The 72,089-nt window shown below is 47.1% G+C and overlaps 1 protein-coding gene across 1 annotated transcript; it reads right to left on the reverse strand.

Annotated features, from left to right (window-relative positions):
* Nucleotides 1-4,880: 4,880 nt before the first annotated feature.
* Nucleotides 4,881-45,755, reverse strand: LOC138472473 (testican-2-like). The gene is made up of 2 exons (XM_069610678.1): nt 45,217-45,755; nt 4,881-4,898 (listed from the first exon to the last, which is right to left on the reverse strand). Exons 1-2 carry the CDS (start codon nt 45,409-45,411, stop codon nt 4,881-4,883), a joined length of 213 nt encoding a protein of 70 aa, XP_069466779.1. The 5' UTR covers nt 45,412-45,755.
* Nucleotides 45,756-72,089: the final 26,334 nt, after the last annotated feature.

Here is a 72,089-nt window from a genome sequence, read left to right on the forward strand (position 1 = left end):
TGACATTTGGTCGACGCAATTTGGTCGAAAACCAAATGGTCGAATTTTTTTTTTTAATTATATATTTATTTTTCGGGTTTTCGTTTTTTACAAAAATGGGTTTTTAGAAAAAAAAGGGGGTTAGGTGGCCCCCCCCCCCAAAAAAAAAGGTGAAAATAAAAAAAATAAAAAATTCGACCATTTGGTTTTCGACCAAATTGGTTCGACCATTTGTCTGGTCGACCAATTTTTTTCGACCAAATGTCTGGTAACCGACCTAAAGGTATAAGTGGCGCATTTGACCGTGCAAGCAGAAGACACACATCTCAGTTGACCATCAGTGTCCTCTAAGCTTGTCAACGAATGCAGCTCACGAGCTCCTGTTGACCTTTTACAGACCGATTGTAGAATGATTGTTATGTCTATACAGAAAAGGAGCTTTGGCTGGCTAAAAAAGCTTTTTTATAAAGAAAAAGCCTCTACCCACAGCTTAATATGTTCCCCCGCAGTTTCCCCATTGGCCAAACCAATCTTTTCAAATAGGTGTCAGTCATGTAATCAGTAGGAACTGACCAGCATGACAGTTTACATTGAAATGAAGCCAAAGTTACGACATCGGCTGTGTACATATCACATAAACTGGCATGGTTTGAACAAGGAGAAACTTTGCGCAAGAGTTCAGGACAACAGTGTTATCCATATCTAAATTGTTTCTGCTGTCAGATTGTCTCGATCAAACGATCATGCTGGTTTGGTTTTTAGAAATATTAGCCCAGACATCTATCTTTTGTTTGCATAAGCATCTTAAGGTGCGTACATGCACATAACCCCTATCAGGATTTCAAACATCTTATGCATGTTTTTCAATTGTTGCGTTTCTTTTGCAGTGTGCAATTAAATCTTTTCAAAACACAATTAGTCATTATTATGTTTTGGTTTGCTGCAGACCCGTAACTCAATTTCTCTATTAATGCAAATGAATAACTGAAAAAAGGGTTACTCACTCATTGTGGCAGATCACGGAGAGCATTTGCTTCAAAAAAACATTCATAGAAAGGACAAGTTAGTGGTAAGGACTTTGCATTGTACTTATATTTTGCTTTTCACCTAGAAAAAATGCAGTTTTAACACACTTCTGTTTTTTGACTTACAGTTAACAGTTTTAATCCTACAATGCAATCTCAAAGGGTTCACTAGTGGTCTGTATATTATTGACTTGTGCTTGAAAAGGGAAATAAGTAAAACTAATAGTTTTAAATCCCCATATTTGAAATGCATAATCTGTCAATGCCACCATAATTGTTCTTTCATAACGCGCTTAACACCAGAGAGCAGTTTCTACACGCAAAACTGGGATTCAAACCTGTGTTGCTATGCATGGTCTTGCTTCCAAGACAAACGCGTTGCCCCTGAGCTATCGTCCCAGCCGCATAGGAATGTCCCAGACATATTGTGACTTCCTTGGATTTACAGCAGTTCCATTATATGCAAATATGCAGTTAATGACATCCTCATACAGGCAGGACCCACTTCACCTTCTCACTTTGCCACTGGTGAAACTTAACTCTCTCTCGCTCTCTTTCTCTCTCTCTCTCTCTCTCTCTCTCTCTTGCTCTCGCTCGCTCTCTCTCACTCTCTCGCTGTCTCTCTCTGTCTCTGTCACTCTCGTTCTCTGCCTCTCTTTCTCTCTCTCTCTCTCTCTCTCTCTCTCTCTCTATCTCTTTCTCTCTCTCAAATAGATACATTGTACCCCATATGCAACAAAATAAGGAATTGCAAATTGGGGCAGTCGTGATAGTCTGCTCATGGTTATAAGTTAAATGGTAAGAAATATGGAAGTCAAGAACATTCGGTTCACAGAAAGGGTTGTTTGAAATTTGAGGACCACAGGCACACATTTCACTTGCTTAGTATGTTGCTGGCAGGCTACGAGACACCTCAAACTTCACTCTAACATGCTCAGCTGCTTTACTTAGTGGCCTGCTGGGACTTCTTCCTGTGGAGGGCAGCGCCCGTCGGGGTCAGTATGTAGTGTTTGTCAGGTGTTTGTCTGGTAATTGGGTCAGAGGCCAAAATTCCTGCATGGAACATGGAGGTCAAACCTGCTGTCCGCCACAAGTCTCATATTTCTCTCACACCCATTTAGAAAATGAGAAAAGAAGATTAATTCAAAGAGATACCAGAGAGATCACAAACAAAAGGAGGAGGTGGACCTCATGACATTCAATAACCAAGATTCACTCGGCACAAAATGTCTGGACAGGTATTGAATGGCGCACGCTCAGCGACATTTCTCCATTACTGCTGATGATGTTCTCAATCCCAGATTTTAAGGTTCAGCACACTGCCGCTGATGCGCATTCGATGGTGGTAATCCCAGCCCTGTAGAATGGAGCATCGTCAGCGCAAAATAGAAGCCTGAGACTTGAGTGGTGCATATTGGAAAACATTTAGCAGCAGTCAAGAAGTTTGCTATAAGCATCAATGATTGCCCGCCAACAAAATATTATACCATGTCATGTCATGCTCCATGCCAGTCTGACATGTCACTGTGCAAAGTTAATGAGAAAAAGAGATGTGATGATCTCCCTTCCGCTCCACACAGTCCCCTGGATCCTCGCATTTCTTACTGCATTACTTTCTATAGAACAAAACATCAATGTTACTCAGCTTGTAGGTAAGGTGGACATGATAACTCTTCCCTGCTCTCCTCCTAACACATGCAATCTCTCAACCAATCACGTCAAGTCTTACTAGACACCCCTTCAGTCCCTGTGCTGGAGTTAGGTTCGTTGTTCAGGGGCCTTCAGATCGGACCGAGGTATTTGCATGTGTCTGTAGGGGGGTAATCTCAGGGACTTCCCACTGTATTTTCTGGAGTTGTGGAGGGCTCTTGTTGTGTCACCCCAATGCAAACAAGGCAGAAATTAGCTCAGGAGAAACAAGAGAAGGAAGTGGTGCTTACACTCAAGATGACCATCTTCTTCCAGGACCCCCAAACAAAATGGAACACTAGGATCCTGCTCCAAGGAGCAAGCAGTGCATTGATGCTGCAATCTCATAGCCTCTCCCCATCCCTTATAATGTCTCTTATACCACACTGCACTGCACCGCCAGGGACCCAGAAGCGAAGGCCGCGCAGTGCCTTTAGGACAGATGATAAATGGTGCTGGAAGACAATTTGCTTTGCATTTGACAGAGATTGATATTATTTTCAATTCTCCAGTTATAGATTCTTCGTCCTGATGTGAAACTGTGGTCGTTTCTGTTTGCGAAAGTGGCCTGAATCCATCACGGCACAGTCTTTCTGAACCACTTAGGCTGCATTGAATTGCACTTTCAAAGCTAAACCGCAGGCTGCCTGGAAGCCCTGGACATCCCTACAGCTGGTGTCTTTGCCCCTGTGCAATTGGTTACCACTCTGCAAAATCCTGACTTATGATAACTCTACTCTCCCCCTTATTTTTAGTTCTAGTCCTTAAAAGAAGTTGCACCCTTTCTCTTTCTCTCTCTCTCTCTCTCTCTCTCTCTCTCTCTCTCTCTCTCTCTTTATCTCGCTCTCTCTTTCCTTCTTGTTTTCTCTTTCTCCCAATCTCCTGCTTCCGCTGTCCTATTCTCAAACCACCCTCCTACCCACCCCATTTCTCACTCTCTTTCAGGCTCCAGTCTCTTCCTCTGTGTACAGTCTTGGTACCCCTTTCTCCTTCAGCCCTACTCTCTTTCACTATCAATCCATTGCCCTCTCTGTCAGACTCTGACTGCTTTTTCTTTTTGTGGGTTCCCTCACTGGGTTCCTCTCTCTTAAGTTATGGGTCCCCACCCACTGCTGTCTCTTTATTCCTCAATCGTTTCTTAACCAGGCTGTCAGGAGAAGATCCACAAGGTGTTAACTGTCATGTTTTGCCACAACCAACTCTGATAGTCAATGCCAGATCGATTCCAGCCCACCCCCTTGACATCATCGACCTAATTACTGCAAATAACCTAGATATACTAGCCATCTCCAAAACTTGACTACACGCTACCTCAGGCCCTTGCCTATATATTGCCATTCCCCCAATTTTCGCCATCTTTTGCTGTGATAGACCTAACACCAGAGAGGGGGATGGGGGGGTTATCGGCCTAATAGCAAGAGACATCCTCTCTATCAGACACAGACAAATCAGCTCTACACAGCTGGAAAATTGTAACCTACTCTCCATCAAAATACCAATTTCTCATACAGAGACTATCATTCTGGATGTTATGTATCGCCCTCCAGGACCCCTGAACATTCTTCACCTGCTGATCACGAATATTAATCCCTCATCTAAAACTATTCTCCTGTGTGATTTCAACCTAGGTATTAATGACGCCAATGACCCCAATGCTGCATCAGTAGCGATTGCCCTCAATGCCCTCAGCTTTAAACAGTGCATATCAGCACCTACCCACCAAAAAAGATGCATCCTGGATTGGCTCCCTGCCCTAAACTTCCAGACCTCTATTTTGTCCAACCTCCCTTACCCATGGACTGACCACCATATCATTTACTTCTTGCTTGCCCATTACAGCCCATCAGCCCCTTGCACCATCCAGATGGCACCTACCATCGCTCGCAGTTTGCAGAAATTCACCAAAGATCGCATCTTGCCCATGCTTGACAAGCTAAAGCCAGCACACCAAGCCAAACTTGACCCCGACATGCTCGCCAACTTATACTCCAACACGCTGTGTAAGCTATTGACTCTATTGCACACCTCGCACCTCCTAAATCTAAACCAACCAATCACCTTCACCCCCGACCTCCTGGAACTCTGTGCTAAGAAACGTGAGGCTGAGTCGAAATGGAGAAAGACCCCGCCTGACCTACTCAAATCCACATTTACATCTGCAGCCAAAAAATAAAAGACTGCCATCCTTCAAGCAAAGTCTGCCACCTATAACACAAGAATTGCAAATTCAAATACTCGAGAGATTTTCACCATGCTTAGAGGACTTGAATCGGCCCCTCCCCTGAACTTGAATTTTCCAGAAAGCTGGTGCTCTAAAGTCCAAAATGCCCTCTTGAACAAAATCGCCATTCTGCACCAAAACAACCTCCAGAAGCCAGAAACGATCCCTAACATTCCTCCTCTGCTGAGCTATCCCATACCTTCAGCCTGACAAGACCTCCCTTCTGCTTTAACACCATCTGTGAGGATGACGTCACTGCCCTACTTAAAGGTCTGAAGTCCTCCAGATGTTAAGGAGATGCTTGCCCTGCCACAATTATCAAGCATTGTGCAGATGCCCTAGTCTCCTTCATCACCACTTTTATCAGCTCCTCCTTTGCATCCGGCTTAGTCCCCACAAGCTTGAGAAAAGCATGCATACTCCCACTGCTAAATTCCTGAGGGCCTGAGCACACGGTAAGGGGCAGAGCGATCAGCTCGTTTTTGAAATAACTTTGGTGTCTTTCATCTACCGTCCTAATTTAGTTTCATTTGTTAAACTTCCATCTTGCCATCTCATGGCCTCACCAGTAGGTTTCCTTTCTCCGCCCCTTGCTCCTCCTCCTGCTTCCTTCCTCTGCCCGCCCTCGACCCTGATCGGGCACTGGTCCATTGTGTGTCTGCTAGTGTAACCCCAAAGTAGTGCTCAGCACAGCTTTGTTCATTTCTGCTGGCCTGAGCACACGGTAAGGGGCAAAGCGTTCAGCCAGATCTTGAAATCTTGAATTAACTTTGGTGTTTTCCCTCTGTCACCTTAATTTAGTTTAATTTGTTAAACTTACATCTTGCCGTCTCATGGCCTCACCAGTGGGTTTTCCTTTCTCCGCCCCTTGCTCCTCCTGCTTCCTTGCTCTGCCCGCCCTCAACCCTGATTGGGCACTGGTCCATTGTGTGTCTCTTAGTATAACCCCAAAGTAGTGCCGGCACAGCTTTGTTCATTTCTGCTGGCCTGAGCACACGGTAAGGACCAAAGCATTCAGCCAGATCTTGAAATCTTGAATGAACTTTGGTGTTTTCCCTCTGTCGCCTTAATTTAGTTTAATTTGTTAAACTTCCATCTTGCCACCTCACGGCCTCACTAGTGTGTTTCCTTTCCCCACCCTTTGCTCCTCCTCCTGCTTCCTGTACACAGCTGACCCTTGACCCTGATTGGGCACTGGCCGTTGTGTTTCTGCTGGTGTAATCCCCCCGTAGTGCTCGGCACAACTTTGTTAATTCCTGCTGGCTTGAGCACATGGTAAGGGGCAGAGCGTTCAGCTCATTTTTGAAATAACTTTGGTGTTTCCCATCTGCCGCCTTAATTTAGTTTAATTTGTTAAACTTCCATCTTGCCACCTCGCTGCCTCACCAGTGCGTTTTCCTTTCCCCACCCCTTGTTCCTCCTATTGCTTCCTCCCTCTGCCCTCCCCCAGCCTTGATTGGGCACTAGGCCCTACTTAACCATTGCAAGGGTAGCCTCACTGCCCATAGTAGCCCCCTGCGGCAAGGGCTCAGAGCCAAAGGGCAGCTCCTTCAGTAGCATCTCTGGAGGATGTTTTCCAGTGTTTGCCAGTGTTTGCCGTGGGAACATGCAACACAGCCGTCAACCAGCAGTGACTGACGAGGCAAGAAAGTTGCGGGCAGGGGGAACAGCCATTACTTCTCCCTATTTATCTGTCACTCTTCTCTTATTACTCTTATTAGCTAAGTTGTGCATTCTGCTGCACATCACAGCGTATGTTATCCATTTCTGGCACTATGTGAACTGTGTTAGTTTTCCATTTGGATTTACCCTCTTAAAGAAAAGTCAAATCTGTGTCTTTCTATTGGGCTGTTGTGTATGCAAATTAGGCTTTCTCCCCTCTTCTAGGAAATGTCCTTCTCTCTGCGCTCTCCCACAATGGTGCTCTATATCGCTCAAATATTCTGTAACTGCTATTCTATAACCTATCCAATCCTGCTCTCAAAGTCATGAAAGAAAACGTTCAAGAAGGATCTCCTGGTCTCCAATGCAGGCCTGTCCATCCCTGATACCTATGTCAATGCTGCTTCCAGGCAGGCTTTCACTGACATCCTCTTTATCGCCCCCACTGCGGACCTTATGATTCCCCATATGGTTGCAGTGCTCTCCCCTTTCTCTTCCTCTCCCACTATGGTGGCACCCATAGGGAAGTACTCTTGGCATCCTTCCTGTCCTCTAGGGCATCACTAATGTCTACCTAAATGGCACCGTCATGGTGCAGGCTCTCATCCCAACCTCCCCCTTCTTGAGAGGTGTCTTCTGTTTATCATCAACTTCCTCCCTTCTCCTGCCACTCCTCCTTCTGCCACCCCTCTTTTTTCTCGGCCACCTCCAACGGGTGTACCACACTCCTGTGCCCCTCATCGGAAGACTATCAAAAGTGGCAACCTGCTCCATGTAGCTATGCTCAACTGTTGCTCTGCCATTAAACACTCCCCTGACACCTGCCACCTCCTTCAAGCCTGCAATCTCGACATCCTCACTCTCAAAGAGACATGGTTCACTGCCAGGGCTGTCACATGTTGTGACTCCCTCTTCCCTGAGGGCTACAAGATCCTCTCTAAGACCAGGCCTAACCGGTCTTGGGGCAGAGTGGCCCTGATCTTCTCTGAGTGGGTCACTGCTACACTCCAGGCTCACTGGCAAGCTCTCCCTCTTCCTCTCAGAGTGGGCTGACCTCACTTCTTCTCTCCTGACACCTATCTGCAAGCTTCTCCTCCTCAGACTTCATTATTCACCTTGACTCCCCTGTTGCAGCCTCTGGACTTTTCTGCAACCTCTGTGACTCTCTTTTCTCTCCATTCTTCCCTCCAGCCTGCCCCACTCAGCCAGACACACCTTGGATGCTCTAATTTCTGCAGACATCCCCATCTCCAACCCTCTCCTTACTCCTCTCTCCTGGTCTGATCATTCTCTCCTGTCTGCTCACCTGGACCTTCTGGGTCCCCCGGCTAAGCCCCCACCCGCACTGCCCATTTCCTTCTGCGTCATGCAACCCATGAAGTGTGTGTCAGTTGCTGCTTTTGCTACCACCTTCATTCCCCCTTCTACTGCTGCCATTGACTCTCACTCTGAAATAGCCCTTACTAACCTTTAACTCTCCATCTCCAACACTCTGGACATCCTTGCTCCTGTCACGAGGATCCGCATGAAACCCGCCTCTATGTGCGACTCTTGGTATGACTTCGATCTGGCCTCTCTGAAACGCAGAGCAGCTGAGCGGAAGTGGCAGGCTTCAACCACGTCCTCTGACAAACTGCCTTGCCCCCTTCTCCAAAGGCAATACAGACTCTCCATCTGCTCGAAGAAGAGTGCCTATATTGAAGCCCGCATCTCTGGGGCCACTAACAACACGGCTTAACTTTTCAAAATCTGCAAGGAACTCACCAATCCTACTGCAGTCTCCATTTCTCCTCTGCCTTCCCTGGCCCTCTGCACTTCTTTACCCTCTCACTTCATTACTAAAACTCAGGACATCCTGTCCTCTCTCTCCTCTACACCTCACCCTTCTCCCGCACCCACTCTCATGCCTCCCTTGGGCCTGCTCCCCCCTTTCCACACACTCTCCTCTTTCTTTCCCTATATCACCTGATAAGGTTTCTAGACATGGCCACTCTATGAATGTCTCATCCAAACAGGTCCTCCCCTGCTTCTCCATAACTATCAAGGACAACATTGTCTCCCTTGCAACAGCCTTGTCTGATTTCTGCAATCACTCCTTTGCCCCTGGATATCTACTGTCACTCCTCAAGCCCTCCCTGATGCACAATTTCCTCAAAAAGCCTTCTGCCGACCGTTATTGTGTGACTAAATACTGTCCTATCTCCATCACCCCTTTCCTGGGCAAAGTCTTGGAGAAACTGGCCATCTCCCAGCTTATCTACCACACTGAATCTGTTGGTTGTCTCCACGACCACAAGTCTGGCATCAGAGCTGCCAGAGGCACAGAAATTGCACCCTGAACACCTGTGAAGACTTGCTCTCTAATCTCGATTCCAACTCTCCTTCCGTTCTCATCCTTCTTGATCTCTTCCCTGCCTTTGATATGGTCAATCATGCCACCCTTAGAAATCGGCTCTGTGATACCCTTGGCATCACAGTACTAGCCCTGGACTGGCTGAATACCTCCCTCTCTGAACAACTTTCCCAGGTTCAACTGTGCCCTTTTCTCTCTTCCATTTCACTCTCCACCTGTGATGTTCTTCAGGGCTCTATTATCTCACCTTAGCCTTTCAATATCTACCTTGCCCCCCAGCCCATTTGATCTCTTGCTTCTCCCCTAACTTCCAGTGTTATGCGGATGACACGCAACTCTCCTTCAAGCATCCTTCCTCTGCCTCCTCCTCTTCCACTCTCCGACCTGACTGTCTGTCTGCTATTCAGGCATGGTGCACTGTTAACGATCTCTGCCTTAATGCCAGTAAGACTGAGATCCATCTCATTTGGACTCAAGCTCCCTCCTTTCCCCCTACACGCTGGACGCCCTCCATGGGCCCCCTCCCGGAACCCTCCTCTGAGGCAAAAAACCTTTGTGTCATCGACTCCTCTCTCTCCTTCTCTCCTCATATCACTTTCAGCGTCACCTCCTCTGAGGCATTCTTCCTTTCCTCACCTCCCCCAAGAAACCCAATGCCTCCAGAGCTCTGGTCCTCTCCACACTGGACTACTGTAACAGCCTCTCCTCAACCAACCTAACTCCTCCCTTTGCTCCCTTCAACAAATCCAGAATGGGACTGCATGACTTATCCTTGGCCTCAAGCCCAGGGACCGCATCTTTCTAGCCCTAAAATCTCTCCACTGGCACCCGGTTGCTGCAAGGATCGAGTTCAAAACCCTCTGAATCATCCACAAGGCTTTCTGGGGTCTGGGACTCCACTACATCCAACTCTCACTCCATAAATACCTCCCTGCTAGAGCCCTTCAGTCTTCTAGCTCCAACTCTCTGCAGATCAGACGCTTCTCCAAGCACCGAGTGGAGGGTAGATCTCTCTCCTGCGCATCTGCCTCCCTCTGGAATGGCCTCCCTGCTCCTCTCAGACTTGAGAGTCAGATCAGTTCTGGAAGCTTCTCAAGACCCTCCTTTTCTCTTCCTCCTTCCCTCTCCCCCTCCCCTGCTAATTTCCCCCCATCTGCCTCTGTACTGTCTGCCTGGATACCTCAGATTCTTACAGGGCACCAGACCCTCCCCTACCAGTCTTCCCCTGCATTTGGTCTCTCCTGAACCACCCCTTACCTGCACTTGCCCTTCCGGTCTCCCTCACCCTTCACTAGCCTGGCTGGGCCTTAACCCCCCTTATCCCTTCCAGCCAGTTCCTCGCACTTAGCATGTGAACCTTCTGCCACTGCACTCTCGTCCCCCTGGGCTCTGTCCACCTGGCCTCCCCCGGCACTTGTGCAACCCTCCGGCTCTTCCCCCACATACCCTCTCCCCTGCACTTCTATTACTGCACTTGCACAATCTGAATGTCACAAGAACTAGTAGGACTTTTTCTGTTATGTCATCCCTGACCCACCCCCCCGGCCCGACTCCCCATTTCCTGTTGCGCCTTGAACCACATGTTGTGTATAGGCACATTATAAAACCCAATACATTAAAAAATAATAATAATAAATAAACCATCATTGGACCCCCTCGGCCGGCACAAACTACTGACCTATCACAGTAGTCCCCTTTCTCCTAAAGATTCTGGATAGAGCAGCTTATACCCAAATTCAGTATTACCTGGAGTCAAATCACATACTAGGGATCAGACAATCAGAGTTCCATCCACAAAACCACAGTTTGATCTACTAGAGTCAATGGGCATCTCCTAGACCAACTACACCGACGTTATCCAGATTCTCACCCCCCTCTCCAGCAGCTAACTCCAAGACTCATAGAAGTTCAACTCTATCTATCAAACTATTCAAACGTGGATGGCTACTAAACTCCTTTGTCTAAACAATGAGAAAATAGAGCTACTCATCGTCGGACTACCCACTGTGATTACCAACCTTGGTCAGCAATACACCTCCTTTACCAACGAAGGTATCAATATCCCTGTCTCCCCGTTAGTAAATATCTTGGGATCTACCTAGATGCCTCTCTTTCACATGCCATATCAAGGCGATGGCCTCTCGTGCAGCCTACACCATCAAACGTATTAACGCCTGTAGGCCCTTCCTTTCGACAGACAGCTGCCTCACTATCGCCCATGCCTCATAGGCGCAAGACTGGACTTCTGCAACGCATTGTTTGTTGGCACCACTAAGCAGAATATTCACAAGTTGCAAGTGATCAAAAATAACACTCTCCACTCAGCACTAAACATTCCTAAACAAGACCATATTACCACTGTGAGATGAAAAGCCCAGTGGCCACTGATACAAGAAATAATAATTTTCAAAACTTTGTCAATCACCCATAGATGCCTCTCTAAGACAGCCCCCTCCTATGTTGTTCAGAAATTCACAAGAGCCTTGTCTGCAAGACCGCCCAGAACTGCCTTTGCACACAGACTCATCCTCCCCAAATTCAGGCAATCAAGAACGGCGGATTGAGCTTCCCAGTCATTGCAGCAGAACTGTGGAACGCTCTCCCCCAACACTGAGAGCTGAACAATCATAATCGGTTTACCGTAAAACACTTGAAAACTTGGCTTTTCAATCAGGGCACTGTGGGGCTCATTACGAGTCTGGCGGTAGCCGTGCCGGTAAAACCAGCAGTCTGTCCCGGACCCGTAGTGAATTGCCAGCGCCGGACTTGCCAGAATTACCGGGGCATTACAGCCCCGGTGGTCCGGTAAATCTGGCGCCAGCAATTCTGTAAATCCACATTCCTGTGTAGTCCCATAGGACTCCACGGGAATGGGGACCGCGGAAACACCGCCACCATGTCGTAATGATGCCGGTGTATCCGTGCATCTATACGGGCGGGGCCGTTCCACCCGCCAGGCACCCGCCCGCAGAACTCGTAGTTTGCCGGTCTGGAAAACAGTGCCGGGACAGTTCTACCAGCACCGTTAATTCCGGACCGGCAAACTTGTAATTAGGACCCATGTCTTTTCCTCCTCATAGCGAACCAACCTGTCCATTGACTTTTTCGCAATGTCTGCTATTTTGCTCTGCAAGCTGGGCCTTGGTGGCTACAGGTTTAGTGCGCAATACAAATGTAAAAATAAAGAAAGAAATAGATAAACGATATACGTAGCTGCCACAGTCACACTTTCATGATTGTTCACATGCACAGTAGGCATTATAAGCGATGCTTCTGTATATTGCTGTAGTGTAGGATGATGTAGGTTTAGCGTGATTTGTATTTTAACGTGTGCATTATATTTAAGGCGGTCATTTTTATTTGTTTTTTCTTTTCTCGATTGTTATTGTCCAAATTCTATTGTTGCTATTATAATGATGTATGGAATTGTTATGAAAAGCCAAATGTGGCTGATATAATAATTTTAAAAAACGATGCTATTGAACAGCTTTAGATATTACCAAATCAGAAGTGGGTGAGGCAGTCGACGATCGGGCCAGCGTGGGCCACCAGTTTGCAAGCCACTAGCCGCGAAAGATGGGCGAGGACCCGGCTATCTGTTCTGCCTGCCCTGCCCGCCAACACAGAGACTTGCAGTCCTTCCAGCCCTCGGGGCGAGAAGCACATCAGACCGTGACATTGGGGCAGCAAATCCGCCTTGAACTCATTCAAATGTCAGCCGCGCATCTGAATGGCATGCCCTCTCTGTGCCTGGCAAGCAGATGGCAAGCAGAGACTGGGCCCCTAGCCCACCGCTCCCATTAACAGCCAAATATGAGCGTGCTTCCAAGATAATTAGACTGAGTTACAAAATAAAGCCCCCTTTTTGATCTTGTTTATTTCCATGACATCCATTGGGCACAAAAAAGAACTGCACAATTTGTTTGAATCATGCATAATTGCAAGTAGCATGCCCGTGCCAAGCAATGGCTGCAAGGTGACCTTGTCACACCGTTCTGTTTGTTTGGTGCCTTTCATTTTTGAAAGTGCAGTTACAAAACCAGAAGGAGATTGTTCACCCTGAAATTATTGTGCATTGTGTTGCTTGTAGAATTGCATTTAAGGTGGGGAAAACAAAGCTACAATTCTATTCGTGTTCCTTAGTATAAAGATTTCGATATTTGACAAGTTGGTTTTATAATGTGATTTGTGTACTTTTCAAGCCATGTCTACTTCAGATGTTTAAAGCCGTAAACTAACATTCGTATCAGCTGAGAAAATATGTCACATGTCTTAGCTGCAGGCTGGGTATCACTGCTTCAGCTCTTACCTAAATTGTGTGATCCTGGGCTTATCTCAGTATGTAGAACCTGCAAAACCTAGGATGCCATGGAATTTGTGTTGTGGAGGATGGTTTGGAAGGATCCGAGATAAAGTATTTCTGTTCTTGGTGCAGGCCAGGCAAAACACAAGGTATGGGTCTTTTGCCAGCTAGGCCCATGTTTGGCTATTGGAGCGAAGCAACACCAGCTTCCTTGTCTCTGGCTGAGCTCTACCCATGAAGTCGCTAGCTTTCCTACTTCTAAATCAAATTATTTATTTATTTGTATACAGTACTTAAACTTTTACAAATACATGCATCACAGTGAAAGATAGCAAAATAAAACACACTAAGTACCTACTTTCAACATACCTTTACACAGTCTACTGTATCAATTGCACATTTAAAATCAAAAGATGTTTTAAAATGTAACCACAATACAATTCAAATAGTATCACCTTTCTGGATTGCCTAATAAACATTAACCTCAAACTCAAAAATTCCCTAAATCCTTAAAATATGGTTCCAATTGCGACAATAATCAAACCAACTGAATATCAAATCCTATCCCATCAAATAAATCTGTGATGTGCTTTTGGCTTCAGTTCGGATACACCGTTCATTGAGCGTAGGTGTGATTTTCAGTTGGTGGCCGTCATGTGGTGTTTGGCGAGATTATGTGTGGTTTGTTTCGTTGTTGTGGGTGCTGGGAAGCACGTGAGGTTTCTGGTGCTGTAGAGGTATGTTTGTGTTAAGTTACAGTTTGAGAGGTGTATGCAGAAGGGTGAGTTTTTAGTATGGTTTCTTAGTGGCAGTACACTTCCTACCCCCGCTGTTCTGACTAAATGCAATCCATATCCCGTCCCCTGTCGATCATTCTAGAGTGTAGCAATTACCGCCCCCACAAATTCCTCCGGGGGTAGTGTGCTCCCTGTGCCCTGTGGACAGCACATGGGTGGCCCGGTTTCTGCGTCTAGCCCTATTCCTTTATTTGTGACGCGTTTCACACCCTCGTTGGTCCGATTAAGTGAGACATATCTCCCTCCCCTCTTTCCACCTTTGGCCCTCTATCAGCATGGGTACAATTCAGGTCTCAGAACTACCCTTCCCCAGTGAGCCGCCTCTCTTCTCCCCTGCCCTCCACTCCTGTCCGGCTGACTCCCCGCTCCTTTTCTGTTTTGTGTTCGTTTCATGGTGCGTGGATGTTGTTCAGTCATTTTTATCCCGTTTAGAGTTGAAGAGCCAGGTTTTCAGAAGATACGTAATGCTTAACTGCCTCAACATGTGTAAAATATGAAGTAAGTTGCTCGTGTGCTCTCTTCTCCCACTACACGCTGTCACCCTGTGCCCTCAAGTGATATGCAAGCGTGTGTGCGTGTGTGTGTATTCATTGTGGAAAGACTTTAGTGTAAGACAGAGTGAAGATAAACCATATCCCCCTGCTTGGTAAATAACAGATCCTACCGGCCATCGCTAGTGGCCAGTGTGCAATGACTTTAGCCGTGCCACTGTCCCCATTGCACCAAATTGTCTAAAAGACTGTGGCCATGGCCAATGGGGAGGCCCAAAAGCAGTGGCCAATAGCCTGCCTCACAAATACATTACCAGATCCCACCGTCATGGGCATTGTGTCCCTGTTGCAGTCTGGTCAACTGCCACCCTAGAAATATTGCAATATGACGCACTTGGTGTTTTAGCATACATTTCGAAAAGAGTTTTTGGGATGCTTCCCGTTGTTTGCGTGCACATTTATTGCGGGATTGCAGCTAAATTATTGCAATTTTACTGCAAAAACAGCTGCCACTGATGAAAACCAAGATGGCTGTTTTCATTTACAGCAAAACGCTGAAAAATGGAAATCTCGTCAACACGTGAAATGTTCATGCAGGTGTTAAGCCAATGGATTCCAATGGAAACTACTTGCTTTTATCACCTCATAAAAGTTTGCTCCATAATAAAGGCAGTTTAAATGCTGCCTGGAAAGCATAATATCCAAGCAAACAATGCGAGCAGAAGTTACATTATTTAAAAAAACAAGAGTAAAAATGAAGAGTACAGCAATTTCTCCTGGTTTTACTATTCGCTTGTTTACGATTACAAGGAGGGGACACAACAGCACATAAGTACTAATGCTGGCGGTCACCTGCATACAATTACATTTTTCTTTTTTAAATGACCCACTTGGTGTTTTAGCATACATTATGAAATTGTTTATTGGCGCCCTCGCACTGTTCAAATACGAATTTACCACGAAATGACTGATTTTACTGTGAAAACATCTCACATCAATGATAAAAAAAAAGGTGGCTGTTTTTAAAGCCTGAAAAACCTTAGTTTGTGAAATGCACAATAGGAGGTATTTAATGTTTTTTGGGGCGGGGTGCACCCCCTTCTCATTATTCAAATTGCTTAAAAACTACTGGATGAATTTATACTAAACCCAAAAAAGCCAGATCTGCAGCGCTTTGTGCACAACTTATTAGTTGGTGCCAATTTATTCAGCAGGTTTCATGCTATGGATGTCCAATGGAAGCATCTTTTTCTCTATGGGAAAATGAATGGGCGGAGACCAAAACCAGCTTTTTTTTCCTTTTCTTAAAAATCTTTGAACCGTTTAACAAATATCCCTCAAAATATGCAGTTTGGAGAGGCCAGACAATGTATTTTGAAAATGTAATGCAAATCTAGTCAGCGAGTCCACGGTTATTTTAGAATTTGGGGAAAAGTCCATGCAAAGAGATGTTGTCTTAACTATCGGGTGGCGGCCCTACAGCTATATATGTGCATATACCGTTTTTTCAGTGAGTAAAAGATACGGCTTTATATAACATAATCAATCCCTCATTTTCCAGTTTAGTTTTTCACGTTCATTGTAATATCATCATCAACATTTGTTGTTCACTGGAGATACTGCTGTTTTGGGAAAGACCAGTGGCAAAATGTGTTTGAGGGGGGAAAAAACGGAAATTGAAAAGGATGATGGATATATAAGCAACACGTGCAACCCATAGGGGGCGCAAGGGAAGGGGCAGGGCTGTCTGGTGGCGCTGTTGGGCAAGAGGATGTGAAATGCATGAATGCCACAACTTTTCACTAGTTCCCTTCTCGCTCTGCTCACTAAATAAGTCAGAACTCACAGTCAGACCCTGTTTCTTTTCACTGTCACCCATCCTTACCCAATCTCTCGTCTTCCCCCTCCCCTATCTGCCCCCCTCCTGTTCGATTCTAGCATCATAGTGGTCTGAAGCAGCCTGGAGGTGGGGCTAAGGGCTATAAAGGAAAGGTACCCACGTGTGATACAATGGCACCTCTGTGCCCCATTTCCCCCTCACTATTGCCCCCTGTCTCGCTTCTCTCTCCTTCTCTTGCAGTGCTGTGAAGCTGACCTGCAGAGGCCCAAGCACTGCATTACTTTTCCACATATCTGCAGTTTACATGAAACACCCGCGAGTAGCTTCAAAATGTGGCAAGAGCAACCAATGACAGACAGGGGACACTGTTCAGATTATGGCAGTGAACAGGGCATGGCCCTGAGAAAAACTAGGGCCCACTGTCATTCCATCACCAGGGGGGGTTTTTTCGATGAGTTTTTTGCCGCTGATTTCCGGCCGAAAAAAACTCATCAAAACGTTTTTTTTTTAAATTCTATTCAGGCGGATCCTCCAAAACCCTTTTCCCAGTTTTTTACTACCTATTCCCCACACCCTCCTACCCCTTATATCCCTTTACCCACCCCTACGCCCATATTCTCCAATGAGAATTTTCAGCCAAAAATCAGCGGCAAACAACTCGGCGAAAAAAAAACCTGGCGATGAAAGAACGTCGTGCCAGAAATAAGCCTGCCCTGGAGATACTGCGATCTTGGTCCTGTTACCAAGTCTACGGCTGCATCACATGCATTCAAATAGCCATGTTAACTTTGCAGCACACACATAGTTAATTCACAGAGGACAACAGAGTTATTTTGGAGATTCATTTGAAGAATCAGTCCAGTTAGTTGTACAACAGAAAACAGCACATGTTTTGCACAACCTGTGCTTCCTCGGGGCTAATTAACGCCTTGATAATACATGTAGGCTTTGAGTCGTGGGTTTTAAGCTACGGCGTTCCCCTGCTAGTATGAATATAAAGTCTATATCACATATGTCACTGTTACAAGTGTTGCTTTAATGGCTATGAGTTTCTATGTCTGTTACAGTCAGGGACCACCTCCTCCCCCATCGCATACCATGTCATCCGGAACCGTATTTCCATGTGCCCCACTCAGTACCCCGAGCTCTTAACAGCACTCCCTCACACAGCCAGTGCTTAATCCTGGAGCTCCATTGCCTGAGTCCTGCACCCAGTGCCCTTCCCAGTTCTCAAACACTCACAGACGCACCCGCAGACTCTGCCCAAAGGAGCCTAGTCTGCAGCCCTGGTATCTGGAGCATAGGCCTGGCCACCCTGGCTTTGGGAATGTCACAGCCTGTCCCCCAGCACTCCAGGCTGGAGTCCCTCCCCGAATCCTGAGGTGCCTGAACTGTACGTTGTGTCTGCCTAGGGACCAACGGGATGTGAACCTGGCGATGCCATCAGCTCTCCCAACCATGTACTCTGGTCGCCCTGGTAAGTGACCACAGGAAGAGGGAGGGGTTCTCTGTGGATACTGCTATGGGAAGATGGAGTGCTGTACTCCCGGGACCTCTCTGCTCTAGTCCCGCTCTCACTGTGCAAAGACAATTTTCTGGAGCAAAAAAGGGCATGCTTTGGAGTTAGTTTGCATACCCAGAATGCATTGCTCGGTGGCTCTGAAATAGCGGTGAACCATAGAATGAATCTTTCTTTTTTGGAGTGGTCGCCCTCGTGAATAGGACTCCATCCTACGATATTTTGCCTTGCCTCCCACAGGCACACATTTGCACACAGTCAGACGAGAGCAGCACACACAGTTATAAGCATTCACACACACACAGAAACACACAGTCAAACCGATACAGACAGGCACGCGCGCACACACGCGCACACACACACGCAAAGAGATAAACACACATAACAAGGACTGAGAGATAAACACATGTCAGGTAACTACATGTACACCCAAACATATATAAACAGCCGTAAATAGACGCATGCACACAATTAGAGGCACAAATCGAGACATATGAATAGTCAATGTCACACATTCATAGAGATGCACACACACATACACACACATAGACAAACAGATACATACAGATAGGCGCATACACAAACACACAGAGTCAAAGAGATACACCCACAACATGCACAACGAGATACACACTTTTCATGCAGATAACCTAGACACAGACGCACATAAACAGCCATGTGCAGGTAGACACGTGCAGTCACAGACACACACTGAAACACGTGCATAGAGACAAACACACACACACACTCTCTCTTTTATTTTTTAAAAGCTTCGCCAATAATCAATAACCAGTATTACTTTGAATGAGGCCCTCTCAAAACAATGTACCTACCAAACCAACATACTCTTCTTTGGCTAGGCCAAACTGACCAACCCACACTCTTCATGTGAGGCGCAGCTGCACCGCAACTGACAAATGATGACTACATGAATCTCTGCCGTCTATGAAACACTCTCGTGGAAAAACAAGCTGTTGACTGCCCCAGAGCCTACACTGGTTCGATCTTCCGGAAGGCGCCAATGACCTTGCAACATCTACAGGAACCTACGGGTAGAATGACTGTGCATCAAATATCCACTCGGCTGTGGTTGCTCCACTGCCGCCTTCTGGCCCATGGATGTTGATTCCTTTGCCCCTTGGCCTGTGATCATCCTGGGAAGGCGATTTGCGTGTTAGATTAGAGGTGAAGCAGCAGTCCAGGGGGCTCGCTATGAGCGGCTAGAGTTGCTATGAAGGTTCGCTTCACCCTATAATAGAGCTCACCAGCACCCTCCTCCAGTGCATTCAGTAATGCAAAAAGGTCATGTCGCCCCCAGGCAGCGCTCATGCTCCAATAAGGCAATTAAAATGGTCTGGCTAGTGCGTCACCAACAGAGATTCACAAAGGGGCGTCATGTGTCCCCAAAGAGACCTGATATTCCCATTATAATTAGATGGAGTGTGAACATTGGAATGGCACCTGAAGCGGCCTGAATCATTGCACTGACCTGGCACACCTCGTCAACCTTAGAAGGGGAATACTTGGCAGAAAGTGAATCACTCTTCTTCCTAGACATCACTCAAATCAAATTAATTTGTGTGCATTCCGAGGCAGACGGCACTGTGGACACGATCAATAACTATCGATCTGAAAAGACTGGGGCCAGCTAACCTTTCCATGCAGACCATGCCTACTCATTTCTAAAGATGCATCCATAGAAGGTCACGCCGAGGTTGGCGCAATGAGAGATCGCGCGCATGCTGTACTAAAGGGAGGGGATCCATGTTAGAAGAATTACTCCTCACAGGCACCAACCCGTGTATGGCTGACACCCCTGGATGCAACCATATGCCCCTCCAGTGGCCTTGACCTCCAGATACCAACATCCTGTAGGATTTCTCTACTTAACCTGACCATATCAACCAACCACCCGCGGGTTCACCCATCTTCACTCTTTGCGTACCATCAAATTGGGCAATCGTAACAGATATTACTACAGTCCTCAGAAGCGCAGAGAATCTAGCGTGACGCGCTACATAAAACATGGTATTATTATTATGATGCATATTTTTACCTCCTCTGTCTGCTTCCTTCCCGGCCCACACCTTAGCTGTCAACGTGTGTCCTTCTCTTTACCCCCTCGCTTCCTTTGGGATTGCCTTGCAAAAGCGCTCCCTCCCCTTCCGTCTTGGAGAAGCAGGGAAAGAATGCTTCATCTCCATGCCTGCATTACCGGATCCTTACACGATCGCAACTTGATAAATTTGTGCCAATCCGTGATGCTATATCTGTGACATCAGTTATAGGTCTAATAATGGAAGCTGTCCTCCATTTCTATATCAACAGTATAGACCTATCTGTCTAGCCACTCATCTATCGATCTATCTGCATAGCTATACACAGATACACTCAAAGGCATGTGCAGAAATAGATAAAGATATCCTATCAGGCTTCACTGTGCAATGCGGCATATGGCACCAGGCTGCTGCCTGGCTTCAATCTGTCTTTTCCTAAATTATTTGTGGGATGTCTGATTAATTCAAAAACTATCAAGGGTGTGTTATTCCAAGGTGGACACTTCATGCAGGCCTTGTCTCCTCACCGGGGTGGAAACACAAGCAAGCTGTTAATGCTCTGGGTAGTATTCTGTAGATTTCAGGGATCGCCTGGCATGCTAGCGGTCTAAGGTGCACCCTTATACCTGACCTATAAGGACGATGTATGTTATTCCAAGGTGGACACTGCGTGCAGGCCTTATCTCCTCACCGGGGTGGAAATACAAGCAAGCTGTTAATGCACTGGGGGAATACTCCGTGGATTTCTGGGATTGCCTGGCATGCTAGCGGTCCTCGATGCACCCTTATATCAGACCTATACGGACGATGTGTGTTATTCCAAGGTGGACACTTCATGCAGGCCTTGTCTCCTCACCGGGGTGGAAACACAAGCAAGCTGTTAATGCTCTGGGTAGCATTCTGTAGATTTCAGGGATCGCCTGGCATGCTAGCGGTCTACGGTGCACCCTTATACCTGACCTATAAGGACGATGTATGTTATTCCAAAGTGGACACTGCGTGCAGGCCTTATCTCCTCACCGGGGTGGAAATACAAGCAAGCTGTTAATGCACTGGGGGAATACTCCGTGGATTTCTGGGATTGCCTGGCATGCTAGCGGTCCTCGATGCACCCTTATATCAGACCTATACGGACGATGTGTGTTATTCCAAGGAGGACACTTCATGCAGGCCTTGTCTCCTCACCGGGGTGGAAACACAAGCAAGCTGTTAATGCTCTGGGTAGTATTCTGTAGATTTCAGGGATCGCCTGGCATGCTAGCGGTCTACGGTGCACCCTTATACCTGACCTACAAGGACGATGTATGTTATTCCAAGGTGGACACTGCGTGCAGGCCTTATCTCCTCACCGGGGTGGAAATACAAGCAAGCTGTTAATGCACTGGGGGAATACTCCGTGGATTTCTGGGATTGCCTGGCATGCTAGCGGTCCTCGATGCACCCTTATATCAGACCTATACGGACGATGTGTGTTATTCCAAGGAGGACACTTCATGCAGGCCTTGTCTCCTCACCGGGGTGGAAACACAAGCAAGCTGTTAATGCTCTGGGTAGTATTCTGTAGATTTCAGGGATCGCCTGGCATGCTAGCGGTCTACGGTGCACCCTTATACCTGACCTATAAGGACGATGAATGTTATTCCAAGGTGGACACTGCATGCAGGCCTTATCTCCTCACTGGGGTGGAAACACAAGCAAGCTGTTCATGCCCTGGGGGGGAGTACTCTGTGGATTTCATGGATTGCTTGGCATGCTAGCGGTCTCCGGTGCACGCGACCAATCTGACCTATAAGGACGATTATTCCAAGGTGGACCCTTCATACAGACCGATTCTCCTCACTGGGGTGGAAACACAAGCAAGCTGTTTGTGAGCTGGGGGAATACTCTGTTTTTTTCTGCTATCACCTGGCATGCTATCGGCCTCCTGTGCACTCTCATATCTGACCTATAAGGACGATGTATGTTATTCCAAGTTGGACAGGGCATCAGCAACCATACGACAAACTGAAAAATCCTGCTTCCTTGTCTAAACTCTCCCTTCTTTGACTGTCTGAATACCACCCGGCAAACTAAGAAACCCTGTAATGCAATAATGACATGTAATGATACAGCTTTGCAAACTGTGGGAAGACCTGTCACCCTTGCAATTATGCACAGGCATTCAGAAGGCAACGCGCCGTCAATACAATCCCCACATTTGTCTGCAGTGTTTCCAAACTCAGGGCAGCGGTGCATAGATTCACACATTCTGCGGTTCCAGTGCGTTGGCAGCTCAGAGAATGCATTTAGAAAAACATTGGAGACGTGGTAATCACTGCAAACAAGCAAGCAAAGCTGCTCGGGCGAGACACCTAACAACCCACAATACTTGCTTCAGATAAGCCCCTCTCAAATGCTGAGCCAGGGATTCAGACTTCCATGGACTGCACAGTGTTTAAAATATGACTTCCGGTTGTGGATCCTAAGAAGTATTCCCAAATGTACAGATGCTTTTTCTATTCTTGTTCAGCCGCTTCCAGATTCCCTCCATCCACTACTGGCGGCCGGTTTTACAAATTCAATGCGTAGTCTCTCTTCTATTTTGTTCTCATATTTGAAAAGTGGAAGGCAGGAAAATGCCACCTGTCTTCTTCACCTAAAAGTCAACTTCCATTTTTGTGTTCTTCAAGTCCATTGCTCCAGGGGTTCAAAGCAGGAGGTACCAAAACACGGAATGACTCCCACATTTTTAAGCATAGAATTGTATGGCTTCCTCTCCCAGAAATGTGACCGAATTTCTGATCACACAGTACCAACCCACATCCAACTGTCCTCTTACCTCCTGCAGCTTGTCAAGGGACTGACGATGCTTCGCTCCAAGGAGCACCCCACAAGCCAATGATTGATGACTCTAACCAACCCCCAATGTTGATTGTAAACTCCTAACCTCCCCCCATCTTGCACAGCGGTCCTCTGTTCTCCTGCTAGATTCACTCACAAAATGGCTGCACCATTCATGCATACTGAGACTCCTCTCTATGTTATGTTATGTTATGTTATTTTGCATTTATATAGCGCCTTATATACCATTGGTATGGTCTGAAGGCACTAGTAGGTTGAACGCCCTTGGGAACCGAAGTTCAGATCAGTAGAGAGAGTAGAGGGAGTCAAAAGGTGCGTGTGAGCACCGGGTATGTCTGCAGCTCGTGCAGTATTCGTGTAATAGCTGCTTCTTAGCGCTAGGTGTGGTGGCTGAGAGATCAGGAGTATGTGTTCCTTCTGGCAGGAATTATCCAGATCGGATGTGGCTGCGTTAGGCCTGAGGAGAACGCCTGGCTGGGGGGTGTGTAACCGGCAGTGTTTACTTAGAATGATGTGGAGAGAGCGGCGGATGTTGGTATGAGAACAGTTATACCGAATGGTGTCATAGTATCCCTGTGTTCTAGTTGAGTGGTGATGTAAAGGAGAGAGTAAGCATGGTGGTGTGATATGATGGGTTATATGCTCAAACGTTCTCTGTATTCCAAACCATACTATATGCGTCACGCAATTCTATGCTCTCCAGTCCGTTCCATGCACTCCTATCCACTCCATGCACCCCAGTCTGCTCCACACACTCCGGTTCGCTCCACGCACTCCTGCATTTCAGCCTGCCCCACGCGCTCCAGTCCGCCCCGTATGCTCCAATCTGCCCTGGGTACTCCAGTCTGCCCCACGCATGCATTCTTGTCTGCTCCACGCATGTACGCATGCACTCTTGTCTGCCCCACGCATGGACTCCCGTAGGCCCCATACTCTAGGTACTCATCTAGTCTTCGCACTCATCAGTACTGGATGCAATCTGTGCTCGTTCGTTCTACGTACTCGTCCGCTTTACGCAACGCATCCGTTCACTCTGGGCACTCGTTCGCTCGAGGCACTCATTCGTTTTATGCCCTCACACATACTATGCATTCACCCCCTCCACGCACTCATCCCCTCCACACACTCATCCGCTCTGTACACTCATCCGCACTGTACACTCATCCGCTCTGTACACTCATCTACTCCAGCGATCTACACACTCTCCGCACTTCCGTATTCATCCGCTATCCACACTCATGCACTCTACTTGCTTCTCCTGCGGATACCTGCAGATACGACCTGGAGCTGTCACATGCTCTACATACTCATCCGTTCCACGTTCTCATCTGTTCTACATACTCCTGCGTTCTACTCGCTTCTCTGTATTTACGCGCTCCTCCACTCTACACACCCAGCCACTCTAGACACTCATCCGCTCAACATGTTCATCCATTCTATACACTCATCCGATCTACTTATTCATTCGATTTCCACACTCATTTGAACTATATAGTTATCTGTTCTTCCACTCATGCATTCTTCCACTCAGCGCATTCATCTGTTCCATCTGCTCCATCCATTCTAACTATTTCATCCACGCCATTCACTTTGTTCACTCCTCATGCATTTTGTCCATTTCGGCAGTTCAACTCTTTTTACTGGTTCCATATGATTTACTCTTATTAACCATTTCACTGCTTTGATCTACTTTATTCGTTTAATTCTGTTTGTTCTTCTAGTTTATATTAGGGGGTATAATCTGTCAATTTCTCCCATCAGGTAGTTTGTTGGACTGGTGTCATTGAGTTGCTGTTAGTCTGTTTGGGTTAGTTTGGTACGGGTTGGTTTTAGGGGAAGAGCCAGGTTTTCAGCAGTTTGCGAAGAGACGTTAAATCCCCAGTTAGGCAGATGTGGGGTGGGAGTGAGTTCCATAGCGTGGGTGCCAAGGCTGAGAATGATGATCCGCCTAACCTGACTGAGTTTGTCTTCGGTATGACTAGGAGGCCGGCTGAGCTTGATTTTAGGGTGCGTGGGGGGTGATAGGGTTTTAGCTTGTCTTGAAGATATTGAGGTCCGGTTTTATGCAGTGCTCGATGGGAGATGCATAAGGTTTCGAAAGTCACCCTTCGGGCTACTGGAAGCCAGTGCAGCGTCTTAAGGGCTGGGGAGATGTGGTCTCTTGGGCCAAGCGCAAGTAGCAATTTGGCTGCCGTGTTATGTGCCCTTTGGAGTTTATTCAGTTGGTATGCGTGGACTCCGAGGTATAGGGGGTTTGCGTAGTCCAGTCTTGATATAACGATTGATTGGACCGCGGAGGGTCTGTTGGGAAAGGAGAGATATGGAAAGATGCGCCTAAGGGTTTTAAGGTGGTAGTGGCAGGACTTTGAGACGTTGTTGACTTGGCGCGAGAGTGTTAGGTCAGAGTCAAGGGTGCATCCAAGATTTTTCAGTGAATTGTAGGGGGTCGGTGAGTTGCCCATGGCGGATGGCCATGGTAGTGGGTGCGGAAGAAGTTGCCACATACCATAATTTCCGTTTTGGAGGGGTTTAGCAGGAGGTGGCTTTGGGTCATCCAGAGTTCTATGTCAAGGAGGCAGGAGGCCAGGTCAGGTCGGGAGTTGGGTTTTGAGTTCAGGAGTTTTAGAATTAGTTGAGTGTCATCGGCGTAGTTGTAGAACAGGATGTTGTGTGAACAAATTATTGGCGGGAGGGTGATCAAGTAGAGATTGAACAGGAGGGCAGATAGGCATGCTCCTAGTGGGACTCCCATGTCGACTGGTCGGGCTTGGGAGGTATAGGTGGAGAGTATCATTATTTGGTACCTGTCTTTGAGGAATGAAGCTATCCATTTAATTCCTAGGGAGTGGAGGCGGTCTAGGAGGTTTGAGTGATTGATCGTGTCAAAGGCGGCGGATAGGTCGAGAAGGATTAGTGCGGCGCATCCCGCGGAGTCTGCTGTCATTTTAAGGTCATCCCAGATTGACGTTAGGGTGGTTTCAGTACCGTGACGGGCTCTGAAACCTGATTGGGCGGGGACTAGGAGATTGTTGGCTTCGACAAAGGCATTTAGTTGGGAGTAGGTGGTTCGGTCAATGAGTTTGGCAAGGAACCTGGTGTTTGAGATGGGGCGGTAGTTTTTGGGCTCCAGAGGGTCAAGCGAAGGTTTTTTAATTAGAGATTTGACATGAACCGTCTTGAATGCTTCGGGAAAGATACCAGAGGAAAGGGAGGCATTTATGATGGATCTTGCGTATTCTCCTGCGCAGGTGGAGGCGAAAATTTCTTTGATGGTTATGGTTGGGCAATGGGCAAGGGTCCAGTGGCGAGCCAGATGGTTTGTGGGCAGATAGAAGTTTGAGAAATTGCTCTGGTGATATTGGACTAAAGGATTCAAACGTTGGTCGCGTAGTGGTCGCAGCTGGTGGGCTGGCCGGTACGGGCGGAGAATAGCCTGGTGGATATAAGAGAGCCAGTTTGGTGGTTAGAGTATTTGTTCTTTCGAGAGCCGTGGTGTAAGAGTGGAGGGAGAGTGAGTCGCACAGTGATTGTGAGGGGGTCGGGAATGTCGTGGTGCAGGCCGGATTGGTGAATTCGGAGATGATTTTGTGGAGTTCTTTGCTTGGATTTTTGCAGTTTAGGATTCGGGAATTGTAGTGGGCTTTTTTGCTTTCCGGATTTCGGCCTTGTACTGATAAAGGTGTCGGGCCAAGGTGGCCCTGCTCTCCTGGGTTTTGTCTTTATGCCATTTGCGTTCTAGGTATTTATATAGTTGTTTAGTGATCTTCAATTCAGGAGTGAACCATCTGGGGCTGAAGGTTTGCAGGGCGGTGTGAGCCGCATCAGAGATGCGCTGAGCCATGCGTCAAAGGCCTCAGGGGTTAGTTGTTTGTTGAGATGGCAGGTAGGTGTTGGAGACTGGAGGAGTGCGTCGGCTAGGTCCAGGGCGATCATTCGTTTTTTCCAGCATTTTGCGTAGATTCAGAGGTTCAGATTCGAGTACAGGAAGGGCTCGGGTGAGCGAATGGCGAACGACAGAATTAAGTGATCGGACCAGATAATAGGGGTGGGGGCTTTAAATGAATCAGGGTGTTGGAGCTAAAGATGGCATCAAGAGTGTTTCCTTTATAGTGAGTCGGGCCATTTATGTGGGGTTGGAGGTTAATTGCGTCTAAACCGTCAACCAGCGAGTGTGTCATAGGGTTGGTGGGGATGTCGAGCCATAAGTTGAAGTCTCCAAGAAGAGTGAGGTTGGGATGGTTTAGTTGAAGGGTGGCAATAGAGTCACAGAGGTTGTTTGCGAATTGTCTGTCCTAGCCAGGGGCCTGTAGATTATTAGGAAGCTGTTTGAGAGCGACAGGTAGAGGGATAGTTTAACAAGGAGAGATTTGCAGGAAGGAATGGAAGGTTGGTCGCCGATGATTGAGGCGTGGAACAGAGACTTGAAGACGAATGCTACTCCACCTCTGGAGAGACAGTCAGTGGGATGAGGGAGTAGTCAGGGGGGAAGGCTTCATTAGCGATTGGGGCGAAGTCGTCAGAGAACCAAGTTTCAGTGATGAAAACTAGGTCTGGTTTGTCAGAGGCGAGGAGGTCAAAGATGGAGTGTCTGTTTTTTGCTACGGATCGGCCATTGAATAGGATGCAGTTCACATCGGCAGGCGTGGTTGGTCTCGGAGCTGGAGCGGAAGGTGGTGGTGGCGGCAGGAGTGGAGGGAGAGGGGTAGGGTGGGTGATGCTCAATGGGAATAGTGGGCGAGCAGAAACATTTGCGGACTTCGGGCAGGATTGGGTGGCTGCGTGTGTTCGGATGATCCGGTTTGGTTCGGGCGATTTGAAGGTGGGGTGTGGGCGGTTAGGAGTTTCAGTTGCAGTTGATGAGAAATCGAGGGAGAGGGGTTTCAGGAAGGGTGAAGCCACGGGGGAAGGAGGTGATTGCGGGAATAAGGTGGTGGGTCGAGACAGGGGAGGCGAGGAGTGCTGAGAGATTGAGGGGGACCAGGTACATTTCCTCTTTAGTTTCTTTGTTGCGATTGGAGTGTGAGAGAGTGTAGGGGGGTCAGAGGGGAAGAGGGATGCAGCATTGGTTCTTGCTAGTGGAAGGCGTGCAGTTTTTAGGGAGGGGAAAGTGTGCGGTCGGGGGGATGGTGGCGGGGGTTTGTGGGCTAGGCGGGGGTGGATGGTTGCAGGGCGGGGGGTGTCTGTTATGATAGTGAGGGGAGCGGGCATGGTTAACATTGGCTGGTCGGTGGTGGGGTTTGGGGGAGGAGTGGTCTTAAGGTGGTTGGCTCGCCATCGTGCCCCTCTGGCTTGGTGTTTGGAAAGGGGAAGGGTAGGGGATGTGAAAGGGCGTGGGATGATTTGGGAAGGGGGTGCCGGGAGGCAAGGCGGGCCGGAGAGTGGAGGCGGTCCACGGTGGTCATTTCCAGTACCCCTGGAGGATTGGGTGCACTCATGGTTAGTGAAAGGCTATTGGGCACAGCTTTCACAGAGAGGCTATTGGGCACACTTCTAAAAACAACCTTCACACAGAGGCTATTGGGCACACTTCTAAATACAACTTTCACAGAGAGGCTATTGGGCACACTTCTAAATGCAGTTTAGCACAGATATCTTATTGGGTACACTACTAAAAACAACTTTCACAGAGAGACTATTGGGCACACTTCAAGAACAACTTTCAACAGCGGGGCTATTGGGCACACTTCTAAATGCTGTTTAGCACAGAACTGTTATTGGGCACACTACAAGAACAACTTTCACAGAGGGGCTATTGGGCGCACTTCTATATTCAAACTTTCACAAAGAGGCTATTGGGCACACGTCTAAATGCAGTTTAGCACAGAGAGGCTATTGGGAACACTTCTAAATTCAAACTTTCACAGAGGAGCTGTTGGGCACACTTCAAAATCCGGTTAGGCCCAGAGAGGGAATTGGGCACACTTCAAGAACAACTTTCAACAGCGGGGCTATTGGGCACACTTCTAAATGCTGTTTAGCACAGAACTGTTATTGGGCACACTTCAAGAACAACTTTCACAGAGGGGCTATTGGGCGCACTTCTATATTCAAACTTTCACAGAGGGGGCATTGGGCACACTTCTAGATTCAAACTTTCATAGAGAGGCTATTGGACACACTTCTAAAAACAACTTGCATAGAGAGGGTATTGTGCACACTTCTAAATGCAGTTTAGCACAGAGAGGCTTTTGGCCACACTTCTAATGGAGTGTAGCACAGAGAGGCTATTTGGCACACTTCAAAATTCAGCTTTCAAGGAGGGGCTATTGGGCACACTTCTAAAATCAAACTTTCACAGAGGGGCTATTGGGCACACTTCTAAATGCAGTCTAGCACAGAGAGGCTATTGGGAACACTTCTAATGCAGTTTAGCACAGAGAGGCTATTTGGCACACTTCTAAATGCCGTTTAGCACAGAGCTGTTATTGGGCACACTTCAAGAGCAACTTTCACAGAGGGGCTATTGGGCGCACTTCTAGATTCAAACTTTCATAGAGAGGCTATTGGGCATACTTCTAAATGCAGTTTAGCACAGAGAGGCTATTTGGCACACTTCAAAATGCCAATCAGGGCAGGGGCGGGTACCAGGGACCAGGAAGCGGAGAGCAGGCGAGGGATGCGGGGCTACGGAGGGCGAGATGGGCTGGATTAAAAATTTTAGGCAGCAGGAAAATACACAGGAGGGCCTGGGGGACTGGTTACTTACCGGGTGAAGCTGCAGTCAAGTGACAGTTGCAGTAGGGGAGCGGGATACTAGGTTTAAACACACGGGGCTGGGGAGCCAATCAGGGCAGGGGGCGGGTACCAGGGACCAGGAAGCTGAGAGCCGGTGAGGGATGTGGGCCTACGGAGGGTGAGATGGGCTGGATTTAAACTTTTAGGCGGCAGGAAAATACACAGGAGGGCCTGGGGGGCTGGTTACTCACCAGGTGAAGCTGCAGTCAAGTGACCGTTGCAGTAGGGGAGCGGGATACTAGGTTTAAACACGGGGGCTGGGGAGCCATTCAGGGCAGGGGCGGGTACCAGGGACCAGGAAGCGGAGAGCAGGTGAGGGATGTGGGGCTACGGAGGGCGAAATGGGCTGGATTTAAAGTTTTAGGCGGCAGGAAAATACACAGGAGGGCCTGGGGGACTGGTTACTCACCGGGTGAAGTTGCAGTCAATATCTACCCATACCTCTAGGCCAGGCTTTACAGTTTACACCCTCTAGGGTCACGTTTACACAGTCCCTATAACCAGTGTTATCTGGATAAGCATTTTTATTTAAGTGACAATGTGAGGAACTTTGCTTTTCCAACTGCTACATAAGACTTTGTTCCACTCTTAGACAAACTTTGGATAGTTAAGGATTGGACTTGCAAAGCATTAGAAGCCTTGAAGAGGGTTACTATAATTAACCCTCCTTTTCCTTCCCATAGACCGTGTGCTGTGACCATAATTTTCTTTTTTTAACTTCTGTTTATTAGGTTTACAATACAGCAGTTCTACATAGGATCAAACTAACATTGCAGTATTCATTTTAAAATGAAAGTCATGAGCAAACCATTTAAACCAAATCCAATAATAAAATCAACCATGCAAAACGTATCTAAATGAACCCCGCTAAATATTATAACTAATACACATAAAATACCACAAAGACAAAACCAAACATCACAAAGAGGAAAAAAAAAAAACACCCCCTTATCCTACCCTCTAATTATCCACAGAATATAAAGTCAATCATAGAGGGCATCAAACGATCCCCACAGCAACAAATATTCATCTTCCTTGCCTCTATTTTTCAACGAAACCTTATCATACCTAGATAGAACCCTCAAATCCATCAACCAATCCTCAACGCTGGGTTTCTTCCTAGTTTTCCAGATCCTGAGAATCAATCTAATCGCAATCATCAGTGCTCTATCAATCCAAAAGTTATGCTTTCTAACCTGAACACCCCTTTCAACATGTGAGAGCAAGATTATATTAGCTGCAGATCTGATTAAACTTATCCCAAAAATGAAATCAATTCTATCTATCACCTCACTCCAAAATGACAGTACCCTTGGGCATCCCCGCAGTAGATGTAAAAGAGTACCTCTATCCGCACTACAGCTCCAACACAAGTCATCTAAACTCAATTGTAACTTAAACATTTTCACAGGAGTCCAATACAATCTTCCAACAATCTTCTGCCGAATCAGACGCAAGTTCATATCTTTCCCTAAATTCACACCCACTTTTAAAATATCACTCAATCAGTATCAGAGATGACCCTACTGACATCATTCGACCAAGTAACTCTCAACCCATCCCATGCCAACAAATGTTTTGCATTCATGGGCATGAAATTCATGTAAGTTTGTGCACCATACTCTTGACCATCCATCTGAATGCCATTACCGTTAGTACTACTAGTAATACGGTAGAACTGTTATTGTCATGCCCATCTCATTGTAACCGCGAGCAACTACTATTTTCCTTTGAAAAGTATTGTAAATAATTCCTATGTGCATTGGTTAGTCTAGAAGAGTATTTTCTTGCCGGCCTTGTGGATATGAAATAAAACTTAGTGTGCAAGAGTTTCTTTGGACTATTGTATTGACTAGGCTCACTAGAGCAGCTGCCATCCTCCTCATAAGATATGCCCGGTTGCTCAGCCATTTCTACCAAATCCTTTGGTTAGTACAGACTTCTGCCAAGAGTTGGGAATCTTTATAACAAGGGACAGTTTTATAGTCTTACCGCAAGTGAACCTTACTCACCCAATAACCCCCCACCCAAGTAAACCAGTACGGACAAGGGAGCAGGTGGGCAATGCCAGGTTGCTCGCAGCCATTTCACTCATGACCAGATGACCCTGGGCAAGGATCAAGTCAAAGGATGACCATTAGCAACTTGCCTTAGTTTGCATGGTGGCCAAGTCCAAAACAATAGTAGCTGACCAGTTACTCTACACATGTTTTATCGTCTAATGTGGGATTTATACAGCACATGTACACCACAATAATTGTCTCTGTATCTAATGTATCTTAATACTTATTTTGTATTCTTCATTTTTTTACTTTGTGAAGTTTCAAGTTACATGTCAATAGTTATGAAAATGGTGCATAGTAAAACTTATTTGAAAATGATATTGTATTGTTGAAATGATTGTATTTGTATATGTGTATTTGAAAGGATGATTTTATTATCCAAACCAATTAAAAAAAAGAAAAAAAAAGCGTCTCTGGGGATTGTGGTCAGAAGCCATGTTCCTGATAGTAAGGATTGTTTGTGTGGGGGCGACATGTTAGTGTGCGTTGAAGAGAAAGAGGTCCCTGGTTGTGAAAATCTCTGTGGGTCAGACGCATTGCTTTAAACTCAACCCTGTGTTCTACCGTCAACCAGTAGAGTTGGGGTAATGTAGGTATAATGATATCCGACGGGTGCATCCTCTGCAGGAGGCGAACTTCTGTCTTTTGCACCCTCCCTAGGTGCTTGATGCAATATGTTGGTATCTCCAGGAAGATGCAATTGGCATAGTACAGGTGCGATATCACAAGAGCTAATTTAGCCCTGTCATTTCAACCAGCCAACCAATCTGCTCTTGCCACCAATTACTAGGATTTGCTGTGAAACAAAAAATGATTAAGCTGCTGATTTATAAACAAAATGTGATGAATTTTGGGAAGAGGGCCCTGATCTCTATAACACTGGCTCATCTCTCGCAGACGTCTAAACATGAGCCGCCAACTCATTGAATATCATAGTCATTCAAATTTATTGTTTCCATGCCACCAGCCTTGCAATTAACAGACTTTGCAAGGGAAAACTGTGAGGCTGTGCTGTACACACCACTCGATATTGTCGCGCCTAATTAACACGACCCACCATTTTAGGTCTGATTTGCAAAACACAAAAATGATAATACTGCGTTTGAACTGCTTGCGATACAACTCGCATAGCTTTCAGCATTATGTGTGAAATGGGAGGTGGGTCTCTGTTCAAATGATGGGCGTATTCCAACTCATTGTGAAGCACTGGGCACATACATCTGCTCCAATTCTTCCGTGTACTACATTGGACCTACAGATCTACTCCAACTATACATTATAAAGCACTGGGCACATACATCTGCTCCAATCCTTCCTTGTATTACATTGGACATACAGACCTACTCCAACTATACATTATAAAGCACTGGGCACACACATCTGCTACAATTCTTTCTAGTACTACATTGGACATACAGATCTACTCCAGCTATACATTATAACGCACTGGGCACACACACACTTGCTCCAATTCTTCCTGGTACTACATTGGACATACAGATCTACTCCAGCTATACATTATAACGCACTGGGCACACACACACTTGCTCCAATTCTTCCTGGTACTAAATTGGACATATAGATCTACTCAAGCTATGCATTATAACGCACTGGGCGCACACACACACCTGCTCCAATTCTTCCTGATACTACATTGGACATACAGATCTACTCCAGCTATACATTATAAAGCAATGGGCACATGCATCTGCTCCAATTGTTCCTTATACTTCATTGGACATACAGATCTACTCCAGCTATACATTATAAAGCAATGGGCACATGCATCTGCTCCAATTGTTCCTTATACTTCATTGGACATACAGATTTACTCCAGCTATACATTATAAAGCATTGGGCACACACATCTGCTCCAATTCCCTTGTCTATTGCATTGGACAAACAGACGTGTTCCCACTCCACCTTGTAATGCATCGAGCATGCACACCTGCTCCAACATCTCCCTGTAATGCACAAGGTGCATAGACCTGCTTCGACTTCCTGTTATAATACATGGGGTGCAAAGAAATGCTCCAAATCTCCATTGCAATGTATTGGGGGCACACCTGATTCAACTCGCCACTTTAGCACATTGGGCGCACAGGCTGGTGATGCAGTGGGTACACACACTGGTTCCCGCTCGACACGATAATGGACGAAGCACGTGAGCCTGCCCAAATCTCCATTGTATTACATGGGGTGCACTCCAGTTCCCCAGTTTAATGCATTGGGCCACAGACTGCTCGACCTCCTGAGTGAAATACACTGGGCACATAGCCCTGCCACAACTCCCTTTTGTAATGCCCAGAGGTTTCTAAGCGCGGATCCGGGGATCTGTGTTGCTCCATGTCGTCTTCCTTCCAAGGCGAGCACGTTGCCGCTGAGCTATCTACCCTCCCACATCGTTATGCATTGGCCAAGCAGGTGTGCTCCAAATCTCATTTTAATGAATGCCACGAGTGTGGCATCCATCTTTGATTCCCTATCACAATGGATTGGAGCACAAAGCCTGCTCTTTCTCATAAGTGTACTATGCGCATGGCATACAAATCTGCTCTTACTTCCAACTGCAATGCACTCAGCATGCAGGCAGGCTGTACCTCTCCAGGAAATTGCACTAAGCACACAGGTATTCTCTTTCTCCCCTCTGCAATGCACTGGACATGCAGAGGTTCTACAATTTCATAATGCAATGCAATGAGCGTGCGAATATGTTACACCGCTCCGCAAAGCGGAACAGCTATGCGGAGCAGCTCTTACTCCCCGATGCAATGGACACGCGGTCTGGCTGCAACCACTCATTATAATGCCCTGAGCATGCAAACCTGCTCCCGGTCCAGATTATAATGCTTTGTGCATACAGCCATGTCCCAACATCCTATTCTAATGCACTAATCATGTCAATTTGCTCTACCCACCAATTGGGGTGCAGTGTACTCTGCAACCTGCTCACCCCCTACCCTCACGTCATTGTTATGCTCTAGACAGGGACACCTGCTCCAACTAACCACTGCTTTTTAAATTTGTATTTATAATGAAAGGGAGTGCTGTTTCAATCAGACACACCTGACAACTGGGTGGCACACTCACATAGACGGGTGCATGACATCATGGCAGTGTTTTAGCTGAGTTATATGTGAACTGGGAAGGACATGGAACAGGTAGTGGGAACGAAACTGACATAATAGCAACAGAGCAGTGTTATGAATAGTCATGGAGGGCGAATATGAAGCAGATAATGGGCCTCATTCTGACACTGCCGGTATCCGGGCGGTATAGTCACTAGGATATCAGCAAATGTAGTTACCTTTTCTGGCACTTAGTCCGTGGGCTGTGCCACCGGATTACGGGTGCTGGAGTAACGGAGTAAACCCCCAATTAGGACTCCATGAGGGGATCTGCCGTGATTACGTCTTTTCATGCCGGTAGGGCGCCAGCCTTCCCTCCAGCTTTAAGCTGAAGGTAACCCAGGGGCCCCACGGTTTACCCGTAGTCGGTTGGTCCGGTAAAGTGCTGGTATCCATGAAAACCGGCACTTTTTTACCCGACCAGCCGACTTAGAATGAGGCCCAAAGGAGATTAATAATGGCCACCGTGCCCCAGGATTACTTGCAAGCATGTGAAGGCCCCATGCAGGATGACGGGGCGTGATGCAACGCTACAGGATGGCCCACGGAAGACCTCTAGGATTAGCGGGCAGCGCTGAGGATGATTTTCAATGAATCAGACTGGATACGTTTTTGGTGACAGTGGACCGTACCATTGCGGAAGGGCAATAAGGAGGGGTACAAATGGGAAAGCGGAGGCAGCGCAGGGCAGGTGAGGATAGCTTGTGAGCGGAGCAAACAAGATGGGAACTAGCAGAATAGGGAGGAAGTGAGGTGCGGGGGTCATGTCCACGGAATGTATCAAACATGTTTCCATGCCCCGAAACCCCATTGTAACGCACAGCAGAATGCAAAGATGCTCCTATGAGCATTCGGGCATGTTCCCGCTTGCATTACAGCACTGTGGGCGTCCAGACCAGCTCCAACTTCCCATTGGAATGAATGGACACATGCATCTGACGCTCTCCTGTTCTATGATGTATTGGCCATGCGGACCTGCACCCATCCTCATTGCAAATGTGACGAACATGCAGATTTGCTGGAACTCTGAAGTGAGCACTAATCTGCATGCGGCTCTTTACACATCACGAACAGATCAATTATAATAGAGTGTATTTTTACCGTCTCTACTTCTCACACTGGTCTCTACCGCATCAGGCAAGTGGACCGGCTTCAACTAACCGCTATAGGGCATTGCACAGCCAGCCCGCCTGTCGGTTCCTAGTCCAAGCCATTGTACCGCATCCATCCTAGCAGTTGCCACAGTGAACTGCCTGTAACTCCGTGCTGGTACGATGGTGCTGCTCCAATCTCTACTTGTGGTTGACTGGTCGCGATGGATGGAGCTGACCCTTCTCCTCAATGTAAAGACCTGGGTACAACAAAGCTGTTCCAGCTGCTCGCTGCAGTCAACTAGCGGCAGGGGAGTAACCCCAACTCTTCGTTGAAATAAACTTGCAACCTGAATGCTTCGTTGTGAAGAACTGAGCACGAGGGGACAGTCCCATCTCCTCACTGCAATGAACTGGCCGAAATGGGGCTAGCCCAACTCCTCATTGCAATGAGCTTGCAGCCAATGGGGTTCTCCAATTGCTGATTGTTAATGAACCGGGCATGAGGGGTCTGTCCAATCACCTCGCTGCAATCAAATGGGTGCTATGGGTCTACCCTAACTCCTCAATGCATAACTATGCTGGTCCATCTCCTTAGTGCAAGGAACTGGGCACAATTAAGTTGTCCCCATTTCTCAATGCAGTTATCTGGCCTCAGTGGAGATACTCCACCTATTTTTGCAATGTACTTGACAAAATGCAGCTGTACTGACACCCCGTTGACATGACTGTGAACAAAAGACCTGCTTCAACCCCTTCTTATAAAGAATATGTCACAATGACAGTGCCACAAATACACTTTGCGATCAATTGGCTAATTAGGCTTCGCTCCAAATTCCATGTTGCACATCGTTGGCCGTAAAATACCTGCTCCTGCTTTCTATCACAATTCCTAGTGCCCTATTGCAAAATTCATTTTAATGCACTATTCATGATAGCGTGGTCTAAAATCCAACATATAATGCATGTGACACTAGCTAGCCCAAATCTAGTCTGTAATGCCCCAGGCACGTCGGAGGTGTTCCAAATCCAGCTTGTAATGCACCGGACCTATAGAGCTGCCTCAAATCCAGATTGAAGTGCACGAGGCAAGAGAGTACGTTCACAAATGCATACTGTAACACTGGGCACAATAGAAATGTCCCAGATTCACTTCACTACACTGGCTCCCAGTAAAACATCGCATCACCTTCAAAACAATGTGCATAACGCACAGGGCAATCAGTGGACAAGGAGCAGAATTCCTACAAAAGAAAATAACAATCTACAAGCCAACAAGACTCCTCAGGTCAAGCAACGAAATACGCCTGACTCCAAAACCATACCTCAAGAAAACACTTGGAGGCACCTCCTTCTACCACTTAGCCGCAAAAACCTGGAACAACATCCCAAAAGAATTAAGAAACACCCAAAATCAGCTGAAATTTAGGAAATTACTAAAAACCTGGCTCTTCAATAGCACTGACTCAAACTGAAAACAGAAACAGAAAGGAAAGGGGATGACTAAGCGGGAGCAGACACGGACAACCCCCAGTACTGACTGTGGACAACTCCTTATGTGGAGAAGCTACCATGGCACCTGGACAAGGGATGCCGGGTAGAGTGGAACAGAGGCGACACACACACGGAGACAGTGTCAACAACCCACCCTACCCCAACACCCGCACTCGCCCCTTAGTTGCCACCAGGTACCACAGTGTTGTGGAAGTGTCAGGATATTGGCAATCACCACACTAGCTGAGTTGTGGACATTGTCAGGTGCACCAGCAGTATGAGCGTGAAGGGAAGTCAGGTAGGGCTGCGAGGGAGGCTGGGGGAGGAGGGGGCCAGACATGAAAGAGACCTTGAAGGCCGGACTGACCCAGATCAGGACAGAGGTGCAGGGGCGCTCCCGAACCCCACCTGGGAATTACAGAAGCCCAGCGCCTCAATTCAGGATAAAGATGCCAACTAACCAATTGCACTAACAATTTCCTCCTCTGCATACACCTCTCAAACTCCAAACCAAACACAACCACAAACCTACAGCACAACAAACTGCACCAACTTCACTACACTGCAACAACAAAACAAAAAATGCACATAGACTCGCACAACAGTACACGACAACTACTGCCCGCAAACACCCCAGGCCCAGCCAACAGACCCACCGGGCTGAGGCCGCCAACAGCACATCACTGCTCTCTTGCACTTTTCCAGCTTCCTCCCACTAACCCCCCCTCCCTCTTTCAGATCCGCCTGAGCGCCAGGGGACCACTCCAGTGGTGATAGTGTGCGGTACAAATGTCCTTTAACATTAACATTAACATAGGTACCTGCCCCAAATCCTATCCTGCATTTAATGCGCTGCACACAATAGAGCTGCCCCAAAACCAGACTAAAACAAACCTTAACACACTGGCACAATAGAAATGTCCCAAATTCTCTTCACCGCCCTGGATTCAAGAGCTGCTTGCCTATAATGCACTCGGCCCAGTAGAGCTGTACCAAAACCAGACTATTGGAACCTGGGCAAACGAATACTTCCACAAAGACAACCTTTAACACACTGGCACAATAGAAATGTCCCAAATTGTCTTCAACACCCTGGAAACAATACCGCATTGCCAAAAAGCTTGCCTATAATGCACTGGGCCCAATAGAGCTGTGCCAAATCCGAACAATATCAATCTGGGCAAATGAATACTTTCACAAAGACAAGCTTTAACACACTGGCACAAAAGAAATGTCCCAAATTCTCCTCGCCTCACTGGATACAATAGAGCTTCTGAAAATGTTGCCTCTAATCCCAGGGCCCAATAGAGCTGCCCCAAATCCAGACTAAAACAAACTGGACAAATGAATACTTTCACAAAGACAAGCTTTAACACACTGGCACAAAAGAAATGTCCCAAATTCTCTTCACCTCACTGGATACAATATAGCTGCTGGAAATGTTGCCTCTAATCCCAGGGCCCAATAGAGCTGCCCCAAATCCAGACTAAAACAAACTGGACAAATGAATACTTTCACAAAGACAACCTTTAACACACTGGCACAATAGAAATGTCCCAAATTCTCTTCACGACCCTGGATAAAATAGAGCTGTTGGAGATGTTGCCTATAATGCACTGGGCCCAGTACAACTGTGCCAAATCCAGACTATAGAAACCTGGGCAAATGACTATTTTCACAAAGACAAGCTTTAAAGCACTGGCACAAAAATGTCCCAAATTCACTTCACCACCATAGATACCTGCCCCAAATCTTATCCTGCATTTAATGCGCTGCGCACATTAGAGCTGCCCCAAATCCAGACTATAGCAACCTGGGCCAATCAATACTTTTACAAAGACAACCTTTAACACATTGGCACAATAGAAATGTACAAAATTCACTTCACCACCCTGGGAACAATTACAGCTGCCAAAAAGCTTGATTATAATGCACTGGGTGCAATAGAGCTGTGCCAAATCCGAACTATAGCAACCTGGGCAAATTAATACTTACACAAAGACAAGCTTTAACACACGGGCACAATAGAAATGTCCAACATTCACTTCACCACCCTGGATACAATATAGCTGTCGAAAAGCTTGCCTATAAAGTACTGGGCCCAATAGAGCTGTAACAAATTCAGACTATAGCAACCTGGGCAAATCAATACTTTTACAAAGACAACTTTTAACACATTGGCACAATAGAAATGTACAAAATTCACTTCACCACCCTGGGAACAATTACAGCTGCCAAAAAGCTTGATTATAATGCACTGGGCGCAATAGAGCTGTGCCAAATCCGAACTATAGCAACCTGGGCAAATGAATACTTACACAAAGACAAGCTTTAACACACTGGCACAATAGAAATGTCCAACATTCACTTCACCACCCTGGATACAATATAGCTGTCGAAAAGCTTGCCTATAAAGTGCTGGGCCTAATAGAGCTGTAACAAATTCAGACTATAAAAACCTGGGCAAATCAATACTTTCACAAAAACAAGCTTTAACACACTGGCACAATAGAAATGTCCCAGATTCAGCCTTTAACACATTGGATACAAAGGAGCCAGCTGTCCCAAATCCAGTATATAATGCATTGGACACAATACAGCTGTCCCAAATCCAGTATATAATGCATTGGACACAATACAGCTGTCCCAGATCCAGTGTATAATGCATTGGACACAATACAGCTGTCCCAGATCCAGTGTATAATGCATTGGACACAATACAGCTGTCCCAGATCCAGTATATAATGCATTGGACACAATACAGCTGTCCCAGATCCAGTATATAATGCATTGGACACAATACAGCTGTCCCAGATCCAGTATATAATGCATTGGACACAATACAGCTGTCCCAGATCCAGTGTATAATGCATTGGACACAATACAGCTGTCCCAGATCCAGTGTATAATGCATTGGACACAATACAGCTGTCCCAGATCCAGTGTGAAATGTATGTGGCACAATAGAACTCTCCCAAAGCAAGGCTGTAAAATGTTTGCCACATCAGAGCTGCCACAAATAAAACTTTAAAGATCTTGGCACACTAGAGATGTTGTGATCTTGTAATTGGGCACATTATAGCCATCCCAAATCTAGCATATTACACCACGGGCAAGATGTCGCAATGAAACCTACAATGCTCTACACAACAGAGGTGTCCCATATCCAGCTTGCAATCCACTGGGCACAACAGAGCTGCCCAAGGCCCAGCCAGTAATGCACCAATAGAGTTATCTTAAATCTGTCCCTACAATGCACAGAGAGCCCGCCGCTGGCACAGCTACCCATTGGAATGAGCTGTCTGTTGCAATCCTGAGGCCCCAGCTGATCTGCCACAGCTCGCCTTTGCACATCTCCGGGCACAAAGGACCTTTGCAATGCACGGCACTCAACGGGGCCCATTGCAAGGCAGTGCGCACAGTACATGGACTCTAACCGTAGCGTTCAGCGCAATGGGCGGGTCGCTTTCCTGACAGGTCCCCAGTGCAGTGGGCAGTATAGCGCTGGGCAGTACAGGGTTGTCTTTGGACGAGTGCTGAGGCACGTGCTCTGGCAAACGGGGGGACTGCGAGTGAGTGGAGCAGGTGCCCTGTCTGCCCTCTGCGGCAGAATGGAGGCGTTTATTACGGGGGCTGCCCTGCCTCGAATGCACAGACGCAGGCACACGCAGGGGTGACGCGGCAGTCAGAGCACGTGCCCCCCCCCTCCCGCCCACTCCCCGAAAAGAGGCTATGAGAGAGGGAGAGAGTAGGCTCCAAGCATGCATGAAATCACCCCCCCTCCGGACTGCAGCATCGACCTTTCTATAAATGCACAGAGAATTACACAAAAGCAGGAGTGGGGGGACCGTTCTCTCTCTAAAATGCACCCCGCCCCCCCACCGCTCACGGAGCAGTTCAGTGCATGCCCTGGCATTGCAGAAAGGCAGGAGTGAGGTGGCACCCCTCTCTCTCTCTATAATACAACCCCCCATGGTGCAGATATGTGCCTGTCCTGGCATTGCAAAAATGCAGGAGTGAGGTGGCGCCCCTCCCTCTCTCTATAATACAACCCCCCTCCACCCCCCATGGTGCAGTTCAGTGCCTGTCCTGGCATTGCAGAAATGCAGGAGTGGGGTGGCACCCTTCTCTCTCTCTATACTACAACCCCCCCATGGTGCAGTTCAGTGCATGTCCTGGCATTGCAGAAATGCAGGAGTGGGGTGGCACCCCTCTCTCTCTATAATACAACCCCCACCCCATGGTGCAGTTCAGTGCCTGTCTTGGCATTGCAGAAATGCAGGAGTGGGGTGGCACCCCTCTCTCTCTATAATACAACCCCCACCCCATGGTGCAGTTCAGTGCCTGTCCTGGCATTGCAGAAATGCAGGAGGGAGGTGGCACCCTTCTCTCGCTATAATAAACTCCCCCCACCCCCATGGTGCAGTTCAGTGCATGTCCTGGCATTGCAGAAATGCAGGATTGAGGTGGCACCCTTCTCTCTCTATAATACACTCCCCCACCCCCACGGTGCAGTTCAGTGCCTGTCTGGCATTGCAGAAATGCAGGAGTGAGTTGGCAACCTTCTCTCGCTATAATACACTCCCCCCACCCCCATGGTGCAGTTCAGTGCCTGCCCTGGCATTGCAGAAATGCAGGATTGAGGTGGCACCCTTCTCTCGCTATAATACAGTGCCCCCACCCCCATGGTGCAGTTCAGTGCCTGTCCTGGCATTGCAGAAATGCAGGAGGGAGGTGGCACCATTCTCTCTCTATATAATACACTCCCCCACCCCCATGGTGCAGTTCAGTGCCTGTCCTCGCATTGCAGAAATGCAGGAGTGAGGTGGCACCCCTCTCTCTCTCTATAATACAACCCCCGCCCCCCATGGTGCAGTTCAGTGACTTGTCTGGCATTGCAAAAATGCAGGAGGGAGGTGGCACCCTTCTCTCTCTCTGTAATACAACCCGCCTCCGCCCCCCATGGTGCAGTTCAGTGACTGGTCTGGCATTGCAGAAATGCAGGAGTGAGGTGGCACCCTTCTCTCGCTATAATACATTCCCCCCACCCCCATGGTGCAGTTCAGTGTCTGTCCTGGCATTGCAGAAATGCAGGAGTGAGGTGGCACCCTTCTCTCGCTATAATAAACTCCCCGCACCCCCATGGTGCGGTTCAGTGCCAGCCCTGGCATTGCAGAAATGCAGGATTGAGGTGGCACCCTTCTCTCTCTATATATTACACTCCCCCCACCCCATGGTGCAGTTTAGTGCCTGTCCTGTCATTGCAGAAATGCAGGAGTGAGGTGGCACCCCTCTCTCTCTCTATAATACAACCCCCGCCCCCATGGTGCAGTTCAGTGACTTGTCTGGCATTGCAGAAATGCAGGAGGGAGGTGGCACCCTTCTCTCTCTCTGTAATACATCCCGCCTCCACCCCCCATGGTGCAGTTCAGTGCCTGGCCTGGCATTGCAGAAATGCAGGATTGAGGTGGCACCCTTCTCTCGCTATAATAAACTCCCCCCACCCCCATGGTGCTGTCCAGTGCCTGCCCTGGCATTGCAGAAATGCAGGAGGGAGGTGGGACCCTTCTCTCTCTATATAATACAGCCCCCACCCCATGGTGCAGTTCAGTGCATGTCCTGGCATTGCAGAAATGCAGGAGTGAGGTGGCACCCCTCTCTCTCTCTCTATAATACAACCCCCGCCCCCATGGTGCAGTTCAGTGACTGGCCTGGCATTGCAGAAATGCAGGAGGGAGGTGGCACCCTTCTCTCTCTCTATAATACAACCCGCCTCCACCCCCCATGGTGCAGTTCAGTGCATGTCCTGGCATTGCAGAAATGCAGGAGTGAGGTGGCGCCCTTCTCTCGCTATAATACACTCCCCCCACCCCCATGGTGCTGTCCAGTGCCTGCCCTGGCATTGCAGAAATGCAGGAGTGAGGTGGCACCCTTCTCTCTCTATATAATACAGCCCCCACCCCATGGTGCAGTTCAGTGCATGCCGGGCATTGCAGAAATGCAGGAGTGAGGTGGCACCGCTCTCTCTCTCTGTAATACAACCCCCCCCCCCCCCATGGTGCAGTTCAGTGACTGGCCTGGCATTGCAGAAATGCAGGATTGAGGTGGCACCCTTCTCTCGCTATAATACACTCCCCCCATCCCCATGGTGCAGTTCAGTGTCTGTCCTGGCATTGCAGAAATGCAGGAGTGAGGTGGCACCCTTCTCTCGCTATAATACACTCCCCCACCCCCATGGTGCAGTTCAGTGCCTGGCCTGGCATTGCAGAAATGCAGGATTGAGGTGGCACCCTTCTCTCGCTATAATACACTGCCCCCACTCCCATGGTGCAGTTCAGTGCCTGTCCTGGCATTGCAGAAATGCAGGAGGGAGGTGGCACCCTTCTCTCTCTCTATAATACACTCCCCCCACCCCATGGTGTAGTTAGTGCCTGTCCTGTCATTGCAGAAATGCAGGAGTGAGGTGGCACCCCTCTCTCTCTCTATAATACAACCCCCGCCCCCCATGGTGCAGTTCAGTGACTTGTCTGGCATTGCAGAAATGCAGGAGGGGGGTGGCACCCTTCTCTCTCTCTGTAATACAACCCGCCTCCACCCCCCATGGTGCAGTTCAGTGACTGGCCTGGCATTGCAGAAATGCAGGAGTGAGGTGGCACCCTTCTCTCGCTATAATACACTCCCCCCACCCCCATGGTGCTGTCCAGTGCCTGCCCTGGCATTGCAGAAATGCAGGAGTGAGGTGGCACCCCTCTCTCTATAATACAACCCCTCCCCCCTGCGCACCCCTCATGCTGCAGTCCGGTGCATGTCCTGGCATTGCAGGAATGCAGGAGGGGTGAAAAGGAGTGCATCCGCCATGTGTGTGTTATTCAGCCCCCACTCCCGCCAACCCCTATATCCATGGCGCGGTATAGGGCCGGCCCTGCCCAAAGGTACGCAGGTAATTACCGCGAGGGCAACCTCCAGGTGTGCAGCGCGCCCCCACCTGCACACGGTGGTGAATACCGTCCACCCAGCCTGCTCACACGGAAGATAGACAGAACATTAAAAGCAAACGCAGAGGTGCGTGGGGACGCGCTCAATGCGCCCCCAGCCCAACTTTACTGGCTGCCGCCCCTATGCTTCCAAAACAGTGCAGTAGTGACGACCTGACCAGGCATCCTTCCCATGTACTTCCTCTACATATCGCTCCTACCGCCCCCCCCCACTCTCTCCCCCAACCCCGCTCGCTGGCCACCATGCTCATTACGGTATACAAGAATGGCATGCATTCTGTGTGATGCGCCGCCCACCACAGCCAACGTCCGCCTGTCCACAAGTCCACAGCACTGCAAATGCAGGTGTACGAGGGTAACCTTCCTGCAGGCCCCCCTCCCTCGTCCTTGCTGCCCGCTGACCGCATGCACACGGGGGGCAGAGAGTTGCAGATGGGCATGGGTCAGAGGGCGCCCCCCACACGTGCACCGCGCTCCTGGGGGCCAGGTACCGCCTGTATTCTGGACATGTATATGTAGAGGTGCGACTAGCGCTACCTATGCGCACGGAGGCGCCCCTTGTTTCCAGCAATACCCCCCCCCCCATTTCACTATTCCCCTACTCTCCCCCTCCCCCACCCCTGCCTTGCACATGGATGTATTCATTCACAGTTTTTTTCCCTCGTTGTGCGCTCTTTCTCAACTCTCATCTCCCTCGGGGTTCACTTACCGAACCCCAGTTTCGAGAACCCTTCAGAGGAGGTGTGCCAGGCTCCCCGTCGTACCCCGTGCGCACTCAGAATCAGATGCCATCCTCGCCACCTATGCCTTTCCAGCGCTGCCCTCTCTCCTCCCCCGCCCCGTGCCGCCGCCCCCCCCCCCTCGCCCCCCTTCCCCCGCGCCCAGAGCATCCCACCCCAGGACTCCCCGAGTCCCCTGCCCGCCAGCACTCACGTCTCTGAAGCGGTTCCAGTGCTTGATCTTCCCGCTGTACTGGGAGATGGACGACAGCCATTGCTCGTCCTCCATGAAATTGCCGGTGCTCTCGCCGGCTTCCCTGGCGGGGGCCTCGCCCTCTGTCCAGGCGACGGGCACCAGGAGGAGCAGGAGCGGCAGGAGGCAGCCGGGGGCCCGCATGGTGGGCGCCATGAAGGTGGCAGGGGGTGCGGGAGCTCCCGGGGAGGCAGGGGTTCCGGAAGCGATGGGGCTCGCTACGGCTGGTGCTGATGCTGACGCCTGGATCCCAGAGCTGCTGCTGCTGCACGGCAAAGGCTGAGACTGAGGGATGCAGGAGGCTGCAGAGAAGGAGGGGAATCCGGGGCGGGGAGGCGGGGGAGCAGCGCCCCAGCTGACATCACATACCTGCAAACAAATTATGGTGCGTGCTTTCCAAAGGGCTCCGCTCACCGAGGCCTTTTCGGGCCTTTAGTCTGCATATTTCTAACTACAACAAGCGGCAGAAGCGACTACGTTTCATTCCCCAGCTCTACGGCTGTTTTCCACTATCTCATCGGGATGTCGTGCTTCTAAATCTCCTCACGGCCACATCTCGCGTATCTTAACCACATGCCAATAGGCGATACGAAAGCATACATCGTTTTTGCCTAGTTTTCTCGTCATATTTTACGTTTTGTTTCTATTTCCACCTTGATAAAAAAAAAAATCCCCCCCCCCATGAAGATTAAAGCGAGGTTTAAAAGCCCCCCACGGCTATGGAGTCTGGCAATGGAGGGTTGAGAAGTCTCCTCCCCCTGTTGTGCCAGACTCGGCGACATCTAACAGTCCCCTTCTGCCACAGGGGCAGTAAACGGGGGGTTGCAATAACCCCCTCTCCTTTCGCGTCCGTTAATGAGGGAAGGGGTGATCAATAGTCCCCTTACCCTATAGCCAGACAATGGATAATTTAAAAGTCACTTTCTCCTATAGTGCCAGTTAATGGAGCATCAGGAGGTCTCCCCCTTTTGTAGGGTCTGTCAACTGGGGGGAGAGCGGGTGATGCAGATGCAGGTTGGGGCGTGGGGGGGGGGGGTTATGTGTCAAGAAGACTGCTTCCCATATAGTGCAAGGCAATGAGGAATCGCGACATCTCTGCCTCCCTAGTGCCAGTCAGTGTGGGGGTGGGGTCAATACATCTTCCTCTTCTATAGGGCCTGTCAATGGGGGGAATCAAGGGGTCCTCGTCTCCTATAGTCACAGACAATGGGGAGCCTAGACTTGTCTTTCTCCTGCAGAGCCAGTCCATGAGGGATCAAGATACCTCCCTCTGCTATAGCGCCTGTCATCGGCGAATCAGGAGGTCTTCTTCTCCTGTAGTTCCAGACGAATGGGGCTCTAGAACTCTCCCTCTCCTATAGCGCCTGTCACCGGCGAATCAGGAGGTCTTCTTCTCCTGTAGTTCCAGACGATTGGGGCTCTAGAACTCTCCCTCTCGTATGGCGCCTCTCGATGGGGAATCGTGAAGACTCCTTCTCCTGTAGTGCCTGTCAGTGGGGTACCTAGAAGTCTCCCTCTACAGTAGAATCTTTCAATGGAGGATCAAGGCGTCTCCCACTCAAAAAGTGCCCAACATCCAAGATTTTCAGTTCATTACAATGAGTTGTTGACACCCATCTGCTGCGTGATGAGGGTCAGGGGTGCAATGTTTGAGGTCTGTGGTGTAACGGGTTTATAACACAGAACACTCCAGCCAGGGACTCCTTCCCCTGACAATGAAAGTGGCGCACAACAAAAACGCTTTCTATCCTTAATCAATCACGAGTTCTTTTATTTGAGTAGGCCCCCAACCCGTCTCGCACCCACCTTCACAAACACACAGGGTCACAATGGACTAGGAACCAGGCCGGTGTCTATCAAGAAGATATTTATTAATTTTGTGGTTTAATGAAAATGAAAGCAAAATCAAACAATTTGACAGCAGCCACCACTGTTGTGGCATTATAAATGCAAAGATTCCCACCACACAGTTAGCTCAAAATCCCCATATTTCTCATGAATTTTTAATGGCAAACAGGAAAATGATTTTGGAGCAATTGATAGCATGAATCTTAAGCACTCCTCCTGCAACACTCACCACCAAACACCAGCTAACTAGTAGTAAAGATAAAGAGAGAAAAATCGAATTGAGAATACAGCCCACCACCCCAAGATGGGAAGTCAGAAAAAAAAATGAAAACCCGATTTAGGAGCAAAACACCAGAATCGGATTTGCTGATTTCTCACACAGCGCTCACAACCGCAGTGGGACAGCTAGAAAGGAAATTCAGGTTGCTACACTTCAGAAGATAAGGAAGCCTAAAGACTACTACTAAGCATACCAGGGCAACGTGAACACAGGGTAGGAAAATCGATTTTGGGACAGAAAACAATGCAAACAAAAATACATGCGCCAAAATGGAAATTCATTTTTGCACGGGATTTGTGATGACAGGCAGACACAGAAAGGGCTTGGCTGTCAAAATCAGAAATCGGTTTTAAGGATGAGGAACAGAGACACATAACAGAGAGGATTCTAACACAAAGGGGTTGCTCTCAATGGGACTACGGTTTGTTTTTCAATGGGACAGATGCAAATTTAGGAATTCGTAGCAATGCACAGTACACGGGCAAATTCAGTTTTTGTTACACAAAGACTCATTATGTTGAGGCTTTACTTTAATGGCTATAGTTATCAAAGAAAGGCACTTGGCACGAGGTGGTTAATTTTGAATTTCAACCAACTCACACCATGAATCTCTTTATTGCGGAATTAATTGATTTACTTGAAAATAATGCTAAGGATTTATACAGACTACTGAAAGATTTAACAATGGAATACGCTAACATACACAGGCTAATACAGATTCTTCTATGGAAAGGTGAATGACGTATACTGACAATTTGGGACTTTCAATGGGATGCAAGATTCAAAAGAGAGGGGTATGCAATTAAGGACTGGGGCTATTTGCTACTTATAATGTAAGCATGGGTTTGGGATTTTGGAAAGCCAGCGAGGTGTCTGGTCACTCTGGACAGCTCATACAATGGATCTGGTCACTGCGCTTTCCTGGATGGGATTCTGGACAGCTAGGCCAGGGTCTGGTCAATGCGCCCTTCTGGATGGGTTTCTGGACAGCTAGGCCCGGTTCTGGTCACTGTGCTCTCCTGGATGGGGTCAGCTAGGCAAGGATCTAGACACTGCACTCTCTTGGATGAGATCAGCTGCCTCCTCTCCTGTCTCCCCCGGATTCTTGTGTATGTCTGGATCTGGAATCTGTGTATCTTGCTGTGGATGGATGGATGGATGGATGGATCTCTTGTGTCTCTCTGTTTCCCCCTTATATAGCCCGAATTACATCATTCATTTTACAATCTGGGGAAGTACTCTGGAATTACTCACATCCTGGGATAGGACAGTCTTTCATTCCTCTCTCCGCCCCCTGGGCCTATTGGTTCAGGGGAGAGAGCATAATGTGTCTATTTGCATTTATGACACTTCTTTGTTTCTTATGTCCAATTTTCAGCAAAAATGTGTTATGGATCATAACTCCAAACTTATAAGAGCCACCTCCATAAGTAGTGTATGTGCGGTTTCAGTGTGTCACAGGGAATTAGACAAGCCGACCACCAGCTCCATGCAAGGTAGCATAGCCCTTTGGCACATTTTAGCCCTTTTCTTAAATACATAATAGCTTAAATTCTACCAATGATTACACATGTTCATAACATCACTTTCCATCTTTCCACCTAGTTTCATATTTGTCCCATTTATAAATCAGCCAGCAACGCATCTTTCCTGGCCTTTTAAAGTTCCCAAAGTGCTAAAAACATGCACATGGTCTCCTTACATCTGCCGAAAAATCACATGGACAACTAGCATAATACACAATTATTACTTATTCAGGGTGCTGGGAAACATTTCTTAAAATAAAGTTCTTTAATGTCAATGTAGAGGATTAGTCACATCTGGGGGCGATGCTGCAACCTATCCCCGGCCCCCAAGAAAACTGTCTCTGCCTGTCTCGGCTTGCAACAAAGGACTTTTATGATGCCCTTTGAAGTTTGACAGTTCATCTTTCAGAGTGGGTGCCGGAGGAAATCGTTCTTCTTGGTCATGCACTAGCCACAGTGCTTTCTTTGTTCCATCTTCCAGTACTGCCCGGTAGTCTGGCAGGGCAGAGAATCCCCACACTCTCAGCCACCTCACCTGTCTTTGCTAAATAGTTAACTTATAAGCGTGACTTCCAGAGGATGCAGGACTTCCAATTGAGTTTCTTTTTCTGTCTGAGCCAAACTGGTTTTACTGGTTCTCAAGGTAGTGGAAGTCCCGTGGGGAAGAACATAAAGTACATGTGTAGCCAAACCCCCACATATTAACTGGCATTTATGTGCAAGGAAAGCTGACATTTCACAATGACTTTCAAACAGCATTTGTCCTGATTTCCTTCACACGTGTGCAAACTGTATTTCATTTAAAGTTTCAAATGCGGTTCTGCGGTTTTTGAGTGGGTTTGCATGTATTGTTGGTTCTTGGACACACAAGGTTCCTGCACAGGGTTCTCTGGTTGGACACAGAATAAAGAGAGAAAACCATGCTGTTTCTTTCATATACAATGTTTTGAGCGCAGTGGTTCACATCAAAGAGAAACAAAAGCCGTTTCCTGTTGCAATGAAGAAATCTAAGCCCCTCATGTGATTTATCAATAAGGCAATGCTGTTTTTGGGATGTATTGCCTCACTTTTTGGCATTCAGATGGAATAAAGCATGCAGGGCTGTTTTTCAATGCAGCGCATAACTTTGTTGCATTCCAGATGAAAGAAAGAACAAATGCGGGGCCTTCTTGAGTGCTCTGCGCAACTTTGGTATTCAGATGATAGAACAGTAAATGTAGAGCCGTTCTGAATTTAGGTAATTTCCTTATAATTCAAATGAAAGGAAAGCAAATGCAGAACCATTCTTTGGGTGGCAGTGTTCAATGCTTGCCACACGTGCCACGAAGACAAAAGCACAACTGTTTTGTGGCACTGTTGAAATGAGGTTTTTAGGTGAAGTGGATTTCTGCTTAGGGCCTTATATGCACCCCACAGATTCCCCCCTTCTCTTCCGTGACTTTTTGTTGGGGAAGAGTAGGGCAGAGTGGGGTTTCCTCTGGCAGAATTCTCCTTCATCAGGGAGCAGTACTCTGGGATCCCCTTCCATCTTTTAGTTGGATGGTATGGTGCAGCACCTTCTTTCCTTCACTTCCTTCCAGGTCTCCGGGGAGATCCTCTCCAGGCAAGAATGGAAGGATGTTAATTATCTAATAGAAGATAGAAAAAAACAAGTTTTAGTGCTTTTTACTGACATTATTTCCGAAAGATTTACAACAACTTCTTTTTCATTTTTATAATAACACCAAATAAATGACTCCCTGTTATCTATATGAATATGTTTTTCTCCCATCTGGGTTCCAATTCTTTACCTGTATCCTTTGGAGGTTTCCTGTGCTCTACCCTCACATGGCTCTCCAATCAGCCATAAGACCTGCTCTTTTAATGTTTATGGGGATGGTGAATTGTCAGGCCAGGCCTGGGATGGTGACCTCTTCTCCAATTTTGAACTTCAACTGCCTACGGTAGCACTGGAGCTGACTGGAAGGTTTTTCAGGATTGTCAACACCCCTGGCGTTACCCTCCATTTGAAACCGGGCTTGGCAATTAATGAGATGCAAATTAATTGTGAATTGGTTGAGAATGTTACTGCCTAAGTAGAAGACAGAGGGGACATCACGCGCAACTCAACAAATATGCTATATGCTTTTCCCAGAAATAGAAATCTTTAGCATACAACTGCTATGCAGGAGATGTTTGCAATAGGGAATTTCCAGGCCCTATACCCACTGATAAACTGACTCAACAGTGGAAATGGTCTGATCTTTTGGGAGTTTCCTGAATAACACTTCGCTGATGAAGCTTTCCTCACTATTCAGGCCTACTCTGCCGAGAACAGGCTCCCTCCCTCCACTTAACTGAAAGAGGAGGAACAGCTGTTCACCCTTCTTCTGAATATCAGCCAAGCTTTGATCAGGTTTTTCATCACTTTTTATCATGGGGTTTTCAAATTGTGGATTGGTTTAAAATTTCAGGGTGTTTCCTTACAGTGTGGAATGCCTCTTGTAACTGGAAGGGAGGTTGATTTTCAGAAATGCAGAAGAGTTCCCATGACCAGTCTATTGTCCTACAGCAATTACAGTAATGTCAGGAACTTGATTGTTCTGAAAATAGATCTCAATTTTGTCAGATCACTGCTCAACCATGTGGCATGTGCCATTTAGACTGACTAAGTTGGTGCTGTGTTTTAATTTTATGGGCCGGTTAGCCTGTGTCCAGAGGACCTTGTTCACACAGACTATTAGTGGAGACAACCTCCAAAGAAGGTCATTCCCTAAGAGACAGGTGGTACCCTCTGGAGCTAAGACTATAACCGTGTGTTTCACCTTGTGTCACCCAATTTTAATCTCCAGATCCGCAGTCCCTTCGACCGGAATTTCATTCCCGTCGAAGTTCTGGAGTTGTCCAGGAAGAGGGGTGAGAGGAATTTGGTTGCTCTACCCCTTCCTGAATTAATTTGCTCAAAGGCTCTTTTGGACAGAAGAGTGGCTTGGGATCCAGTGTCCACCAGCGTCAAAATTGCATACTGCCATTGCACCCTGACAGGGCATACAACCTATCTTCTTTCTCCTCCAAGGGGCAAAGGAAATGGGCATTTTGGGCAGTTTTCTGTGTCGGAGTTCGGGAATCTGCAAATAAAATGTGCCATCCTGAGATTGTTGGGGTTTTGGAACCCCCTTTCTCCTTTGATTCTGTGCTGTCCCCATTTTCTCAGAGACAGTCACGTGAACCGGTTTGTGGGGAGGATCCCTCAGTTATTTCTAAGTTCTCAGGGTGACGTTTCTGGGGTTTAGGTTGGTTCTAGGTCAGTCCCCATACTACCCAGTTTAAGTTATGGTCTTTTGGGACCCATTTATCTTTGGGAGGAATTCCCCCATCCTTGAAAGAGAAGTCTTTCTTCCCAGAATCCTCCAAGGATTCTTCCTCTTTAAACTGGAGGACGCGGACCTCCTCCACAAAATGAGTCTTCTTTGTCTCTTTGTTTCTCCTACTTACCCTCTGTTCCCTAGGTTGCAGCTTTTCTGGGGTAGGCGATTTGAGCTCAGGTTCAAGGGTTTCTTCTAGGGGCTTTTCACAGGTGAGGGAGGAAGCTTCCTCTAGGGTTTTGCATCCCCCTTCCTCTCGGTCCTCCTCGTCTGGAACCCGTTGGTTGTCAGGGTGTTTCACCCCATCATTGTTGCGGGGTGCCAGAGCCTTCATTTGAGATGTTCTGAGCAGCCATGTTCACCTGAGTGTTCTGCTGAGCCCTCAACACGCGACTCAGTTCTTGAGTCAAGTTCTGGACCTGGCACTCCAGTTGGGACTCCTTCTCTGGCTGATACAGGGGTCTTGAGTCAAATCTGGGTTGCTCTCGGTAAGGGTAACTGTCCCTTCTCCCAGAGTAACTTGGGTATCAAGGGTTTCCCTGGTAGGCCTCCATCCTTGGCCTCCCTTCACCCTGATTTGGTGGTCTAGACTCCTGAAAGAGGGGAGAGTGAGGAGGGTTGTCCTGAATGTTTGGATTTTGAGGGTACCTGGGGAACAAACTTAAACCAGAGGCAGGAAGGTTATTGCCCTCCTGAGGGAAGTTTGGAGGGAAGTTTCCTGGGGCTCTACTCACCTGATTGGATTCCCCCCCCCCCCCAGCCAGGGGAGTCCACAGGTACGCCAACATGGGTCTGTTCCACTTGGACCTAGGGCTGATGTAATTGGCAGAGTCAGAGGGCACATTTGTGAGATACCCTGCCTGACTACCACCTGTTGGTGACTCGTCAGAGGGTCTTCTCAGCCTCTGGTTTGGTTGGTTAGGGGGAGGTGTATTTTTAGGCCCCCCATTTCTAGGTCCAAAATGGGGGTAACCTTCACCTCCGCCACCTTGGCAGCAGTGGGTTGTTGGTTTGTTTTGGGTTTTTGGGGGGATTCTTGTTTTGTACAGGCTTTTGGACTTCATTGATCCGGGTAGTTTGCTCTATTTCCCAGCACAGGGTCCTTTTATCATGGAAGTCCCTTACCAACTGCATCATAATGTACTTACGGAGTACATGAAAATAGGTATTTATGAATTCCCTTCTGTTCGTGCGCACCCACCTAGTGGTTTGTGCAAATGCCTGCTTCAATTCCTGAACAAATTCTCTCAGGGCCTGATCCTCTCCGCACTTCAGGCCATCTTGCGAGCCTCCTGGGGGTTCCTGTGCGTAGAGAAGTGCTTCAAGGTGGCCACCTTATAGTTAGACCACCTTCAATGGTTCTGATCCTCCAGCCTAGCAAAGAAGCTGGAGTATTTGGGGGAGAACGTCCATTTGGAAAACTCTATAGAATTCTGATCATTTTTAATGTCAAAAGATATCATCTGGTCATATAGCTCCAGATGTCCCAGACTAAATACTTGGCATTTCTATGGTACAGGTTCATGAAACATCTAATGGCTTTTATCTGTCTAATGGGGTCTTTCGCCAGAGTACTCTTTTGTTTGGCAACCTTCTTTTGCCGCTGCACCTGAGTCCATTCTCCCTCAGACTCAGAGCTGCTGCTATTTGAGGTCACATCCCTACCCTGTAGGCTCTCCCTGATTCATTGAGCATGGAAGTCTCTCCCAGAATGATGGGGCTTAGTCTCTTCTCCCCTGTCGTATTTTGGGTTCTCTGGGGTTGGTCGAGAACTCCCCCCACCTCCCTGATTAGGTGGAGGTTTTCAGAATACTCTTTTGGGGCCTCAACTAAGACTCCTATTTCTCAGCAAAACGAACCAAGTGGTACCTTTCTAGCTGATGATTCTGCAAGTCTAGCTCCCTGACTTCTTCTTCATAGGAGTCTCCCTGGTCAGATATATTGTCAATAATATTTCTGAACAGGGATGCACGTCCACCAATCTCTGATGGACGCTGGCCCGTCGGTTCAATCATACTGGGCCTAATTGAGTCCAGCTGCCTCACGGCTCCTAATTCTTGGGAATTTGTAGACATGAAGTTATCAACGCCTTGCGCATACAGGGTGGTAACTTGACTTGAGGCCCCTGGTACAGAGTGCATCACACTGTGATCAGAGATTGCCCTGCCATTCTCTAACTGTTCGGGGTTCCTCACATGCCTATTTAACCCATCACACTCTTTTTTCTCACCTCACAAGTTTCTCCTTCTCAACCCCTATTTCTTGACAGTAGGCAAAGGCCTGAGCCTTGTGCTCTGCTATCAGGGCTTGACTGGACTCTATGACCTTCCCTTGTGCGGCTACCTGGCTCTGAAGTCCCCTGTTCTCATCACAAAGGGTCTCATTTTCTTTTTGTTTTTCTTGTATTGTCCGGGAATACTCAGACCATTTTTGTTGCAGGAGATGCATCTCCTGCCTCTGCGCATTTTTGGCCTGGGTGGTCTGTTCTAGATCACCAAGGAAAAACAAAGAGGTGATGGCTGGAAGGTTTAGAATTAATCTTAACCACTGGCATTGCTTTGGGCAACGCCTGCCAAGCCATTACAGAAGGGGAAAGACCATATGAAAATCAATCTTGGCCCCACCCGAAAAGGGGCAGTCCAGCCCAACTGCTTGGTCACATACCTTCTGCACGAGACCACAAGCATCCCCGCAGTGTGTTTTGGTGAGCCTGAGCCTGCCCAGGCTCTTTTCTGCTGCTACTGCCTTTGTGACTTTGGGAAGTCTGTTCTCTAGTTCTACTACTACTTCCAGGAGGAAGCAGTATATAATCCCCAGCACACGCGGAGCGCGCGGTGTGCGCAGTGTGTTTTGGTGAGCCTGAGCCTGCCCAGGCTCTTTTCTGCTGCTACTGCCTTTGTGACTTTGGGAAGTCTGTTCTCTAGTTCTACTACTACTTCCAGGAGGAAGCAGTATATAATCCCCAGCACACGCGGAGCGCGCGGTGTGCGCAGTGTGTTTTGGTGAGCCTGAGCCTGCCCAGGCTCTTTTCTGCTGCTACTGCCTTTGTGACTTTGGGAAGTCTGTTCTCTAGTTCTACTACTACTTCCAGGAGGAAGCAGTATATAATCCCCAGCACACGCGGAGCGCGCGGTGTGCGCAGTGTGTTTTGGTGTTCTGGTTTGGGGCGAGGGTGAGGGCCTGAGGGCCCGTGTGCCTGCCATAATGGATGGATCTTTGCACAAACGCGGGAAAATAGGTACCTGCGGAGACCGCTTGCCCTCCCCTCCACACACAAGACTGCAACTGCGACGCTGGAAGTCTGCCTCTGTCTCTGCCTCCACATCTAACCTGACTGACGCGAGCACTTGCCCACGTGTAAGTACTAAACTGTCTAGATATAATGAGCACTTGTCACACAATCTGGCCTCTGATGTGAGCAAGCAGACACTGAGTGCGACGTCACAATGCATGGCGAGCGATGGGAGGGCCGAGCTAGAGGAGAGTGAGCGGCATAGCGGCCTCATGGACGACCGCGTGAGATTGGGGATCCCCTCCCACCTAAGAAAGGGTGAGTTACCCCTGGGTGGTGTCGGAGTCGCTTCTGCTCCGGGTTATTCTAGGGATAGCCCCTCTCCCCCCAAGTCCCTGACTGCCGCTTTAGTCAGCTGGACGGTGCTCGACCACACGGGCAGCTCAGTGAACTCCGTGAACACTGAGAGCGTCGCAAAACACAGACACGGAGTGCCCTCACCTGTGGCCGCTCCCTCGCATGCGCCTGTTGCCATGCCTGTAGATTCACCTGAGGCTGATATCCGCAATACTGAGATTGCAGAGACTGAGGTCGCGGCAAGGCTGAGCCCAAGCTCTCTGAATGCTGTAATTCCCACTGATGCCCACTTCCTAAATTCTCCTCAAACAAACCACCCAAACTGATGGTTTTGGCGTGGCGTGTCCACAATAAGAGAGGAGGCCCAAAAAACGGTAGCGGTGTTGACAGCTCGGCCATAACCTGGAAAGAGGCCTTTCCGTCAGAGCTATGCTCTTCAGCACTCCCGTCCATTAAGAAAGCACATGGTCCCTCCTCATATGGAACGGATGAACTAGACTCTGCGAAGACGAACACCGTGCTAGAAGATGAAGTATTCTGCCCCCTCGACAAGCACTTAGCTGACTCCGACAACGGATGCGGGTCGCTAACATCCTATAAAAATAGAAGAGGCTCGATAGAAGTCGCAAACAAAACTCCGCAAGACTTCTCTCAAACAAACAAAGCCTGCATCTTCACACCGAGAGGAGACCGGAGTCAAACTGATCAGCAGACTCAGCGGACGCCCTTGGCACATAGCCATGAGACGCAGCCAGGAGACGTCTGGTCTACCACAAAGCTCGATTCTCTGCATAACTGGAAAATTGCTCTCCAAAATGAAGAAAATGCTGCCTGTCCGGATTCACCCCGTATAGCATGCTCTCAGGCTCGTGCTTCACAAAGACAGAGAACTGCAACAACACATTCAACTAATTCTAGAAGTGTCAGACAAAATCTGGCATACAACATTCGTGTAAGTGACACTCATGTCTTTAACTCATCTTCCTCTGAGTCCTGTTCAACTGCCTCCTCAATCATAGAACGTGACTTTCCAAAAGTCAGGAGATCTAAATCTCATTTACTCAAAAAAGATTGCAATTCAAAGGTCAGGCTCGATGCGGACATCACAAAAGACCTACAGTCGGTCTTAATGTCAGCAACTGGAATTTCGCTTGCTCCATTTCTAAAACTGTACGAGCAATTAAATGACAATGTGAAGGATCTAACAACATTAGTGGCGCTCATGAATTCAAAATTAATCAACATGGAGAAAGATTTGCGCACCGAAAGAAAGGACAATGGAGCAATAAAAACAAACTTGACCTCCGCCCTGCAAACCCTAACAGAACAGAAAGAAAGCAATAAATTGGATAAAAAGCTTCTAGCAGAGGTCGCGAAAGAAGCCCTTAGCGTGCTAAGGCATCGACACTCGATGACACAGGACTCAAACCAACAACCTAGCAGGGACCACTTAGCTGCTCAACAAATCACTAAGGTTCATCTGCCCACGGAAAATTCCGCTCACATTATAATGAATAATCGCTACATAGACCCTGGCGCGCTGGTGCTCCATCCCAACATGGGCGTCACGGATACAACTAATAACTCTGAAGAAACCACGGAAATACAAGAGAAAAATGCCCCAATAACGCAGACCTGTCGGGAGGCCACCTTTCTGAGAAGTGAAAAAAGTTCGCCGGATCCTCTAGTTCCTTATTCTCGGAGCATCCAAGGCTCACAACTTGAGCTGGAGAAATCTACGAATGAGGGCTTGGGCCCTAGCCTTGGAAGCATAAACACCAAAGCATCTACCCAAATGAGCTTTGCCAGCGTCCTGCAAAGCAGTAAGGCCTCTAACAATTTGGCGACCTTGGATCCGCAAAAACCCTCCTCGTCGGGCTCTCTGACTGACACGTGTGTCTCTCGCACACCTGAGGTGATTTTAATTCCGGACACCACGGAGCCCAAAATTCAAATATTCGACATATTCAAGGGGTCTGTACCCCAGAAACCTGACCATAAGACGCTCCCACTAGGACCGCTGAAAAAAACTAAAAATCAAAGAAGTAAAAATCAAAGAATTGGCAACAACTCAAGAAAATTTCTTCGAAATCTAAAAACCGTCAACGTAACTGTTAACAACACTCGGACACAAGACAGAGTCCCAACAAAGAAAAAAGATCTCTCCATCGCAAATACTTCTGCAAAACATATAGACTCTGGTCTCCCCCTGGAACCTACGGAGGCCGATTCTATAGACTTAATCAACTTGTCTGTGTATGAAGACGCAGATTCAGCGGATAAGGGTCCTGAAACGGGTGATGAGGATGCGGTACTTGTGGATGCACAACCGGAAGCTCCAAGCGACGGAATCAACGCAGTGCCTATCCGAATTCTAGCGGGTGCGGCAAGAATATGTACACTTATCGAAAAAAAGCCTAAACAAGACGTGCCTCCTAAAACTACTTCAAGCCCCATATTCAAAACTTTGGAAGAAAGGCGAAAAGTCCTTGCCCAATCTCAGACGCTGTCTAATCCACTTCAAGAAAGGAAGAATGACCTGGAAGTGGGTCCGTGGCTTCGTAATAAATCAAAAGTCACACTTTCGGATGATTCTGCCTACAACAAAGACAACGTAAAGAGAGCAGGACTGGCCAGAACCGAGACCCTTGACATACGGTCTGGCCGTGAAAGATATGAATGGCGCAGAGCGAACAGGGATGCCAACAGCGCTGGCGACAATAGTCAAACATCTCACAAGCTGAGGCTTGAACGCATTGAAAATGGAGAGAATCTTATCCTAAATCGCACAAATGTTCTATGTCTCTTTCAACACGTGCCATCTCTCAGAACGATACGCTCTGAGGACATCAAGACGGTGGAATTCAAAAATGAGGACCAAAATGATAAAATCATCCTCCATTTCAGATCTAGAATTGTTTTGAATATTGTTCTGGCTGCAGGACCCGCTCTTATGTCTATGGGTTTCGATATTTTAGAAGTGTTAGAGCAAGCTAAATCTGATCACAGAGCTGACACTCACAAAATCAAATGTGACTCGTTCTGTCAAGAACCGCCGATTGCAATTAAAACCATGGATAATGAGGCTCCCCGAAATGTGGAAGCATTGGCAGAATGTGATCTGCATCCCAGCGCTGGAAGCCTGAAAAAGACAACGGACAGGAGCCCCCCTGAAACCATATCAGGGAAATTTCACATAGAGGATTCCATCAAAATTACTATTAAAGGAGCTGAACTGACTGACCCGACTCTTGTTGATGCACTAAGTCCACAAGAACAAAGTGGAACACAAAAGGATTGGTCCTGGCTGGCTGAAGCTTTGGGCAGACCTTCAAAGCGGTAACGCCAAATGGTAGAGGAGCCACGGGACCTTAAGATCGGATCCTGGAACACCAGGGGTTTCTCCCACCTATTAGAAGAATCCTGGCCGGATGCTCTAGATGTGGCCTGCCTTCAAGAGACGTGGATGATGAGTTGCCCAACTGCGGATGCCTACGAAATAGCTTTCAACCCAGCCTTTAAAAAAAGTAAAGGAAGACCAATGGCAGGCTTGTTGACTATTGTAAAAAAGAGTTCAGGCTGCCGTATTACAAGCTCTTTAATTTTATCACCTTTCATACTGTCAACCATAGCCCTGGATGGGTGTCAAACTGACAACTCGACCCTTTTTCATATATTCAATATATATTGGAATCACACTCAAGCCGGGTCAAGTTCCTTCATTGATACAGTCTCATCGAAAATCAACGACCTCATTCTCGACAACGAGTCAACAAATATAATAATATGTGGAGACTTAAACATCAACTGCCTGGCAACAAGAATGAAAAACAACGAAGTCGTGCATGCACCTAATAACGTGGCCTCAAAATGGATGGGGGAAATGGAAGCCAGAAATTTAGCAATGCTCAATGGAAATTCTGTCGGCGACATACCAGCAAAACCTACATGGCGACGAGCAGACCAGAAATCTACCTTAGACTACTTCTTCGTTTCAGAAAAGATCCAACAAACCACCAAGACACTTGAGGTAATACCTATGATGCAAAGCGACCATGACATGGTAATCCTCACCTTGTCAGCCGCAAAGCAAACATCCCAAGAAAGATGGAAACATCGGATACTAGCTGAGCCAAACAGAGTTAGGCTAACATTGCTCCCGGCCGAAGTCTCCACATTTTCAGAATCCTTCATCAAATTAGATTGTGGAGTCGAATACGCACACTTATTACACCTGTTTGTGGAAAAAAAGCAGGGCCTGAGAAAACTTGGCTTTGCTAACAAACATAAGTTTGACGTCGAGATCATGAGAAGAAAGAGAGAATTACGCGCCTCCATTAGACTCCTGAGACTCAGAGACCCTACAGATGCAGAGCGAGGAAAACGTGTTGCAAAACAGAAATATAAAAATTGGATAAAATCTCACAAAGCTCTCATGTTCCAAAACGACGCCGAACTAATGATGCAAAAAATGAACAACAAAAACTCGGCAGAGTTTTGGAGACTTTTAAACAACGAAGGTGCCCCTCAATCTGCACTGATGTCAAACATGGTACCAGCAGCGAGTTGGACATTACATTTCAAAAATTTGTACAGTAAACAAGGGACCTGTCAGGCCCCTATAACACCAACTCTAACTAAATGGGACCTGACATTCCTCAAAGAAGACATTCTTCAGATAATCAAGAACGCCAGTGACTCAAGGGCCCCTGGCCCTGATGGTTTGACCAATGTAACCTTAAAACAAAATATGGAGCTATGGGCGGACTTTTGTGAGGAACTCTTCATTCGTATCTGCAGAAGACAAGAATCTCCAAAGTCTTGGAAGCAAGCAATAATTGTGCCTATTTTTAAAAAAGGAAACCGGCTTGAACCAAAAAACTATCGACCTATTGCTCTTTTAGACGTACTGGGCAAAGTGTATGCAACAATGCTGCAACAGAAACTTTCACAATGGATTGTCGAAAGTGGCCACCTGGATGAAAGACAAACAGGTTTTGTAAAAGGGGTCGGCTGTGGCCTTAACCTCCTGTTGATAAACTTGCTGAAAATGGAAGCGATAAGAACTGGGAGAAAGGTCTATCTCGCTTTGATAGACTTTTCCCACGCTTTCGACACCATCGATCGAGAGCTACTTTGGACGAAAATGTCTAACTGGGGGTGTCCCGAGAGTCTGCTAGCTGCAATCAGAGAAATCCACTCTGCTACCACCATTAGAGTGCGCCTTGACCAAGGAGGTTTGCTTACAGAAGAAATTAACACTTCTCGTGGTGTCAAACAAGGCTGCCCCCTGGCGGCAATCATCTTCAACCTTTTTCTCTCAGACATTGGTTTCGCAATAAACGAGCCACGATCGTTTTCTCCCATGATACACGGTTCTGAATTAGGATGGATGTTGTATGCTGACGATCTGATCTTGTTGGATTCTACCCCAATCGGCCTCCAGCGTAAAATAAATGCAGTCGAACGCTACGTGGAAAACAACGGTTTGATCATTAACAACTGAAAAAGTGAAATACTAACACTACAGAATTTGCAAACTGGATGCCACCAGAAAAACAACAAATTCAGATGGCGCCTGGGAAAGGAAACACTAACTATGGTGGAAAGCACCAGATATCTTGGGATGCAAATTAATACAAATATAAACGATAGCCCCTGGATGGAGCTCACAAAGATGAAATGCCGACACTTAGCCTCCCAAGCCTCAATCTTAAACAAAAAATATGGAAAGTTCTCACTCAAGCCTGTGATAGCGTTTTATCAGCAGAAGGCTGTACCAGCCTTGATATACGGTGCAGAGAATGCCTTTGGATGCCCGGCGGACTTTTGGTCAACCCTGGAGCATATTTTTTGGGTAAAAATTTTACACCTACCAAACAGCACCCCCACATCCTGCATACGTTATGAGCTAGGCATGATCTCGCTTGAAGCCCGGATCATGTGGAACACCTTGGCACTTTTCAGGAAAACTGTGTTGTCTGTAACAGCACCTCAATTCAAAATACTACGCAATCCTGGTAATGCTAGCCCAGACAGTATCCTAGCGTTGTGGTACAAAAGATGTCAAGTCCTGCTAACCACTCATGGAACGAATATTAAAACTCTTCAGGACAACCCAGATTTGGTGAAGAAAAAGATCTGGGAAGCTGACTGGATTCAAACTAGTGAAGACAGAAGAATGACCAAATCAATGAAGGACGCTCCAGCTGAGGCACGAGCATTCAACACACTACAAAACTATGTAGTTTTGTTTCCGGATAACGTTAAAAGGGCAACATACATGAGATTTCGCCTAAACCTTTTCAGAACTAAAGATCGGACAAAGAACTGGACAGGAAACGTCGTCGCAAACACTGTTTGTAGATACTGCAAAACCTGTGATGAATCACTTAAGCACCTTGTCTTATTCTGCCCATTCTTTAAACTACAAAGAACTAAACACCTGGGACAACTAGTATCTGAGCACTCAATAAGGAATGCAGAAGAATGGTGGCAGTTGATGTTCTCTGGCTCCAACACACAACTGACAAGGTTTCTAACCGTGTTTCTGCAAGAAATTGAACGAAGCCTAGAGTTGAGGGACATCGAAGAGGAAGGCTGATGGTATAGGCCCGTATGGTTCCTTATCAGCTCATCCGACGTCACATACGAAGACCTTTCTGGCCCTAGTTGTGGATGACAGACCTCTCATGATTGTATCCTGAAATATGATTTCATGTATGTTTCCGAAGGTGGAAATGGATGATGTGTCTACTTATCTCCTTCTTCTTTTTAAAGGTTTGAATAAACCAATAAAATAAAAATAAAAAATAAAAAAAACAAGCATCCCCAAACATGTTTCTGCCTTGTTGGGCCTCATCAGTGAGGAGTAGCTTGGGTCTCTAGATCACCCTCTACTTGTCTTATATGCTCCATTGCATTTTTATACTGTACTTTTAGGTCAGTCAGTTCCTGAAAACCTGACTCACGTCTCTCCAGGTCTGTCTTTAATTTGCACACTTTCTAGCATAGGGCCTCTTTTTCCTGATACAGGGTGTCAATCTGTTCAGTCAGTTCATCGTTTTATAGCGCTTAACTTCTGGCGCTCCTGATCTAATTCTGTTTGGGAATGGACTTCTTTCATGATTAACTTATTTTTCTCCTCTTCCAGTTGCTTAATCTGCTTTTGAAGGGTGTCTATGTCCTCTAAGCAGATTCTATTGTATGTTACTTATTGGTTCAATTCTAGTTGACTCTCTTTCAGGGAATCAAACCTGTCTTGGTGTTAGGCACAATTGTATGCAGTAGCCTTTGGGAACACTACAACAACCCTGACTACAGGTAATAGGAAACCCAACAATTGGTATAAGCTTCCACTACACAGTTTTGGTAGCATGTTGAGCAGCCAGGCTTATCTCAAGAGGGGTGAGCTGTAGGGGAGTTACACAGAGATTCACAGTGACAAGTATTCAATTAAACACTTACAAGGTTTCTTCCATAAACAATTATTAATTTATTTATCAGTCAGTTAGAGTAAGCCTTCTTCAGAAGGGGCAATATAACAGTAACCCTCAGATATACTTCACAAAATACACACTCTTAATATTTCTAAATCAGTCATTACCCTTTTGGGATGGCCCACAGACACAACCTACACCCTCAGGTGACTTCAATAGCTAGGGTGCTGGGACATTTATATATCACTTTTGCATTTAGAGTCATTTAAGCATAAGTCAAAGGAAAGGTGATTAGAACATACAAGAGACCACAAATATTCTTAAGCAGGCACATACTTTCAGATCTCCCAATAAGAGTCATTCAGTGGAGCAGGCTAAGCCAAAGTCAATGGGCAAAAGTCTATATGAGCTGAAGTACTTCTTTACAGGTAAGTAAGAAAAGTCTTTGTATAATGTTTTAGAAGTCTTTGAAGAAAAAGAAGAATCAATGTAGGGCCACAAGCTGTTAGACTTGTGAGTAGTGGAAGATGCAAGCAACTCTACAGCAAGAGGTAAGTTCTCTAAGACCTTTACAGTACCTTTGGATTGAAGAAAAAGTGCAGCAGATGGCTTCTGTTTCTGAGCAGTTCTGCAGATCTCACTGTTCCTGGGCCTCAGTCCTGGGGACAAGAGGGAGGACTATTGGGGACTCCTCTACTGCAATTGGACAGTCACCGCTCGCAACCGGCAATCTTCAAACAAATGGCTGTTTGGTATTTCAGCTCCTCGCGTCTACCACAAATAGCAACACCGCGGTTCCTAGCTGTCGAGGTAGGCTTTGCTTGCTTCTGTGGTCCCGCACTCTGTTGATGGGGCTCAGGCTCGGTCAGTCCTGCTTCCTGGGAACAGGGCCATCTTAAGCAATTTGGGGGCCCAGGGCACAGACACCTCTGGGGCCCCCCTCCAACAGACCAAAGGAATTAAGGGATATAGAATATCTAGTGCGCCGCACCCCATGTCATGATAACAACCCATAACTGGATAAGCTGCCTCGCAGAGATCAATATAAGCATGGTAAATTCCCTTTCAGATACCTTACCCTCTTCATTCATGTTGTAATCAGAGTGATAAGCAAGTAGCATTTTAAGGCCAACATTAGCAGTCTACGATGAGGGTGCTTATGTTCAAGCATAGGTACAGCAAACATTTCATCAATAGCAGCCACGTGGAAGGTATACTGGACATAGTATAACTGCGGGACACAGATTTTATGACAAAAAATACACATAATCCAGAATAGTCAAACGACTCAGATTAGCTGCCTCAGAGACAGCAAAAATGCGCAGGCGAGCAACGGGAAGTAATGATAAAACGACACATACCATAGCATAGAGAGTGGATGACGATTTGTAGATACCAGGAAGGTGTCCGTATCCAGACAGACAGATTAGAAGTGGGACATAGTTTTCAAGCAGTGTTGCCATTCGAAAGCAAAGAAACAGTGGCTATGATGTGTAATATATCAATGCTCACTATCATTATAGAGGAAGAAACACTATATGTAGCCAGTGAAACCATGAGTGAGTCTTTTTTTAAAGATCATACCCTGAGAACGAAATCACTCTCAAAGGCTGACAATTTTTTGAAAGGTTTGGGGACTTGCAATTTTGACAGGTGAGGAAATACAAGATTAAATGAGATACCCAGGATCACACATTGATTAAGAGGTGAAGATGGGATTCGTACCCACTCTGCAATTTATGCTCTTTACCAATTTCTTTTCTAATTTTTACCCTGAACAAAAATAATCCCATTTTACAGAACTGACTTGGAAAAAATTAAAATCACACAACCCAATATAAACAGTTTAAAAAACATAACGTTATAGAAACTTATCATGCAAAATGGGAATGATTCTAGCTTCATTGTCGCCATCATCAAGGAAAGTATATAAATACCAGCATACTAATGGGTGTGATATGATAGGTTATTTATAACAAGCTTAATACCCAGATGTTTCTAAGCGTGGACCCGGGATCGAGCCTGTGTTGCTCAGTGTCGTCTTGCTTCCAAGGCAAGCACGTTGCCCCTGAGCTATCCTCCAGAGACTACCTGTGTAATCTTAAAAGATTTCAGATAGGTTTCTCTTTTGTATTTTAAAGCTTTAAATACACCCCAAAACACAGGCTTGGGCAATGGTATTTAAAAAGGTGCAGAAAAACCTTTGAATTGTACAAAAACGCAAACCGTTTTGTTGTCACGTAAGCAGACCTGAAAATATGCTTGGAAGAAACCTGTAATATCTTGTCTGCTCTCTTCTGTCTAGAACTCCTCCCGCTCAAATGGCCTACATGATAGGAAAGATCAGGTAATTGGCCAAACAATTCCACCAGTATGTGAGAAGTAAACCTTTTCATAAAAGGCAGTGCAGTACTGTCAGTAATATAAGATTTGGCCAGGATCACTGTATCATCTGTTGGCAAAGCCAGGATGACAAGCATGAAAGCTTTGGTTCCACAGTCTGGAATGTAGATACATAAACACCTCTAACACTTCATTGTCATCATTAGAGGTGCCTGCCTAGGTTTTAGAACTCCCATCTAAACAAACCAATTTCAAGACCTTCACCATATTGACGCTATGTTAGTTTTTATAGCAAACGCTATCTGGTGGAAGGTACATCGTGATGATAACACCTTGAGTGCTATAAAACAAAGTACATATACATGCAGGCTTAACAACTTCATACATTCGAAATGCTGAGTCAGCCTTGCTGCAATTTGGTATTGTAATCTTGCATATGAACGCATATCTCAGCAATGAGTGCTTAACACACTGAGCTATCCTCTGAACCATAGGGGCACTCAAATTTATCTAAATGTATTTCAACTTTGGCTATTGCACATGATCAATATAATGCCCACAGAAAGGTGAGAATGCTACAGTTGTTGTGCCACGCAAACTATGTATACCACATTGAACATAGCATTACAGGATGAAAAAATCAGAACATGTACTTGTCAACAACAGACAGAAAATAGGTTTAGCCTTAGCAGCACACCATAGAAAATCCTGATGTGTGACACTTCATTTTGCTGACTTAGGGAAACAGACTTTTAAAAAATGTTTTTATTTTTTAAGAAGGTTCCTTCTTGGTGCCCCCTCCAGGGTCGGGGCCCGGGGCAAGTGCCTCTTTTGCCCTCCCATAAAGACGTCTCTGCCTGGGAGTCCCGAGGATCTTCTTGCAGCTCTTGGCCAGCTTAAAAGCAATGCACACAGTCTGGTGTTCCTCTCCCTGGCATTTCGGTTTCCAACAGCAACTCTGTGGAAAGTCAACCAGCTCTGAGAGAATGTCCAGGTGGCTTACTTTGGAGTTGATTGGTCCTACCAACTCAAGGGGAGAAGTCGTCCTTGCAGGGGCTTCTCTGTCGATACAAATTTGGAATTTCAGCACAGCAGCAAGGCTTCACCGGGCAAACCAACGATCCAGGAGGAGAAGCAGGGGTCCTCTTCAAGTTCTTCTTTGGTTCCTTCGTCCAGTGGTTGACTCTGCCTTCCAAACCAAAAGTCTTGCCTTTTATACAGTTCTCTCCCATTCATTACGGCCTACCTGTCAGTCACCCAGCAGGGTGGCTGTCCTTGCCGGACAGTCATGCGGCCAATCACTACAGAGTGCATTAGGGTCTCCTAGGAGACTAAGCATGGGGAGTTTTGGGCACCTCCCTCACTTCCTACCCACTCAAGACACCCTGGAGCCAGAGGTGGGCTTCACTCAAGAAAGCGAACAAAGGGACCAAACCTGGTTTGAGGTGTGCAGATTAAATCTCAGGAAGGACCTTTCAAAAAAGAAATGGCAAAAAAAAAGACTGGAGCCATTTTGACAAAAATGGCAACCTTGGGTGCTTTACTGCAGCTGCAAACACAGCCCGTGATTAATGCACACCACGGTAGTTGAAAGTAAACCACTGCCACCAGCCATTCAGTGAGGAAAGTGTAACATTAAAAATGTTACATGAGAAGCTAGACAAAGGGGATATTTGTAACCCCTCCAGCACCCTATTGTAAGATAGTGTGTGCTAGGTCTAGAATGTTACAAATGTAAGTAAAGTCAATTTCACTTTACTGCTCTGGGAAACAGTGGTTTATCCCAGAGAAGGTATTTAAACCTTGGGAAATCTGAAAGACTTGCCTGTGCCACTGCACTGAAGGTGCTGTGTGCCACAATGTAAAAGATGATGCCTATGGAGTTTGTCAGGCTCCATAAACAAAAGAAACACAAAGTTAAGAAATCACATTAAAATACATAAGAGAGTGGGAAAAAAGGGTCTCACTCTCTCCAGTTAAAAAAATCAAGTCCTCAAAATCCAGCAAAGTTGCTGGGGGTCTCTAAGGTGGAGGGAATTAGCAATTCCTAGGAATTCTCCCTAACACTCGTCCCCCCCAGACTAAGGGACAGGAGGATTTAATCCACCCCTGGATAAATCTCCTTACTCCAGTCGGTCATACTTTCTGGAGAGACCATCAGCATTTTGGTGATTACGCCCTGACCTGTGTTCAATGGTAAAATCAAACCCCTTTAGGCTGATTGACAATCTTAACAATTTAGGATTTCCCCCCTTCATCTGCATTAACCATCTCAAGGGTTGGTGGTCTGCTTGAATCACAAAAGTAGATCCATACAAGCATGGACTAAACTTCTTCAAAGACCACACAATGGCAACACATTCACGTTCTGGGGTTGCCCACCTTGTTTCAGGTTCCTTCAGTTTTCTACTGATGAAGCAAATTGGGTATTCCCTGCCTTTCTCATTCAGCGGACTCAGAAATGCACCTATACATGTATTGGAAGCATCTGTCTGTACAATAAAGGATTAGTTGTAGTCAGGAGCTCTTAAGACTGGAGCTTGACAAAGGGCTTTCTTAAGTCCCTCAAATGCCTCTGTGCACTCCTCATTCCACCTGACCATCTTGGGGAATTTGGGTGATGAGATCCCATTCTAGTTAGAAGCTATGGTCCCATAGTTCTCAATGAAGTTCCTATAGTAACCTGTGAGAAAGGCTCTTGCTTGGGTTTGAGTAGAAGGGGTGGCACAGTCTTGTACAGCTTGTACTTTGCTAGGTCATGGCCTTATTTCACCGCCTCCTATTTCGGGTCCAAGGTAGACCACTTTACTCTCACCAATTTGACATTTACTTGCCTTTATTGTCAGATTGGCCTGCTTAAGAGCCTGCAATACATATCCTAAGTGGTCAGTATGTTCCTTCCAAGTAGGGCTGAACACTACAATGTCATCCAAGTAGGCCATACAGAAGTCCTCTATCCCATTCAGAACATGATTCACCATCCTTTGGAAGGTAGCAGGTTCATTCTTTAGTCCAAAAGGCATAACCTTAAACTGGTAGAGGCCTCCTGGAGTTGAAAATGCAGTTTTCTCCTTGGCATGGTTTGTCAGAGCAATTTGCCAATAGCCTGCGGTTAGGTTAAATGTACTGAGGTACTTGGCTGAACCAAGTTGTCCACCAGCTCATCTGTCCTAGGTAAAGGATGGGAATCAGTCGTGGTGACTGCATTAAGAGCTCGATAGTCCACAGAGAATCTCAACTCCTTGGACCCTGGCTTTGGTACCAGTACAACTGGACTAGACCATGGACTTGTAGAAGGCTCTATTACCCCGAGATCAAGCATCTTGTTGACCCCTTCCTTTATGTGGGTCCTTACATGGTCTGACACCCTGTAACCTCTGCTTTTAACAGGTAGACAGTGACCAGTGAGAATATCATGCTGGCCCCAAAGGGTCAAACCTGGTGTTAGTGAAAACAGAGGGGCAAACTGATTTAACAGATCTTTGCCCTCCTCCTGTTGTTCCAGTGTCAGATCAGAAGAGAGATTAACTCCTTCTATCTTTCCATCTAAAGGTTGTCCCCTGAGGAGGTCAGGTAGAGGCCCACTCGCCTCCTTCTCCTGAGCAGAGACTAGAAGCAAAGCTCCCAGTTCTGGTCTAGAGACCTAGGCCTTTAGGTGGTTGGTGTGAAAGACCATTGGGGCCTCCTTAGGATTGCCTAAATACACCAAATAATTGACCTCTCCAGGTTTTCGCACAACCTTGAAGGGTCCAATCCATTTGTACTTTAAGGCCCTCTGCCTTGTAGGTACCATAACTAGAACTAGCTGGTCTTGAGTAACCTCAACCATGTTGGCCTTCTGGTCATGCCAATGTATCACCAGAGCCTGACCTGCTTTCAAGTTATCTGATGCTTCTGTCATCATGTGTGTCATTCTCCTTCGGAGACCTAACACATAGTGACTCTCACTGGCTTGTGGGAAGGAGCACTTTCCAACCCCTCCTTGATTAGGGCCAATGGACCATAGAGAAGCTCAAAGGGGCTGAAGCCAACCCCTTCCTGAGGGACATCTCTATAAGCAAAGAGAAGGTATGGCAGTAGAAGATCACACTTTCTTCTAAGGGGTCCCTCTAAAGCACCTATCATGCTCTTCATAGTTCTGTCAAACCTCTCTACCAACCCATTGGTTTGGGGATGGCAGGCTGTTGCAAACTTATATGTTACTCCACAGTTGTTCCACGTGGCTTGCATGTAGTGGGACATAAAGGTGAATACCCTGTCAGAGATAACCTCCTTAGGAAAACCTACTCTGGTACAAATACCAAGTAGGGCCTTAGCTACTTCCTAAGTAGTAACAGTCCTCATAGGTATAGCATCAGGATACCTGGCAACATGGTCTACCACAATCAATATAAATCGGTTGCCTGAAGATGTGGGAGGGTCTAAGAGACCAACAATGTCAATTCCCACCCTCTCACAAGGGACTCCAACTACTGGGAGAGGCACCAATGCTGCCACATTATTGGCTCCACTCTTGCCAGAAGTCTAAAAAGTTTGACAGCTTCTACAGAACTTATCTACATCAGACCCCATCTTGGGCCAGTAGAAATAAAGAGAAATCCTTTCCTTTGTCTTCTTAAAGTTTAAGTGACCAGCCAAAGGAATCTCATGGGTTAACTGTAGAAACTGAGGTCTCACCTCCAGGGGCACTACAAGTCTTCTGTAGTCTACTGGGGTGGACTCAATAGGTTCACTGTAGAGGAGGCCATCCTCCCAGTACAACCTATGCTTCCCTGGATCTTGCCCTTCCAGCTGGGAAGCTGCCTGTTGGCGACCTCTCAATACAGCAACTGCCTGAGATAACTTATCTAGGCTATTATTGGAGCAGCAATTCCTCTGTTAAATTGTGGAAGGAACGGCTGACTCAGAAAGCTCATCCTTTGGCAAGTAAACAAAAAGCTAATTTTTCCTAAATATTGTCGCTTTTCATTGATTCCCCTATGCGATTTTTTAATTATGAAAGTTCAGGCTGCGTTAATTTACATCCTAAACATGGGTCTGCTCAATGTAAGTCTCTATTTGGACTCCCTCCAGGGGTGCTTTCTTAAAGGTGCTTTGCACTTAGATTGTCAGAAATTCGAACTGGGGCAAGCCCAGACGGCTGTATCAAAGGAAATTAATATAAAACTACAATTCCCAGTAGGCTGAGGGGCGAATGTAGTTCTAGTCTCACCCCATGAGCCAGCTGCGGATGATTGAGGCGTTTACTAAACCTTCGGCCGCCCGTGCACTGGTGCTGATAATTGTTGATTATACAGCACGGGCGGTCACATTGGATTTTCTCTCGGAAGAAGACTAAGAATGCAGGCAAGATCGTAATTATGCTCGGAGTCACGCTGCGGTCCGCGCTAGCGGTTCGCGTGCCAAGAGACAGCTGGAAGCACAGTCTGAAAGGGGTGCGCTAACTCCTTTCATCGCTGCCCTCTTCAACAGTGAGCGCGTCCCACATGGGAGGTGCGGGTGCCGGAGACAGCTGGGAGCACGCGGGACCCGCTACTACACAGTGTGGAAGTTTTGTGCACTGCGGTTTTCCTCGGCATTGGGCGTCCCGTTCACGGAGGATTACGGCGTTCCTGCTGGGAGTCCGGGTGCGCTTACGAGGCACCCGGACATCAAGATAAGTGTTTTGTTTGCTGTTACATGTTTGTTCTTATGAGATACAAGGATGTCAAATTTCCTGATGGAAGTTTTTATGTTTGGAAGTATTACCATTAAGTTACATGAAACCGACGCTCACATTTGTGCAAAGGAAGGTCTATGATTGGCAATAGACCTTTTCTCGAGTGTGATTATATATATATATATATCTACCAGGGAAATCATGCGCCCATGCTATGATAATATTGATGAGTGTGCAACAATCCCGGACAATGAGTACCAGCCTCTGAATCTAGAGGGCAGAGTTCTGTCCTCATAATGGGCTCTGCTTATGTTGTTATGTTGCTTGCCTGCCCTTTGGGCCATCTGTTCATGTTTAGTTCATATGGAAGCAGCTTTCGTGTTTGTTTCATCTAGCTGGCTACTTATGTGTTTCCATGTCAAAGTTGATGCAGGATGTTGATGATTCATGTTTTATGTATGGTCAGGTTTAGGTAGGATCCTCTTAAGTCTACAATAGGTGCGTGTTCAGGATTAGGAGTACAGACTCTGTAGGAGGTGAGAAGGTGTATTTAGGATTTGTGAATTGTATGTTGTTTCCCTCTCTTCCCTTTGCCAATCCACCCCCTTTCCCTAACTCCGTCTTCCCCCAATTGGCTGCCACGTGGTTATCTGTTATATTACTATTCAGACGCCCGTGCCAACCACGGTGGGAGCACCGATCTATTCGGCTTCTGTGGTTCCGGAGAGGGGGTCGACCCCCTTTCATCCCTTACGGTTTTGACATAGATCCATCGATTCCAAACTGTGTAATCCGGCATGAGATGG

This window comes from Ambystoma mexicanum, chromosome 8 (genome assembly GCF_040938575.1).
Source record: "Ambystoma mexicanum isolate Mex_15411 chromosome 8, UKY_AmexF1_1, whole genome shotgun sequence".
Taxonomy (NCBI): Eukaryota; Metazoa; Chordata; class Amphibia; order Caudata; family Ambystomatidae; genus Ambystoma; species Ambystoma mexicanum.

Bases quoted from the DNA above. Each gene is read 5' to 3' on its own strand.
- LOC138472473 (XM_069610678.1), bottom strand. From the start codon at position 45,411: ATGGCGCCCACCATGCGGGCCCCCGGCTGCCTCCTGCCGCTCCTGCTC.